We start from the raw sequence: 72,089 nt of genomic DNA, 5'->3' as shown, positions 1-72,089 counted from the left end.
GAAAAGGGAAGGCCTTAGAGGGCCTCAACTTAAAACGCAATGCAGGAACGAGAAGAAACCGCGTCCGGCATCCTAGCTATTCACCACCTCCGTCTCCCCCCAGCGCTGAGCATAGGGCTTCCACTAGGCGTGGGGTGGACCCCTTCTGCATCCTCGGCGGGCCCTGTGCGTATACAGTCTCGGCTTGTTATTACGTGAGAGTGTCACGATGGGGGTGTAAATGGGAGGTCGAGAGGACGCTTTGGCCTCGCGAGTGTCCCTACCCCCGAGGCATTAGGCGCCTAATTCCGGAAGTCATTGGGGGACTGTGTTGATTCCTTTTGTCTTCTCCACTAGGCGTGGTTTGGACCCCTTCCGCGTCCTCGGGGGGCCCTGGGAGTGTACATACTCGACTCGTTATTACGTGAGAGTGTCAAAGGATGAAATAGGTTCCAAAAGAATTGAAGGACGATGCAGAGTCATTGCGGTGGTGGCGCCGTGGCGTTGCGGAGCTGCGCCGAGGTGCTATGGGTTGATGCGGGGCCCGGGGATGCTTTGAGGGCGCCACACCTCATGGGCATGCGCCCTGCTCGTGATCTCCACGCTGGTAGCGTGACCCATGAGGCGGCGGGTGCGGGATCCCCGGGGCGATGCCCCAGCGCGCCTCGCTGGAGCCCCCGTGGTGTCGTCGCTAATACCCTGGGCCGCACCCCCAGGCCGGTCTGGCCCAGCCTAAGGGTAGTGACGGGTATCTGAACACCTGCTGGTAATCGAATAAAGCCTGCACCGATGACATGGGCGTGTGTTCCACCCTCCGTGCCTAAGTGAGCGTCGCGCGCCGGGGGTCGGGAGCGGGTATACCACCACTAGCCCCCAGGTTGGGTTCATCTGTCTTGGTAACATGGGAGTATGTTCCACCCTCCGTCCCTGGGCTGGGGCCCCTTGACTTGGACATGAGGGTGCGTGCACCCTGTCCATGGCGAGAGGTCCCCGGTCCCCAGACCCAGACGCCTGCCTGAGGCAGCTCCCAGCCAGCAGGTGTCCCCCACAAGATTACCCACGCTGGGCACCCTCACGGAGCCACCCCCTTGGATCACCCCCACAGCATTGTTCATACATGTTCGTGCGGGGGCGGTTCGTAGGGTCGCGCTCGTGCCTCCTGCTATAGTGATGGCCCGCGGGATCTCCTCCGTGGCGCGTAGACAGGTCGGTGTGGTTGTCGTCTACTCGCGCGAGCCCTCGAGGGTTGATGTAGTCAGGCTTCTGGTGCTCTCTCCCCTCTCAGGGAAGCACGTAGGGGAACGCTGCATGACGCCCTCCAAGTTGAGCCGAGTCTTGCACCCCCATCTGCTCCAGCTGGATCCCTTGCGGGTGCAAGCCCTAATGGAGGTTTGAAGCGCGCTTGCACGCGCGCTCGCGCGGTCCTTCTGTTGCAAGTCCCGGCGGCGCGAGCTGGTGGGCACGGCTTGCGCAGGGACGACGTCAGACTTCTCCGGCCATGGAGAGCCCGAGATGGCATGCATGACCTCTTACGCGGCGGTCACGCGCAATGCGCTAGTGCTTAAGCTCATATGCCACCAGCAACGTAATATGCCCGTGCGTCGGGTGTTGGCAGGCTCGGACGATGGGAGGCGCCAGCGGGATGCACGGAGGAACGCGGCGATGCGGCGATGCCGCATGGTCGGCGACTATGGCAAACCCCAACGCTCGCCTGAAGTCTGTCCAGCATGGCCGCCGGGCGCCAGGGTGGATGGGGGCAGCGGGGTGCCCTGTCCAGCTCATATGCCATGCGGGCAACACGTCTCTTCGCGCGGACTCGTCGGTTCCCCACCATGGATGCGGTCAGTTGTGGGGAGACGAACTTTGGGGGAGACCTCGACACGCCCCCTACCTCGCATGCCAAGTGTCGGATTTTGGGCTCCGCAAAACCCGAAGGATTCGAACATCGGGGCGTGTAGGAAGATCTCCACTGCTTCGCCTCGCCTAACCCACTACTCGATGGGAACGATGAAGGACTCACTCGATGGCGAGGGGAACACAGAACACAACAATTTACCCAGGTTCGGGCCGCTGCGAAGCGTAAAAGCCTACTCCTGCTTTTGGTGGATTGCCTCTCACGGAGGTGGTGGATGAGTTAGTACAATATTCTTGGGCCTTCGGAGGCTGAGCGACTAAGCGTGTTGTTCTGCCCTCCCCCTAAACTGCCCTGTCAAGTGCCCTACCTTCTCTGTTTATAGCGGAGGCCTGGGTCCTCTTCCCTCATAGCTTTAGCGGGAAGGGATCCCAAAGTGGCCAATTTTGAAGGGGAACAGGGGAACATGCTCCCCTGCCCAAAGGTGCTCTTCGCCTGCAAAGTAACTGCCCGCGCGGCACACACGGGCCCGTGGATGATGTTTGCCCTACTGGCGGGGGGCTGCGGATTTGTTGCACCAGAAGGGAAACCTTTGGAAGATGCCTTTGGAAACCTGTACGCTCCCGCCTCCTTTGCACCAAAGGGGGAACTGTCCCACCCTGCCATCTGCTACTTGTGTGTCATTCCCTAGTGTCACCCTTGACTCCTGAGGCCCAGCCTTGCCTCAGAATATCCGTGATACGTCCATTTTGCATCATGCTTTCATGTTGATATTTATCGCTTTATGGACTGTTATTATACTTTGTGGTACCATACTTATGCCTTTTCTCTCTTATTTTGCAAGGTTTATTTGAAGAGGGAGAATACCGGCAGCTGGAATTCTGGACTACAAAAGGAGCAAGTTTGAGTCCTTTATTTTGCGCAACTCCAAATGCCCTGAAAATCAACGTGAATTTTTTGGGAATATATAAAAAATACTGGGCGAAAGAAGTGCCAGAGGGGAGCTGCCAGGGGCCCACAAGCCTGGTGGCCGTGGCCTGCCCCCCTAGCCGCGGCAACAGGGCTTCTGGGTACCCTGGTGGCCCACTGCCCCCCTCTTCTGCTATATGAAGGGTTTCATCCGGAAAAAATCAGGGCAGAGCTTTTTCGTGGATTCTTCGCCGCCACGAGGCGGAACTTGAGCAGAACCAATCTAGAGCTCCGGCAGGACGATCCTGTCGTGGAAACTTCCCTCCCGGAGGGGGAAATCATCGCCATCGTCATCACCAACCCTCCTCTCATTGGAGGGGACTCGTCTCCATCAACATCTTCATCAGCACCATCTCATCTCCAAACCCTAGTTCATCACTTGTAACCAATCTCCGTCTCGCGACTCCGATTGGTACTTGTAAGGTTGCTAGTAGTGTTGATTACTCTTTGTAGTTGATGCTAGTCGGATTACTTGGTGGAAGAGTTTATGTTCAGATACTTGATGCTACTCATTACCTCTCTGATCATGATTATGATTATGCTTTGTGAGTAGTTACTTTTGTTCCTGAGGACATGGGATAAGTCATGCTAATAGTAGTCATGTGAATTTGGTATTCGTTCGGTATTTTGATATGCTGTATGTTGTCTTTTCCTCTAGTGGTATGATGTGAATGTCGACTACATAACACTTCACCAAATTTGGGCCTAGAGGAAGGCATTGGGGAGTAGTAAGTAGATGATGGGTTGCTAGAGTGACAGAAGCTTAAACCCCAGTCTATGCGTTGCTTCATAAGGGGCTGATTTGGATCCACTAGTTTAATGCTATGGTTAGACGTTGTCTTAATTCTTCTTTAGTAGTTGCGGATGCTTGGGAGAGGGGTTAATCATAAGTGGGATTCTTGTCCAAGTAAGGGCAGCACCCAAGCGTCGGTCCACCCACATATCAAACTATCAAAGTAACGAACGCGAATCATATGAACATGATGAAACTAGCATGACAGAAATTCCCTTGTGTCCTCGGGAGCGTTTTTCATCCTATAAGACTTTGTTTAGGCTTGTCCCTTGCTACAAAAGGGATTGGGACACTTTGCTGCACCATTGCTACTCTTGTTACTTGTTACTTTTCACCTGCAACGTTTCACCTCACTACACCATCACTTGTTACCGCTACTTTCCGTGCTTAAAGTTATTACCTTGCTGAAAACCGTTTATCACAGCCTTCTGCTCCTCGTTGGGTTCCACACTCTTACATATCAAAAGGACTACGATTGATCCCCTATACTTGTGGGTCATCAAGACCCTTTTCTGGCGCCGTTGCCGGGGAGTGAAGCGCCTTTGGTAAGTGGAATTTGGTAAAGAAACATTTATATACTATGCTGAAATTTATTGTCACTTGTCACTATGGAAACTGTTCCATTGAGGAATTTGTTCGAGGTATCTTCACCACAAACGGAAGCACGAGCAGTTGCTCCTCAACCTGAGGTACCTACTAAAAATATCTTTTATGAAATTCCTTCGGGTATGCTTGAGAAACTGCTGGCTAATCCTTTTACACGAGATGGATCATCACATCCAGACTTGCATCTAATCTATGTAGATGAAGTTTCTGGTTTATTTAAGCTTGCAGGTGAAAGTGCGTTATATCGACTAGAGGGGAGGTGAATAGGAGATTTTTAAAATTTCATCACTGAGGAAATTCCTTTTGAGGAAATTCCTCACTGATGACTAACTTACAGCGAAAACAGTAAAGGATCAGAAGTGCAAAGTTTCACAACAGCAGTTTTTCAGATTGAAGAATGTGAAATCAGATTGTACAATGAGCAGGCACGCAGAACACAGATGTGGATTAACGGACGTGAGGAATTTGGGGTTGAGGAAATTCAGAGAAAGTCTTCAGCAAATTCTTCAAACAGTTGCACTGAAAGTCATCAACACATAATACGAGGAAAGTAAGGAGTTGAGGAATTAGAACCCGTTTCTCAGTAAAGACAATCGTTGATGACCCAGTTCCAACTGCTGTGACAGTCGTACATCTGGTTTGGAGCGGTTTGGTATTGAAACCAAAGGACACACCGTCCCGGGACACACAGTCCCTACCGTATTCTCCTTGAGCTAAGGACACACAGTCCTCGCCCAACACTCGTGGTAAGTCTTCAGGGCAGAGTTCCAAACCCTCACAAACTTGGTCACCCGGCGATCCACAATTGACTGCTGGAAAGCTCTAGACCATGACGCCTAACCGTCTAGAGGATGCACAGTCCTCAAAGGTAAAAGGCTTCAGTCCCACACAGGAACAACTTCTTCAGTGATGCTCAATCACTAGGTTTGGTTTGTGGTTTCGGTGTATGGTGTATTTCCTCACTGATGAATTACTCTCGAAGCCTCTGAGGAATTGGGTTGCTCTTATGACAAGTGTCAGTTTCTAACGGAGAAGCCAACCAGCTAGTGGTTGTGGGGGGTGGCTATTTATAGCCTGGGAGCATCCCGACATGATTTGACACTAATGCCCTTAAATAATATGACCGTTGGAGTGGATAAGACCAATGACTTGGCGTGGCTATCGAAATGGTCGGAACCCTCAACTGTGAGAGTCCTCATGTCACTCGTATTCCTCACTTGAGGCTTTTGGTAGGATTAGGCTTGGGTTGAGCATCATGAGGAAATTCATTCCAAAGTGTAACTTCGACCCCCTTTAACAGTACGGTGTTCCTATTACTCAAATGCGAAGAAAATAAAACTGAAAGTGTTAACCTTCATGCTTCAAATTCTGGAGAGTGATTTTCTTCACGACGCACCGGACTTCTCAATTTCAGTATCTTCATGAGGAATATCAATTTCATCGCAGATTCCTCGCGATTCATTTCTCCAGCTTCAGACCAATTTCTTCAACTAAAGACATACATTTTTAGGGGTCGATATTCTTCAAATATGTCAAACTCCTCAATGACTTATAGATCCTGTGTACACTCACAAACACATTAGATACTTAACCTATAAGTCTTCAAATCACCAAAATCACTAAGGGGCACTAGATGCACTTACAATCTCCCCCTTTTTGGTGGTTGATGACAATTAGGTTAAGTCTTCAACAGGGATCAAAAATATGAAGTGTAAATACTCATTTGAGGAATTTGATATCAAGATTCAGAGAGACTCCCCCTGGAGATGTGCATATCTTGAAGATTTTGCTTTTCACAGCAAATGCACATTGATGATTTATATCATGGAGATCTCCCCCTGAGTCTTGTAAATCATGCATACATGTAACATCTCATATGAAGAAAATGAATATGCATGATGACAAATGGTATCTGACGAATTCCAGCATGCGTGCATTAAAACTAGAGGAATAAGCATGCGAAGAAAAACGTTCAAACGCGTCAGAGTACCATCGGGCTTAAGTTACAACTCATTACATAAAACCTTCAGAAGAGCCAAGAGTTTGTAACTTAAATATAGTTCATAAGCCCCAAAAATATCCCGCTTGAAGACTAACTCTCAAGTTTCTCCCCCTTTGTCATCAAGTGACAAAAAGGGACAAACTGAGGACTAACGTTCGTGAAGATTTCACTTCGTGGCAGTTGAGGAAGAGCCGTGATGCTTCTTGGGAGTAGTCTTCTTCCTTGGACCGGTAGCGGTGTCGAGCTGTTCTTGATCGGTTTCAGCAGTGCGGAATGAAGAAAAGGTGCTGTCTTCAAGGTCTGGCACTGGAATAGGCCTGAACTTCTTCTTGGGAGGCCACGACCATTCAAAGTCTCGCTCAAAGTCCATTTCTTCAAGCTCAGTCTGAGTCTTTAGATGGGCAAGTGTAGCCCAGGTGCAATCAAAAACCTCATGCAGATAGTGATGGTTGAGCTTCACAGAGTTCTGTGTTTCAGTGAGGGTTTTCACAATGGCGACAAACTGGCGTTTGACCCACTTTTGATTGCGATCCACCTTCTGGTGAAGACTGAGGAGGAGCTCTCTTGTATTCATCACGCGAGGAGGAACGGGGTTGCCGGACGAGTCTCAGTATCATCCCATGAGGAATAAGCTTCTGGCTCTCTGAACTGACCATCAAGGGGCCTACTGCCTTCTTCAATCACAGATTTGCCTTTTCCTTCAATGGAATCGAAAGTCTTCTTGTTGACCCGGATAGGAGGCATATAACCAACATGGTTTTGGCACTCGGCGTGGAAGTTGATGCCTGTCCTTGTCCTGATGAATATCATGATCCATGGGGCATATATCTTGTGATCAAAAGGACACATAGCATTGTCGGCCAAAGTCCTCAAGAAGAAATCATGGATGTTGATAGGAATACCGTGGATAATGTTGAAGAGGATATTCTTCATGAGGCCTACAACATCTTCTTCATCATCATGGCCTTTGATCGGTGCGAGCACACTGCAGAGGATTCTGTAAACAGACCTGGGTGTGTACTTGAGCTCGTGGACAAGGAAGGTTGTTCTTGAATATTTTCCTTCAGCCAAAGGTTTCATGAGGACTTCCATCATCCCATTGGGCAGCTCACGCTCACCATGAAGCTTCACAACCTCTTCTAAGGGAATTGGTACAGGCATTTCTCTGAGGAGTTCAGTAGCAGGAGCCTTGTAGTGAGTGTTTTGTGTCATCCAATCAAACACCCAAGTGTTAATGTCTTCAGGGTTGCCGGATATGTGAAGAGTGGCATAAACTTGAAGAATTAGCTCGTTGTTCCAGTCAGAGATGTCGGAGCACATTGGGAGTAAACCAGCATCATGCAGTACATTGAGGACTGGCTCTAAGCACAGTATAGCTTCAAGTTCAACATGAGGAATATGCCTGTGCTGGAATATCTTGTTTCGTCCATAGAGCACAGAGGCATAGTAGTTCATCTGAGTCCTAGTCCAAAACTTCACATGCCTCATTTGAGTCTTGTCATATGGGTTTTCTCCAATGAAGTACATGCGTTCTTCAAAGAAGTTTTCCTTTTGAAACTTAGGACGCTTGGAGAATGGCTGACGCTGAACTGGCTTAAGATTTTGCTGAGGAATTGGAGGGGAGACAACGATGGCAGTCTCTGGGTTGAGCATGATGAATGCATTGTCTTGGTCAGGTGCATTCTCCTCAGCATTTTCCTCAGGGTGAGGAATTTTAGCGGCTGGTTCTTCAGGGGGAGGGGCTTGCTCTGGCTGTGCATCAGGCTGAGGAATAGCTTCTTGTTGCTCAGTTTAAGGAGTTGGGTCAGCATGTTCCTCATCTTGAGGATTCTGCTCAGAGCGTTGAATTTCATCAGCTTGAGGATTTTCAGTTTGTTCTTCCTCAACTGGCTTGGTGGCAGATGCAGTTTCATCAGCTGATGCTGCTGATGCTTGAACAGTGTCTTTCTGAGGAATGCGAGGCTGAGGACTTTCGTCTATCTGAATCTCCTCATCAGTGTGTTCCTCAGAGGCGGCATCCTTCATTTCCTCATCTGCCTTTTTTGCTGGATCATCAATGATGACCATTTCATAGGAAGGAGCGACATTCAGTGGCACAGGGTCCAGAGAAGCAGTTTCTTCAAGTGCTTTGAGGCGCTTGGCCTCTGTTTCTTCTTCTGCTGAGGAGGCCTTTCTCTTCTTGGCTTCCTTCTCAGCAGCCCTGGTTTTCTTCACGTCTGATGCAGACAGAGTCATCTTCTTCACCGTTGAAGCTTTTGGTGAAGGGGTTTTCTTGACTGATTCTTCAGCTGGTATTGAGGAATCAGCTGGAACAGAGTCATCAGCTTGCTTTGGCGAAGCAACTGGGTCAGGGGCAGTCTCATCAGCTGCAGCAAAATCATCAGCAAGAGTTTCCATGATGATTTCTTCAATAGCCGGTTCATCCACACGGCTTTCTTGGTGTACTTCCTCAGCTTGATGAGTTTCCTCATCATGAGGAGATTCATCTGCTGGCTCCTCAATCAGGGGCTGAGAAGTTGGTGCTGGGGGTGCGGCCTTCTTATTGTATTCATCAACAACACTAGTGGCCAGCTTGATGAAATTGCTCTTGAGACTTTTATGATCTGACAGCTTGGAGTACTTGTCAGTCAATTTCTTCAGCTCTGCCTGTGTTGACGCTAGTGCATCAGGAGTTAATTTGAGGAGATTCTGCTTGAGGAATTTCTCCTTTTTAATCTTTGCAACTTTGGCCTGCCTGGCCTGCTGTTCTTTCCACTTGGCTTCATTGATGAAAGTGGCCACCATGTGGCTAATGCCAGGGGGAAGTTTCAAATCATCAAGCGGAGTGTTTGGGTCCTCATACCAGATGTTGATGTAGTGAAGGAGGACCTTGGGGTCCATGGCCAGAGGAATGGCACTGCCTGATGCTTGAGCTACTCTTTCCTGCTTGTTTGTGATGATAGCTTGCAGGGTTTGATCATCATATTCATCACTGCCCTCTGATGCAGACGGGACGGTGATGATTTTGCTAGGGCTTGGCAGAGTTGCACGTTAAGCAGACACCTGAGTCTTCACAGGAGGTGGTGAAGACTTTGTCTCCGAGCTGGTTGCAGCTGGGAGTGAGGAGCTGGAGCTGGCGGTCATAGGCTTCATGACTTGCTTCTGTACTGGTTTCTCTTGAGGCTTTGGTGGTGGTGCTGAGGATTTTGAAACTGAGGAGATTGGCACTGAGGGTTTTGTCGCTGATGGTTTTGGTGTTGAAGGTTTTGGTGCTGAGGGTTTTGTGACTGAAGCCTTAGCAGACTTCTCTTGAGGCTTTGGAGCCCTTGGCTTTGACGGCATAGAGTGTGGTTGAGGAATTGCTGAACCAGAGGTCTCAACGGCAGAGGAAGTAGCAGCAGCTCAGGATTCATTGAATTTCCTCACTGCAGCTTCTGCCTGCTTCTTGAGCTTAGCGAGATGCTTTCCTTCTCATCTGGATAGTCATCAATGGTCTTGAGGCTTGAGGGATGTTCTACTTGATGATCCTCAAGTGGGGCCCGTCTGCCAGGGGGCTTCAGAGTGAATTTCTTCGCGTACTTGGTAGTCACAAACCTGTATTCCTTCCATTCCTTTGCCCATCGGTGTTCTATCTTCTGCAGCCGTATTTTTCTCTTGGCCATTGTCTCATTTTCATGAGGCGTGCAATAGTCCAAGTAAATATCCTCAGGGGTATCCACAGCTGTGTTTTGCTCAAGTTTCTTTCCTTCCTTCTGTTTTCTGTCATCCTCCATTTTCTTCAGCTGAGGATTTTGCTGATGAGATTGAACTCTTGAGGATTCTGATGAGACTTGAAGATTTTCTTCCAGAAACGCTGCAAACGAGTTAATGTGATGAGAACCGAGAGATTCATCAGCTCACATGTGTGTACCTGTGAACAAAGTATAGTTGCGAGGAATTTGGAGAGGTCATATGCATTCTCAGATTTGAGGAAAATGAAAAAGTTTGACAGTTTGAGAAATATAACCAGTGGTTGAGCAATTTGCCTAAGCATACTGTTCTTGGGTTCCAGAGTTGTACAGATCCGAAAATTCGCACAATTGAGGAATCTCGTGAAAATCTTAGATGCTTAGCATAGTTCGTCAATGATGTGGTGATAGGCAGTGTTTGAGGAATCAGGTGCTTATCTTTTCTTGAGGAAAAACAGATTACACATAGAAGATGTAAAATTTTAGATCTAATCTTGCGGTAAAAATGGGATTTATTTACCCTGGAAGGTGCGCACAAAGAACACAGAAAGGTGTGTGTGGAGAAGCTCTTCGGTCGCGTGTCCAATGCACCCTAACCCGGCGACATAGGACGTCTACGGCGTCGGCGGACGAAGATGGTCCGACTCTGGCGTGGTTCCGGCGACGGAGAAGTCGAGGCAGTGAAGCCCTTCCTCACCGGCGACGAGACTACCAGCGATGGCGCTAGGGTTCGGTGGTGTATGCTGTGGCAGGAGAGCGATGGAGCGAAGAATAGTATGCCGAGGGGGATAAGGCCATATTTATAGCCAAAAGTTACTGTTGGCGCGAAAATTTAGGACCAAACCGCCCCTGCCTCTACGTCTCCGCAGGACACGTGTAGCTCCCGAATAGTGTGGTGGAGATAGTGGAGATCGTGGTTATCCGATCGTGGGAAGTGGGGTTCAGTTACAGTGTATTAAAGAAACAATTTTTGAAGATTTGAGGATTTTCGTTACAAAATCATCAGCTGACACGGACGCAGTGAGGATTTTGAACAAAGTTTCAAGTAGAACGCATATGAAGAATTGAATAGACTAGATGAGTATAGCATAGAGGGAATGTAGGGTCCGATCACATTCACTTAGCAAAAATATCAACTTGAAGAATTAGAAATAAGTGAATGCTGTTGAGGACTTGAAATCACAGTCTATCTTGTCAAATGAAAGTCATCAAGTGTTTTTTTGAAGATTTTGTGATAAATCATCACACTGAAGAACATCTGTTTTGAAGAAAAACACATTTTGAGGAAATAGAACACTTGAAGAAAATCAACTCGAGGAATTTCACATTGGGCGGTGGCGTGACCCACCATATAAGAATGTTGATTACAGACGCCGCGTACAATTGTTGTAGGGCCCTGAGAATCAATTTCTCCGTTGATTTCTTCACATTCAGAGTGACATTCTTCATTAGTTGAAGAAAATCGATTCATCATGTGTTGCACATCTAAGTCATCAATTTTGCATAAGTGTTAGGATGTGTGCTTGTTTTTACAAAACATTTGAAGATTCTAAGATATTTACCTCACACCGCAACTTGCAAAACCTTTTCTCATCCAAGGGCTTAGTGAAGATATCTGCCAGTTCATCATCAGTCTTCACATGGTCGATGAGGATATTGCCCTTGAGGACATGGTCCCGAAGAAAATGATGACGAATCTGGATGTGCTTGGGCTTCGAGTGTTGTACTGGGTTGTATGCAATCTTGATAGCACTCTCATTGTCACAGTAGAGAGGCACATTCTTCATGTTGATGCCGTAGTCCTTGAGGGTTTGCTTCATCCATAGTAATTGAGCACAGCAAGAACCAGCAGCAATGTACTCAGCTTCGGCAGTGGAGAGTGATACGTAGTTCTGCTTCTTTGAGGACCAGCAAACTAGTGATCTTCCGAGGAAATGGCATGTGCCAGACGTTGACTTGCGATCCACACGGTCACCAGCATAGTCGGAATCAGAATACCCTACCAGATGAAGATTTGAGCCCTTCGGATACCATAATCCTAGTGTTGGTGTGTGAGCTAAGTATCGAAGAATATGTTTCACAGCCTTATGGTGTGATTCCTTCGGTTTTGCTTGAAAACGTGCACACATGCAAACACTAAGCATTATATCTGGCCTAGATGCACATAGATACAATAAAGAGCCAATCATAGAACGATTTACCTACTGATCGAAATCTTTACCATTTTCATCAGTGCCGAGGTGGCCGTTGGTAGGCATTGGTGTCTTGGCACCTTTGCATTCATGCATGTCGAATTTCCTCAGAACATCCTTGAGGTATTTCTCCTGTGATATGAAGATTCCTTTGCTTTGTTGACGAATTTGAAGACCTAAGAAGAATTTCAGCTCCCCCATCATGGACATATGATATTCTTCACTCATCATGTAAGCAAATTCATCACTGTATCGTTTGTCAGTACAGCCAAATATGATATCATCGACATATATTTGACACACAAATAGCTCATTATCATAGGATTTAGTGAAAAGAGTTGGATCGAGTGAACCAGGTTTGAAGCCTTTCTTCATGAGGAATTCCTTCAATGTATCATACCATGCCCGAGCGGCTTGCTTGAGACCATAAAGAGCCTTTTTGAGTCTGAAGACTTTGTCTAGATTCTTTGGATCCTCAAAACCTGGGGGCTGAGCAACATATACTTCTTCCTCAAGCTTACCATTGAGGAATGCACTTTTCACATCCATTTCATATAAGATGATGTTATGATGATTAGCATAAGCAAGTAGTATTCGAATAGCTTCAAGTCTAGCAACAGGTGCAAAAGTTTCATCGAAATCTATAGCTTCAACCTGGGTGTAGGCTTGGGCTACAAGTCATCCCTTGTTCCTCACCACTTGACCGTCCTCATCTTGCTTGTTTCGGAAAATCCACTTGGTGCCGATGATGTTGTGCTTGCGAGGATCTGGTCGTTTGACGAGCTCCCATACGTCATTCAGCTTGAATTGAAGAAGTTCGTCTTGCATAGCTTGGATCCACTCCGGTTCTAGAAAAGCCTCAGTAACTTTTGAGGGTTTTGTGATGGATACAAAGGAGAAATGCCGACAAAAGTTAACTAAGTGTGAAGCTTTTGAGCGAGTGAGAGGACCTGCCACGTTGACGTCGTTGAGGATTTTGTCAAGTTCTACTTCATTTGCAATCCTCGGATAAGCTGGTTGAGGATTTTGTCTGGGCTGAGGAAGTGGTGCTGGTGCAATTTCCTCAGGAGCATCTTCTTGATTTTCATCATTGATGGGGATCGTTTCTTCATCAATTTCCTCAGTTGGGACAATGTCTTCAGTAGGCTTGAGCTTTATTGCTTCCTTAGGAGATAGCTTATATGGATCAGAAGGCAATTGCTCTCTTTGCGAGCCATTAGTTTCATCGAACCGCACATCTACAGTCTCAACAACTTTGTTGTGATAGTTGTTGAAGACTCTGTAAGTGTGCGAGTCCTTTCCATAACCGAGCATAAAACCTTCATGTGCCTTAGGTGCAAATTTTGAGCTATGTGAGGATCTCTAATCCAGCATTTTGCGCCGAAGACTTTGAAATAACTTACATTGGGTTTCTTGTCAGTGAGGAGTTCATATGAGGTTTTCTTGAGGAATTTGTGAAGATATACCCTGTTGATGATATGGCATGCAGTGTTGATTGCTTCAGGCCAAAAGCGACGAGGAGTCTGATATTCTTCAAGCATAGTTCTTGCCATTTCAACCAGAGTCCTGTTCTTCCTTTCGACGACACCATTTTGCTGAGGAGTATAAGGAGCAGATAATTCGTGAGTAATACCAAGTTCATCAAGATAATCATCAAGACCAGTGTTTTTGAACTCGGTTCCATTATCACTCCTGATATGTTTGCTCTTGATGCCAAAGTTCGTTGAGGCCCTTGAAGAAAATCGTTTGAAGATTTCCTGCACTTCAGTTTTATACACTATGATATGCACCCAAGTATATCTGGAATAATCATCAACTATGACGAAGCCATATCAAGATGCTGCATTGGTTAGTGTGGCATAGTGAGTAGGTCCAAATAGATCCATATGAAGCAATTTGAATGGACGTGTAGTGGTCATGACAGTCTTCGAGGCATGCTTGGATCTGGTCATTTTCCCAGATTCACAAGCACCGCAGAGATGATCCTTGAGGAATTTGACAGATTCGATGCCGATGACATGCTTCTTCTTCGCGAGCGTGTGCAAATTCCTCATGCCTGCATGCCTAGTCTTCGGTGCCACAACCATCCTTTTGAGGTCTTTGCTAGTAAGCAAGTGGCTGGTTGAGGACCTGTAGAGAAATCAACAATGTGCAAATCCCCTCTTCTTACACCTTCGAAGACTTTGGATCTTTCAGATCCCATAATGACTACACATCTATATCTACCAAAGATAACAATCATATCTAGATGACAAAGCATCGAGACTAACATGAGGTTAAAATCAAGGGATTCAACAAGCATCACTTTGTCCATATGCCTATCCTTGGAAATAGTCACTTTGCCAAGTCCCAATACCTTGCTTTTACCTTTGTCAGCATATGTGATTTGCTTCAGAGGTGATGGAGTTAGTGGCATAGTCATCAGTAAGCTTTTATCACCAGTCATGTGATGTGTGCAGCCACTATCAAGAACCCACTCAGTATTCTTGGGTTTGTCATCCTGCAGATGAATTAGTACAGCTTACCATCTCATATGCTTCAGATTTGAAGAATATGATACTAATTTCATCAGATCAGTAATTTCATCATAACAGAAATGTAAGGACGTGTCAAATATTTCTATTTCATCAATCATTAGCTTGCGTCCTATCAAGCATTTCCTCAGGTCTCTAGCAAATTCTTCAGATGATAATTTTCATCTGGAGACCTGACCTACAGAAGTGATTAGTTCGATTTCCTCACCACCCACATCTGAAGGGGTGGCAAAGCATTCATCATCCTACGAGCACCATATGAGAAAGGTGGCATTGAAGCCAATGCACTTCTCTTAACAGTAGGGGGATTAAAGTACTCATATGAATATGCAGAGAACTGGTTTGAGGATTTATGAACATAATGATTTGAGGAGTAACGCTCATATTCATATTCCTTGTAGTTTCCCTGCATGTTAGACGCATTAGCACGGGTACGAGCATAGTTTTGGCGAGTTGAGGATTTTGATCCTCTTGAAGACTTTGGTCCTCCTGAGGAATTTGATCTGGGGTTCTGATTCTTCAGTGGTGGTGTCATAAGGACATTCACCGGAAGATTTTCGAGACAACTTTTGGGAACCCAGATTTTCCTCAAGGGAGGGCCATTCTTGCAATTAGTTCCAACATATCGAGCAAATACTTCACCAGATTGATTTTTGGACAGTTTATAGTTGGAGTCAAATGACTCATCCGAGGAATAGGATAATTCACATGAAAAACCAGTTAGATTAGATGGATCAAAAGGAGGCCCAGTAGCAGAAACCCAAGAAGTTTTGGGATACTGCTCAGGTTTCCAATAAGATCCATCAGCATTTAATTTCCTCTCAAAGGCAATTCCTTCTTTCCTCGGGTTCCTGTTCAAGATCTGCTTTTTGAGCACATCACAAAGGGTTTGATGTCCTTTGAGGCTTTTGTATATGCCTGTCACGTACAATTCCTTCAACCCTGCATTTTCATCAGTAACATTTGTGTTTTCCTCAAGTGAGGAAATAGACACAACACGTGCAGTTGAAGAATTTGTAGCAATAGCAGCATTTGATGATTCTGGTGAGGAATTAGCAGTTTCGCATTCAATGTATTTAAGACATGGAGGAATGAATTCAACTTGACCAGCGCTGATCTGTTGAGCTAGTAATGAATCATTTTCCATACGAAGATCATCATGAGACATCCTCAGCTTCTCAAGATCAAGCTTCCTTTGAAGAAATTCATAGGAAAGCTTCTCATGATCAGTGAGGAGTGTATCATAACGATCCTGAAGATTATCAAATATAGACTGAAGACTTTTCCCATCTTTAGTGAGGATTTCGGTAAGGTTCATTTCATCATTCAAGAGATCATCACTTTTATCTAGAAGTTTCTGAAGCTTTTCCAGGGCAGTTTGTTGTTTAGTGGCAATGATAGCAAGTTTACTGTAACTGGGTTTCTTATAATTATCAGGTTCACAGTCACTTGAATCAGAGGAGGAGGCATTATTTGGTACCTTTGAACCTTTTGCCATGAAGCAAAAGGTTGGAGCGAAGTCATCATCATAGTCATCAGTGCGGATGGTGCTACCATTTTCTTCAAGGTTGAAGATTGACTTGCTGATGAAAGTGGTCGCCAGTGCAAGACTAGCCTGTCCAGATTCTGAGTCTTCATCAGAACCCTCTTCTTCATCACATTCCTCTGATTCTGCCTCGGAGTCCATTTCCTTGCCAATAAGTGGCCGAGCCTTTCTGAAACTAGTCTTCTTGTGCGATGAGGGCTTTGAAGATGAGGATTTTGAAGATTTCTTCTTCTTCTTCGAGTCATCAGAACTGTCATCCTTGTATTTCTTCTTCTTTGATTCCTTTCCCCAACGGGGACAATCAGCAATGTAATGACCTGATTTCTTGCACTTGTGACAGGTTCGCTTCTTGTAGTCCTCAGATGAAGATTCTGATTTCCTCATGTCTCTTCTTGAAGATTTACCGAACTGGCCACGTCATGTAAATCTCTGGAATTTCCTCACGAGCATTGCAAGCTCCTGTCCAAATTCTTCAGGGTCACAAATGCTGTAATCTGTGTCTTCGTCTTCAGATGAGGAAATTGCTCTAGCCTTCAGTGCACGTGGTCTGGAATAGCTTGGTCCATATAGATCTCTCTTTTCTTCTAGCTGGAATTCATGAGTATTTAGCCTTTCTAGTATATCTGCTGGATCAAGCATCTTGTAATCTGGTCTTTCTTGTATCATCAGAACTAAAGTATCAAATGAAGAATCCAAAGATCTCAGGAGTTCCTTCAAAACTTCGTGATCAGTGATGTCTCGAGCTCCCAGTGCTTGCAGTTCATTTGATATGTCAGTGAGGCGATCAAAGGTGTCTTGGCAGCTTTCATTGTCATGTCTCTTGAAGCGATTGAAGAGATTGCGAAGAATATCAACACGAGAGTCACGCTGGGTTGATACTCCTTCATTTACCTTGCACAGTCTCTCCCAGATTAGTGTTGCAGAGCCCAAAGCACTTACTCTTCCAAACTGCCCTGGGCTCAGATGGCCACAGATGATGTTCTTCTCTTGAAAATCGAGTTGCTTGAATTTCTTCACATCAGCCGCAGTGACACTGGCAGAGATGATGGGGACGCCATGTTCCACAATATACCAGAGATCATTATCAATAGCTTCTAGATGCATTTGCATTTTGTTCTTCCAGAAGGGAAAGTTCTTTCCTTCATAGGTAGGACATGCTGCAGTCACCTTAAACATGCCTGCAGTCGACAAAACTAAAACTCCAGGTGGTTAAACCAAAAGCACACAGAACAAGGGAGTACCTTGCTCTGATACCAATTGAAAGTGCGTTATATCAACTAGAGGGGGGTGAATAGGAGATTTTTAAAATTTCATCACTGAGGAAATTCCTTTTGAGGAAATTCCTCACTGATGACTAACTTACAGCGGAAACAGTAAAGGATCAGAAGTGCAACGTTTCACAACAGCAGTTTTTCAGATTGAAGAATGTGAAAACAGATTGCACAGTGAGCAGGCACGCAAAATATAGATGTGGGTTAACTTACGTGAAGAATTTGGGGTTGAGGAAATTCAGGGAAAGTCTTCAGCAAATTCTTCAAACAGTTGCAGTGAAAGTCATCAACACATAATACGAGGAAAGTAAGGAGTTGAGGAATTAGAACCCGTTTCTCAGTGAAGACAATCGTTGATGACCCAGTTCCAACTGCTGTGATAGTCGTACATCTGGTTTGGAGCGGCTTGGTATTGAAACCAAAGGACACACAGTCCCGGGACACACAGTCCCTACCGTATTCTCCTTGAGCTAAGGACACACAGTCCTCGCCCAACACTCGTGGTAAGTCTTCAGGGCAGACTTCCAAACCCTCACAAACTTGGTCCCCCGGCGATCCACAATTGACTGCTGGAAAGCTCTAGACCATGACGCCTAACCGTCTGGAGGATGCACATTCCTCAAAGGTAAAAGGCTTCAGTCCCACACAGGACAACTTCTTCAGTGATGCTCAATCACTAGGTTTGGTTTGTGGTTTCGGTGTATGGTGTATTTCCTCACTGATGAATTACTCTCGAAGGCTCTGAGGAATTGGGTTGCTCTTATGACAAGTGTCAGTTCTAACGGAGCAGCCAACCAGCTAGTGGTTGTGGGGGGTGGCTATTTATAGCCTGGGAGCATCTCGACAAGATTTGACACTAATGCCCTTAAATAATATGACCGTTGGAGTGGATAAGACCAATGACTTGGCGTGGATATTGAAACGGTCGGAACCCTCAACTGTGGGAGTCCTCATGTCACTCGTATTCCTCACTTGAGGCTTTTGGTAGGATTAGGCTTGGGTTGAGCATCATGAGGAAATTCATTCCAAATTGTAACTTCGACCCCCTTTAACAGTACGGTGTTCCTATTACTCAAATGCGAAGAAAATAAAACAGAAAGTGTTAATCTTCATGCTTCAAATTCTTCACAGTGATTTTCTTCAGGACACACCGGACTTCTCAATATCAGTATCTTCATGAGGAATATCAATTTCATCGCAGATTCCTCGCGATTCATTTCTTCAGTTTCAGACCAATTTCTTCAACTGAAGACATACATTTTTAGGGGTCGATATTCTTCAAATATCTCAAACTCCTGAATGACTTATACATCATGTGTACACTCACAAACACATTAGATACTTAACCTATAAGTCTTCAAACCACCAAAATCACTAAGGGGCACTAGATGCACTTACAGCAGGTTTGCCCGAGGATCGGGTGAGGAGTGTAGCTAGTACTTGCAGTTCAAAGCCATATTTCTGCCAAAAAAAAGTTTCAGTATGGCTGCTCATATATCCCACATGAGCATGCCATATTTTGATTTGGAATGTTGCATTAGCATACTAGAGGTGCTCTCGGGAGAGGAGGGGGCATTGGATTGAGCAGAGGTATAGCAAGAGGAGTAAAAATAGTGTTGCCAAGGTAAAAAGAGAGGTGGGGAGATGGAGTCACCCTCTAGTAATTGACCAGAGGCCATGGAAAGGTTACTTGAGGTAAAAGGGGACTAGAGAGAGTTGTGGTAAAAATTTGAGCTCAAGGAGATTAGTAGAAGGGGCCAAATTAGAAATTTTGGTAATTGGGCAGAAGCTGTTTGATGGATGTTAGGGCTACCATATGGATTCAAATTGCTAGGAAACTTAACATGATCACAATATAGGTCAAAATGAGCTTGTGCACCAAATTGAGGATTTGATAGAGGAAGTTACCAATGTAGACTTGAAAACCCCCAAAAATGGGCAGAAAAGGATTTCTCCATATAAAACCATGCAAATCAATTACCACTAATCCACAACTTGGTGTGGTGGCATTATTTTAGAATTATATCATGCCAAAAAAGTTTGGGACCAATTGGGGAACTTCACAATGTAAAGTTTCCCAAGTCTTGAAATTAGCACAGAAGGTTTTGAGGGGCTTGGGACAAGTTGATCTATTTTCGTCGATGGACCACTTGGTTTGGATGCATTATTGGAGTATCAGAACATGTACACCAAATTTGAGCACAATTGGAGACACTTGGCAATGTAGAGTTGTTCAAATTTGGATTTAGACAAATAGGCTTTTGGAATATTTAGCTGAATCAAGTTAACTTGGATTGATATGAAACTAGTCAATATCATCACATATGACATGTGTGACATGCTAGAATTTTACTAGAATTTATTGAGAATATTTATTATAGAAATATTCTAAAATCTTGAAATAAGCAGAAAGGGTTTTGAAGGGTTTTGGCCAACATTATGAACAAGACGATGTGGTGAAACTCTTATATATGGAATATATATATATATATATATCCAATGAGTTCCCGTAAATTTTCTAAAAATATTTTGAAGGCACGAAAAATAACCTTTCTTTGTATAAGACCATTTATGGCCTCAAAAGGAGGTTTTTAGATAAAATAGGAAACTATCTTTTAAAATAATAATCTTGTGGTTTTAGGAAGTCTTTTTGATAATGGGATTCAAATTAAAAATTTGGTGAAAAATAACTTCCCTAATTTGAGGACTTGTAGTACAAATCCCAACTAAGGGGTGTTTGAAAGCTTAAATCATGGAAATGCCTTTTGGTCAAAATAATGTTTGGTAAAAATACTTTCTAGTCCTATACACACGGCATGATAATTAGGCAAGGGTTTGGGTCAAAGGAGGTGAGTCTGGAGAGTAGTAGGAACATTGCGATCTAAACACAGGCAAACAAGCAAGCAAGCAGCAATCACATCAAGCATCACAAGCACTCACAAAAAATTTAATTGGTCCTGATTTTTGAGATAAGTTAATCTAGTCAGGAGATTCAAAACAAAGGGTGTGACATTCACTGGGTAAGCCGGCTAACATAAACCAGGTTCAACACTTGGCGGGATGTATCGCAACATTGAGCCGATTTATAAGCCGCTTGGGGAGAAGGTGATACCTCTATATCAGTTGCTAAGGAAAATAGACAATTTTGTTTGGACTGATGCAGCCAATGAAGCCTTCGAGGCGCTCAAGAAGCAACTGGACCAGCCACCGGTTCTAGCCGACCCGACTAACTATGGGCTTATGCTCCTATACATTGCTTCCAATTCTAAGGCAGTAACGTTGTAGTCGTCGTCGAACGAAATGAGGAAGGAAAGGAATATCCAATCCAACGGCCGGTTTGTTTCGTCATTGAGGTTTTGACCGTGTCCAAGAAACGATACCCACACTGGCAGACACTCGTCTTTGGGGTATTTATGGCGAGCCGGAAATTGAAACACTACTTCCACGAGCACCCGATCACGATGGTTTGTTCAGCACCTCTTGGTGACATAATAAAAAATTGAGAAGCGATTGGACGGATTGCTAAGTGGGCAATCAAACCTGGTCCACATTAGGTGAAGTATATGCCTCGGACAGCTATAAAATCTCAAGCGTTGGTTGATTTCATCAACGACTCGATGGAGTTGCAAATACCAGAAGACAAGCCAGACAATATGTATTGGACCCTACACTTTGATGGGCGAGACAGTTAGAAGGATTCGTGGTTGGGGTTGTGTTAACTTCTCCACGAGGTGACAAAATCTGCTATGTTCTATGCCTCATGTTTCCCTACACCAGTAACGCGGATGAATACGAGGCTTTGTTACATGGGTTAAGGATGGCTAAGGAAATGAGCCTTAGCCGGGTAATATGTCTAGACGACTCAGATTTGGTGGCGCATCAAGTTTCAGGGACCTGTGATTCCAAAGATCCCTTGTTGGCAGCTTACCGGCGAGAAGTTACTATGGTGGTGGGTTACTTTCATGGATTCCAAGTCGACCATATAGATCGCCGGCTCAATGAAGCAGCAAACGCCTTATCGCGGCTTGGGTCTCAGCGGAACCCTGTTCCCCCCAATGATTTTCTAGATGTTCTTCACAATCCCTGAGTGAAATTACCACCTGAAGAGGACTTAGAAATTCCAGATCGAGAGTCACAACTAGTGGTGATTCTTCATGCGACCCAAGAATGGACGGTGCAATATTTGATGTATCTCGGAAGAGGGGAACTCCCATCCGAGGAGGTTGAGGCTCACCTAATAGTGTGTCAGTCTGAATCTATGACTATCATTAAAGGCGACTTACATCGTGGAGCGGTACTTGTGTATTCCAGAGATGTGTCTCTCCCGAGGAGGGGCAAGAACTTCTAAGTGATATCCACGCTGGTGATTGTGGGCATCACGCCAGCTCAAGATCTTTGGTAGTGAAGGCTTTTGGACATGGGTTTTATTGGTTAACGGCTCGTACAGATGTGAAAGATCTTGTGCACAAATGTGAGGGCTGTTAGAAATTTGCATGACACGCTCACGTACCGGATCAAGAATTTTGCATGAATCCAATCACATAGCCGTTCGCATTCTGGGGGCTCGATATGGTTGGACCATTCAAAATGTAGCCAGATAAGAAGACCCACCTCCTAGTGGTGGTAGATAAGTTCACCATGTGGGTTGAGGCGGAACCTGTGAGTAACTGTGACGCGGAAACGGTAGTAAATTTTTTGAAGAAGCTAATCTACCGTTTTGGCTATCCCCACGGACAATGGTACCGGTTTATCCAAAGGGGTTATGGAACAATTCTGGCAAAAGAAACACATCCGGGTTGATTTGGCAGTTGTGCCGCACCCGCAATCTAACGGTCAAGATGAAAGGGTGAATCAAGAGATTTTGAGAGCGATTAAACCCCGTCTCATGGTCTTGTTGATGCAAACTCTAGGTTGCTGGGTGGAGGAGCTTCACTCAGTTCTTTGGAGCATTAAAACTACTCCAAACATCTACTGGATATACGCCTTTCTTCCTGGTCTATGTTGCTGAGGCGATGCTGCCAAGCGACATTCAACACGACTCTCCTAGAGTCGACGCCTATGTCGAGGACGATAACGAGCACGCAAGGCAAGAGTCTTTGGATGCTTTGTAGGAGGAGCGAGACTTAGCAGCAGCTAGGTCAGCCATATACCAACAAGACCTACATCGCTACCACAACCATAGTGTTAAAAGTCGGGCCTTTCAGGAGGGCGACTTGGTTCTTTGGCTCATCCAAGATCAAACAGGGATGCATAAAATCTCACCACCTTGGGAAGGACCGTTTATTTTCAGCAAAATTCTCAACAATGGTTCATATTACCTAATCGATTTACGACACGGTAATAAGATCACTAAAGCATAGACAATCCGGCCTTGGAAAGTTGCTCACTTACGACCTTATTATATATAGAGCCACCGGCTCATTATTCCTTGTAAATCTTCTATGATATTTTGAATCTAATAAAGCTCATCTTCTTGCCAGAAAATTGAGTATGAGCCTTTGTTATTTACATTACATGGGAGATTACGAGACAAATAAAATTATCGTGATCAATGAGAATTAAGCCGGCTTATCTAGGGATTACAGGTCCTCAGGTTGTTTAGTAGTAATAGCATTATCTTCTGCAATCCTATGTCGGACCTTTCTATTGAACGGTGATTACTTGGGGGCTTCTAACTCATCGACTTTATCTTTCTTACGTTCTTGAGCGGCAAATGCGCCACAAAATGGTTAAACCAGCCGGTATGCTTTGGCGACTCCGAAGAACGTGACTCCATGTACTCTTAACTGATCAATCCATTATGGACCCTGAATTAGCAAGGTTGAAACATAGGTATGTCACGTGAGAATAGACATATTGAAAGCAAGGATAAACCATGGGTTATCATACCCGCTTCACTTAAGTAGGACTTGAGCTTCGAAAGCTAGTCTATTTTTACCGTGTCTCTCTAATTCGGATTTCTCTCATTATCATTACTTAAAGTTTTCAGGTATGAATATAGACTCTCTTCAACAAATAAAAGGGGATAAAGATGACCAATGATGACTCAATTTGAGGAGAAATATATTCAGAGGATAAAAATTGATGAACTTCATATACTGAAAAGATTCACAGAGGCGAGTCAATTATATTACAAGGCACTCCAGGTCCAAGTGATGAAAATTCAAAGTTTTTACAAAATCAAGCTTAAGCTTTGTCTTGGTTCTTAGCTTGGGACGTCTTTGACTGGTGTTCTGCTTGAAGCTCTGGCTATATTATTTGAATATCATCCAAGTTCCAATTATAGTCGGCCAAGGCTTTGAACATGGCTTCCTCATTGAAGATTGTTGATGGATCGACATCAGGAGCAAAGAGTTGCTTGTGACACTGCGGAATGAGACCAACTGATTTAAATTAGGGCGGTTTAATTCGAGCATTGTTTGAGTCTTAGGCAGGATGATAACTCTTTAAGGACATGTCACTTACAAGCTGACTGGATAATTTCCAGGCTCCTGAGACGTTGTGACGATAGTCATCTTCTTCGAAAGGTGAGTTGTTAGCCTTTAGTTCTGGGAATCCTTTCAATATTTCTGTCGAGTCAAGATCAGTTCAGTAAGACAGAGCACAGCTTAAAGAATAGGTGGCTCCAGCATGGGCAGGTGATCTTTTGAGTTCTCCAATCTGTCTTGGGATAGTGGAAAGAAATGCCAGGACGTCTTTTATAAGCGTAACCGGCTTTTTATTCCCAGCAACGGCCTTTATAGCAAACAAACTCCCGGTATATAGCTGCTCAGTCAGAACGTACACCACTTTAAGCTTCAACAAGCAATTGGCTTGGAGATAGCACGTACGACGACCTGCAAAGGAACAAAACGCATAAGGTGCCATAATATTAGCCATTGGTAGGAAAAAAGTTGAAAAGTTCCACAAGCACTCACCAAAGATAGCGTGAGTCATCTGGTCGATATGCTTATTAAGCTTGGATAACTCTAGAGAGACAATTTTCAACTTAATTTTAGCATGAGTGGAGCATTTTATCAAGAGGGCTTTCTCGTTTTCGAAAGACTCTTTCTCTACCAAAGATAGATTCTCGTTTTCGGAAGACTCCCTCTCTAAGTTTGCTCCAAAGATAGACAAACTTTTTCTTCAAGTTCCGCTCGGGCGAGTTGTCCGAGTTCAGGAGCTTTGGTAAAATCTGGGATTTTTGATTCAGCAGATTTCTAGTTTTCCTACACAAACATAGGATGACAATTATGATAATAAGTCCCAAGAAGAGTTTAAACAACATGCTTGGCACTTGGAGGCTAATGCATATCAATTTCTTTTTAGCATACATGATGAAGCAAGACCCGACTCATCTCAAGAAGTCAAGCTGGCCCTTGGGTGCTACAGGTCATGTTCAAAATTTCAAATAAATTATAAAGACATGAATCATCTCAAGAAGATGAGCCGGGCCTTCGGGGCTACAGGAGAATATAGGCATATGAGATGCATATCTTACCTCACACTTCATTTTTATTGTGTTTACAAGGCCAACTTCCATTTGACGGCTTGAAGTGAGACACTCAAGATAACCAGCATACAATTCTTCAACATCAAGAGGCACAAACTGAAGTTTAGCTTTCCCGTTATCAGATGGGACAATTTCCTCTTTCATGGATTGTTTTGCCAATACGGTTGAAGGCCCACGAGCAACATAGTTTGACCCAAGAATAACCACTTCTCCATCAGTATCACAAGGGACATCTTTGGAAGGAGGATTAATGATTGTTGGGTCAGTTTCGACACCTGTAGAGGAAGAAATATTTTTCTCAACTTGAGGTTGAAGTAGATCAACTTAAATCTAACAACAATTTTCACCTTGCCCGGTGCGTGAAAAGCCGTCGTATCTAGATTCTGTGGCTCAGGATTAACATAAAAGTTGCCAACATTCCCTGTCTTGGACCTGGCTCTATACAACAAAATAGGCAGGCATATACAACAAAAAGAGGGGGAACTTACCCTTTGTTAATAACAAAAGGAGGCAACTTCGTGGAGGAAGAATCTTGAGACGAGGGAAATGATTCCTAATAATCTGAGTCTGTAGGATTGAGGGGTTGTTTTAAAATACCAGCTTGTGGAAGAGATAGAGTCGGACTGTGTGGCACCTTGTCTTGTATTTTTTGAGAAGTGGATTGATCAGATACACCGGCTGAGGGAGACTCGTCTTGAAATGCTGAAGTTGTGACATCCACTCTACTTTTCTTCTTGATAGAGGCGACCTTTGGCTTACTAGCTGGTACCTTCGTTTTCTTCTTCCAAAATGAAGAAGAAGCCTATAGGACTTGGGTAAATTAAAATAAAAGCAAAAGATGCTCATTTTTTTGGAGAAGGTAATGCAAAGGTAATCAAATGATAAGTTAAGATTCTAACTCGAGGAGCCGGGTTGAGAGCATTGAAAGGCTCCAAGCCAACTTGGTCACACGCTCCCTGAGTTTCCCCAAGTAATTTCTTCAGAACTTTATTTACATCATCTTATGTCAAAATTGTTGTGTTATACCTTTGAGTGTCATCCACACGACCAAAATACTTGCACATAAGAGAACTCCGACGACTAAACGGAAGGATCATCCAAGATACCCAACAACGGTTCAAATCTACTCCGGTCAGACCCTGATATTTGTGAGCTACCAATTTTTGGAAGATAAAGGCAACTTATCACATTCATCCTGAGAAATTTGGCCAGGAAGCTCAAATTCCATTAGAAGATGACTTGGTCTGTAACCCGACAGGGCATTTTCGTTCCCTTGGGAAGTATTTTTTATAGTAAAACCAAGTATTTTTCCACCCTTTAGGATGGCTTGGCAAGGCAACAGAAGGGAAAACGCCGTTTATATGTCTTTGAATTGAGATACCACCCAATTACTGGCTAATAGCGTCTGTGCACTCAGTCTCGCGGTTCAGATAGAAAATTTCTAGGTAAAGTGGAACGGTGGGTTCCATCTGCAAATATACCTCACACAAGACTTGAAATTGGCAAAGGTTTGATATGGAATTAGGTGCCAAGTCTTCTGGATGAAGGTGGAGAGAATAAAGGGAGGAGAAAAGCCCCTAAAAAGATGATCCACAAAAACCACAACCTCTCCTTCACTAGGTTTTGGCGTTGTCTCTCCCTGAGGAACCCGTCATCAAACTATTTCTTTGGAAGACAATAAACCTTGATGTACATACTCCTGAAGCAGTTGTTCCGAAACTTGCGAAAATACCAAATTACAAGTATAAGTCTTCGACATGATGTGCCTGGACATCAGTAGCAAAGTTACAGAAGTCATCCATGTTATAAGCAAGGATTGAACAATACAAATGGAAGAAGCGCTATAAGGATAAGACGAAATCTTAAAGAGAGGAAACTTCATCATATTCCGGGTTAAGATTATCTAAAAGTAAAGCCGGTGACCTTGGAGGCGCCATACCTATTGAAAAAGGTTCCTTTACAAAATTCTGTGGAATATAAGGCAAACATGTTTCGCCAAACTTCGCAATGACAATGGATCTAGAAAATATTTGGAAAAGGAAAAATTATTAAGCTGGAAACGTGGTAGGGTCAGTCAGTTTGTATCAAAAAGATCTCGAGAGAGACCAATACATACTAAGGGAAAGGAGAAGTCATCCATGCCCATTATCCTGTTTTGGTGGAAATGAAAGGTTCAGAACATGAGGAAAATAGGAGTGTCAATGAACAGAAAGGAGGAACCTTGAGGTCTCTCATGAACTCAAGGGGTAACTCGGACGAAGGATCTACAAAGAAATAAAATAGCATACCTCGTCGATCAGTGAAGATGTCAAAACAACCGAAATAAATCCAAGAAGAAACAAGGAAGCGTAGAAATGCCAGGCGGTTGTATAAAGAAAAACAATAGCAATGGTGCGACCGGATGTTGGACCTAGAGGAACAAGACAGGGTGAGAGGGTAAACGTGAAAAAGAAGGGCCTCCACCCAGTTTTATAATACCTGAAGGGATAGTTGCAAGGCGCGGGAATGGAGGAGTTGCAGTAAAAACATTAACGGTGTGATGCCTCGATATCCCGGACAAGGGTGCATGCAGGACCACTTATGATGACAATGCAATGGCATTAACTGTGACGAGTGACGTTAGGAAACAAACATCTTTTACCTCCATCACAGTGGCCGAACCTGGCTAAATCCGCCTCTCATTTTCCAATGAACCCCATCGAGTAGCCACACCACGACAATGGCCTCACCACTAAGTCCGTTCACGAGGACATCTAGCGTGACAAAACCACGACATATAGTATCTAATCATGTTGGAGGATAAGGGTCATGCAATGGACGACACCCGTAAGCGCAAGCTCATGGGTAGTGGAGGACCCAGTAACCCGAAGCCACGTCCATGGCAGTCAGCCCCAGCAAGACCCAACTATCAGCAACAACAGTACAAAGCACCAACATTCCGCCAGAACTACCAGCCCCAGCAGCAAGTCAACACCAAGCCAGCAATCAACCTGCCAAACAATAGTGGATTCAACCCATACATTCCAGGGCAGGTTACCTGCTTTGGATGTGGACAGACTCGGCACTACTCCATGCAGTGGCCCAATAAGAAGCCCGATGCACCGCGCCCCAATGCGCCAAATCAAGGACAAAGTCAAGGAGCGCCAGGCAGGAACCAAGCTCCCCGCAATCATCGTTACCACAACAGAGGACATATTAATCACATCTCCGCTGAAGAAGCATAGGAAGACCTGGACTGCATTCTGGGTATGGTCCTCATCAACTCCACCTTGGCAACAGTATTGTTTGATTGTTGTGCTTCGCATTCTTTCGTTACTCAGAAGTTTCAGGAGAAATGTGGTTTGAAGGCTACCCCGGGAGCACATACCCCGGGAGCAGTGCTAAGGACCAACCTAGGATTTAGAGGAGTCCGGATCAATATTAATGGGATAAGCTTCTCAGCAGATCTCATAGTTATTAAGTCGCAAGGCTTAGAAGTGATCCTTGGCATGGATTGGTTGGCCAAGCACCAGAGCATCTTGGACTGTGCCAACAGGTCTATTACCATGACAAGCGACCAAGGGTTCAAAGTCAAGTATGTCCCTGAGCCTAGAACCACTCAAGTCCCGCATGTAAATTGCATATCGGGAGAAGAGCTGGATCGAGTGCCGATAGTCTGTGAATACCCACATGTCTTTCCTGATGAGCTGCCAGGGATGCCTCCTGAGCGAGACATTGAGTTCATCATTAAGCTCATGCCCGGGTCAAGGCCTATCTATAAGAAGCCTTATAGAATGGGATCTGAAGTGCTAGCAGAGTTGAAGAAGCAGATGGATGAGCAACTCAGGAAGGGATTCATCCGTCCGAGTGCATCACCTTGGGGATCACCTGTTCTGTTCATCTCTAAGAAGGATGGGACTATTAGACTGTGCGTCGATTACCGTTCTCTCAATAAAATCACGATCAAGAACAAGTACCCACTCCCCAAGACTGAAGACTTATTGGACGAACTAAATGGAGCCAATGTATTTTCCAAGACCGATCACCTATCTGGATATTACCAATTGAAGATCCGACCCGAAGTCATACCCAAGACTGCATTCGTGACCCGGTACGGTCTACACGAGTGCACCGTCATGTCATTTGGGTTGACCAATGCCCCAACATACTTCATGTACCTCATGAACAAGGTCTTCATGGAATACCTGGATAAGCTTGTCGTCGTTTTCATCGATCACATATTAATATTTTCCAAGTCTGAAGAAGAGCATGAGCAACACTTGATGTTAGTATTGGAAAAGCTTCGAGAGCACCATTTTTATGCCAAGATTAGCAAATGCAAATTCTGGCTGCAGAATTCGAATTCCTGGGTCATACTGCTATGTCTCCATCGTATCTACTTTTTCAAACTCTTTTGGCCTTGTTTTGGACTCTAATTTGCATGATTTGAATGGAACCTCGACTGACGCTGTTTTCAGCAGAATTGCCTTGGTGTTATTTTTGTGTGCAGAAATCAAAGTTCTCCAAACGTCCTGAAAATTTACGGGGAGCAGTTTTGGAAAATATCAAAAATATCTGCGCCAAGTTCCACCTCAGGGGGTGGGCCAGTGGGCCAATAGCCCTTGCTCCGCCACCACCCCCCTGGTGGCGGTGGGCAGGCTTGTGGGGCCCACATGGCTCTGCCGCCCCCAATTCCAGCTCTATAAGATCCCTTTCATCCCAGAAAAAAAATAGAAGTTTTCATCGCGTTTTCGATACAGAGGCGCCGCCACCACCTATTCTTCATCTGGAGGGCAAATCTGGAGTCCGTCTTGGGCTCCGGAGAGGGGAAATCGTCGCCATCGTCATCATCAACCTTCTTCCCTCTCCAATTCTATGAATCCCTTCGTTGTTCGTGAGTAATCTATTCGTAGGCTCGCTGGGCGGTGATGATTAGGATGAGATCTATCATGTAATCGAGTTAGTTTCGATGGGGATTGTTCCCTAGTATCCACTATGTTCTGAGATTTATGTTGCTACTACTTTGCCATGCTTAATGCTTGTCAGTAGGGCCCGAGTGCCATGATTTCAGATCTGAAATTATTATGTTGTCACCAATATATGTGTGTTTTAGATCCGATCTTGCAAGTTGTAGTTACCTACTATGTGTTATGATCCGGCAACCCCGAAGTGACAATAACCGGAACCACTCCCGGTGATGACCATAGTTTGAGGAGTTCATGTGTTCACCAAGTGCTAATGCGTTGGTCCGGTTCTTTATTAAAAGGAGAACCTTAATATCCCGTAGTTTCCTTTTGGACCCCGCTGCCACGGGAGGGATGGACAATAGATGTCATGCAAGTTCTTTTCCCTAAGCACGTATGACGACACACGGAATGCATGCCTACATCACATTGACGAATGGGAATTAGCCACATATCTCTCCGTGTTATAGCTGTTGCATGATGAATATCATCCAAACAAATCACCAACCCATTGCCTACGAGTTTGTCCTACTGTTGTTACTTGTCTTATTCTGCTGCTGCTGTTACTACTGTTGCTACTGCTGTTACTTGTCTTGCTCTGCTGCTGCTACTAATGTTGCTACTGCTGTTACTTGTTTTGCTCTGCTGCTGCTACCACTGTTGCTATTACTGTCGCTTGCTACTGTTACTACTTGCTACTGCTGTCACTAGTGTTGTTCCTTGCCGTCGCTATTGCTTGTTACACTATCGTTACTCGTTACTTTGTTGTTACTACTGTGCTTGCAGATACTAATCTTTCAGGTGTGGTTGAATCTGACAAATTCAGCTGCTAATACTTGAGAGTATTCTCTCACCTCCCGTGGTGCAAACCAACAAATTGGGTTGAATACTCTACCCTCGAAAACTGCTGTGAACCCACGCGCTGGTGGGCCGTCAACAACATTCTTCTAGTTTCATTACTGGGGAGTGCTATCAGCATTCTTCTGGTGCCGTTGCAAGGCAAGGTTTGTTGTCATCAGCATTCGTCTAGCTATCGCCAGAGATTGCAATCAGCATTTTTCTGGCGCCGTTGTCGGGGAGGTATTGCTATATTCTTTGAGTCACTTGGTATTTATATCTGCTGATCATTATGAAGAATCTGAAGGATCCGAAGACCAAAGTCTTGCTCTCAACTACGAGGCGAGGTAAGGAATTGCCATCTAGCTCTGCACTTGATTCACCTTCAGTCATGAGTAAGTCTACGACATCACCTCCTGCTAGAAATCTTGATATGTCGCATGTGCTTGATGATGCTTGTGATACTACTGCTAGAGATGCTATGCTTGATACTATGCCTGATACTGCTAGAGATGCTATGCTTGATACTATGCCTGATGATACTATGCTTGATACTATGCTTGATACTGCTAGAGCTGCTATGCTTGATACTGCTTTGCCTGATGATGCTAGAGATGTTATTTTGCCTGATGATGCTATGCATGATACAGCTAGAGATACTCCTTTGCCTGATGTTCCACTAGGAGTGTTCCTTGATGCTCATATTTCTAGAGTTACTGCCAATGCTCGTGATGCTTCTGAAACTGCCGATACTATTGAGATAGAACCTACTTTTGCTCCTGTTAGATCTAGTTCTCCTAGATATGAATTTCCTGATATACCTAAGGGTTACGTTATGGAGGGAGAGATAGCTGAGGATTTTCTTGCGTGTAAGGATGCCTATGACGCTGAGAAATTACTTCTCAAGTGGAAGGAAAAATCTCGGGAAGCTAGGATGAAAAATGACCCGAAGTTTGCCACTTCACCTATCTTTGTCACCGATAAGGATTATAAATTCTTTGTCGACCCTGAGATAATTTCTCTAGTCGAATCTGATCCTTTTCACGGTTATGAGTCTGAGACGGTCATAGCCCATCTTGCCAAACTATCAGAAATAGCCAACCTTTTCACTAATGAGGAGAAGATCCGCCACTACTATATCCTTAAGCTGTTTCTTTTCTCTCTAAAGGATGACACTAAAGTGTGGTTCACCTCTCTTGCTCATGGATATGTGCGTAGTCCCCAGGAGATGGTCTATTACTTCTGTGAGAAATATTTCCCTGCCCATAAGAAGCAAGCTGCCTTGCAGGAAATATACAACTTTGCTCAACTCCAAGAAGAGAGTCTCCCACAAGCTTGGGGGAGGCTCGTCCAGCTACAAAATGCTTTGCCTGATCACCCTCTTAAGAAGAACGAGATACTTGATATCCTCTATAACGGACTTATCGATGCCTCCAGAGACTACCTAGATAGTTGTGCCGGTTGTGTTTTTAGGGAACGTACTGTAGAACAAGATGAGACCCTACTGAATAACCTCTTGATCAACGATAATGCTTGGACTATTCCCGAACCACCTCCTAAGACAACTCCTAAGAAAAGAGGTATTCTATTCCTCAGTCCCGAAGATATGCAAGAAGCCAAGAAATATATGCAAGAGAAAGGCATTACATCTGAAGATGTCAAAAATCTACCACCTATCGAAGAGATCCATGGTCTCGATAACCCGATACAGGTAGTAGAAGTGAATTCTCTGCGTAGGTTTGATGAGAGTGACATTCCTTTTGATAAACCTGCTAGCCTATGCTTTGATGAATTTGACAACTTTGTTGCCTATCCACTAGGAGTTTCAATGATTATGTTAGCAGACATTTGGAACAAAGTACTCATATGCTTTGCCATTTAAGTGCTTGTGTAGACAGAAATGTCAATGCTCCGAAGCTTCTGAGTAAACATGCCTCTATGATTACTACTCAGGTAGAACAAGTACTTAAAGCTCAGAATGACATGCTCAATGAATTAAATGACAACTCTGTCAGAGTCATTACTAGAGGAGGCAAAATGACTCAGGAACCTTTGTATCCTGAAGGCCATCCTAAGAGAATTGATCAAGATTCTCAAGGAATCAATGCTGATACACCCAGACATCCTAAGGAGAAGAAGAAGGATGATAGAAAACTGCACGCCAGTTCACCAAATACTGTCACACCTGAAGAACCTAATGCTATTTCTGCGTCTGATGCAGAAACACAATCTGGTGATGAACATGAACCTGGTGATAATATGGACAGTGATGCTCATCATAATGCTCAACCTAGCAATGACGAGGATGTGGAGATTGAACCTACGGTTAATCCTGATAATCCACAACCTAAGAGATACGACAAGTATGACTTTACTGCTAGGAAGCATGGTAAAGAAAGAGAGCCATGAGTTTAGAGACCTATGCCCTTCCCTCCTAAGCCATCCAAGAAAAAGGATGATGAGGATTTTGAGCGCTTCGTTGAGATGATAAGACCCGTCTTTCTGCAGATGCAGTTAACTGATATGCTCAAGATGTCTCCGTATGCCAAGTACATGGAAGATATCGTGACTAATAAACGGAAGATACCAGATCTTGAGATCTCCACCACGCTTGCCAATTACACTTTTAAAGGTGGAACTCCTAAGAAACTTGGTGATCCCGGAGTGCCCACTATACCTTGCTCTATTAAGGGAAACTACGTAAGAACTGCCTTATGTGACCTTGGAGCCGGTGTTTGTGTTATGCCGCTTTATCTTTATCGTAGACTTGAATTGGATAAGTTGACACCCACTGAAATTTCTCTGCAAATGGCCGACAAATCAACTGCTTTCCCTATCGGCATTTGCGAGGATGTGCCTCTTGTGGTTGCTAATACCACTATCTTAACAGACTTTGTTATCTTGGATATTCCCGAGGACGATGCCATGGCTATCATCCTCGGAAGACCCTTTTTAAACACTGCAGGGGCTGTTATAGATTGCAACAAAGGCAATGTCACTTTCCATATCAACGGTAGTGAGCACACAGTGCATTTTCCAAAGAAACGATATCCAGTACATTGCATCAATGCTATCGAAAAGACTTCATCGATTCTCATTGGGAGCTTTGAAAGCCCTATTCCACGTGTCAAGATGAAGTATGATTTGCTTGTTGGGGAGATACATATCCCCATTGAGGTGACTTAGTGGCTATTCGAAAATTCTCCGTTCTCTCTTGCGATTCGAGAAGGTTTTGTCATAAGGACTTGATCAATCCCATTGACGGATTTCTTTCGATGACCGTGAAACGGATGAATCAAGGAGTCACATACCTATGTTTTAAGTTTTCCTTTTCTTTTGCTTAGAATAAAAATGATTGAATTAGTTTAGTTTTTCCTGTTTTCTGTTTTAGTGTCCCGGAGAAAAATACCTTGAAAATAAAAGTTCTCCGATGGTCCTGAAAATTTAGTATGATTTTTTGTGGAATTTTTGAAAATTTCTGGGCCTGAGAGCTGGCCTGGCGGCCTCACAAGTGGGCCACAAGCCCTGCCACCGCCACCTACCCCCTTGGTGGCGGGGTGTAAGCTTGTGGGGCCCACAGGCACCCCCTCCACTCATTCCAGCTCCCAGCCTCTTCTTCCACCTCCAGAAAAAATTGTTTCGTAGCTCAAACCCGTGTTCTTGCTCATTTGACTGTGATTTTTGATCTCCTTGCTCAAAGCACCATTCTCCGAACCGTTTTGGGGAAATTACTCCTTGGTAAGTGACTCCTCCATTGGTCCAATTAGTTTTTGCTCTAGTGCTTTATCCTTCGCGAATCTTGCTACCTTGGTGACCCTGTTCTTGAGCTTGAAAGGTTGATTTTAGCTGGTCCCAAGTAGTTTTAGCGCGTGATACGGTCTCTAGGCACTAGTAGGGGTAGTTTCTACAAGTTGGGTTAATCTTCATTCACTTTTCTTTCGAAGTCTCTAAAAATTTCAGAATTTTTCAAAGCTAGAAAAAGGAAAAGATGAGGTTCTTGAGAGGCTCTTCAAGCCGTAACCCCAAGGAGGATGAGAAGAATCACCCCAAGTACGTAGTCCCTCGAGTCACAGAAGTTCGTGCATGCGAGTGGCCAAGTGATGAATTTTTGCGCGCCGCCGGACTTTATGAAGACTTTTATTACTTGGCAGAGAACGTAGGTCTTACTGCGTTCATTGAAGATAAGTGCCCACAATATCTCCTCCTCACCAATATTTTCGATCAAAGCTTCAATTTTTATCCGAGGAAGAATCCTCCCATGGTTGAGTGCATGATATACGATGTCCCCCAATGCATGACGCTGCATGATTTTTGCAATGTATGCAAATTACCTTATGTTGGGGATATCCGTGACCCTCGTCCACGGGACTTGGAGGATTTCATTGGTTCTATTGCTGTTGGAGAGGAGAGAGGAGTGTCTCGTGCTAGAATTGCTAGCATACATTTTCCTGTGCTTCGGTACTTCTCACTATTTGTGGGAAAATGTTTGATTGGCCATGGGGAGGCTGGATCACTTAGTTCTCCAGACCTTGTGGCTTTGCGCGAAGGCCTTTATAATGATAAGACTTATTGCTTGGGCTCTATAGTAGCTCAATGGTTGAACCTAAACCGTTCTAAAGGTGTTGTCTATGGAGGTATCTATGCTACCCATCTTGCCAGACACTTTGAGATACCGATTAGACTGGGAGAGGAAGGAGAGATGCTTCTCCCTGAGAGATATCTGGATTATGACAACATGGTTCGCCATGATTTTCTAGATAGAGATGCTAGTAGACGGATGATTTATAACCTGGTGTTTAGTCAGGGTACTCGAGAGACAATTACTTTGCCTGATCCTTCTTTGTTTGATCTTCATGCAGGCAGGTACACTATTATGCCCGCGGACATCTATGCATATTGGGGCTTGGCCCAACCACAGGCGCCCGTGCCCGAGCCGCCAGTCGAGTACCAGACGCCAGTTTATCAATGGGAGCCAGAGGAGCTCACACAGCAGTGGCATCCACAGTCTGCTCCGGAGTATCCTCGAGCTGGTTATTTCCGACCATGGGAGTAGACCAAGATAGGTCAAAAGCCTAAGCTTGGGGGAGTTCGTGTTCTCACCAACTTTACATTCATGCTTATGCTTTCACTTTGTTAGCCGGTGTTTACACTTTGCCACTGTATTATCCATGCTAGTTTCTTTTCCTTTTCTTGTTTTCCTGATTTGTGTCCTTTTGAGAAAACCCAAATAGATTTTTCTTTCTTCTTTTGCTTGTTGGGAGCTTTCCCGTGTAAATAGTTTTCTTTTTCTTCGTGTCAAGGTAGAAGATATTGGTTACAATGTTCATTGGTTCTTGCATGCTTACCTGTTTAGCTTTCAAAGAGCCATATTATTTTGTCTTATCCTTTGTGTTTGCCTGCAGATTTAGCTTAGTCCAATGCGCTTATTATTGTTCACATCGTTCGATCGTGCAAATGAAAGGCAACAATGATGATATATGATGAAGTGACTGAGACTGAAAAGCTGGTATGAACTCTATCTATTTTGTTTTTGTAAATATGACTAGCGTGTCGACCCAGATTTAGCTTTGTTGTGAGAGAACCATGTTTGCAATAACAACTTAGAGGTCATAGTTTCTGATGCCATGCTTATTTAGCTGAGAGCTTATAATGGTTTTTCTTGAATGCCAACATAGATTCTGAGATGACTATGATGTAGTATGATAGGATGGTATTCTCCTTTGAATGTTTCAAGTGGCTTGACTTGGCGCATGTTCACGCATGTAGTTGAAACAAAATCAACATAGCCTCTATGATGTTCGTGTTCATGGTGATTAATATCCTGTTCATGCTTGCATTTAATGTTAGTCAAACTCATTGCTTCTTGATGACTGTTGTCGCTCTCTAGTTGGTCGCTTCCCAGTCTTTTGCTAGCCTTCACTTGTACTAAGCAGAATACTGCTTGTGCATCCACTTCCATAAACCAAAAAGTTTTTCCATGAGAGTCCACCATACCTACCTATTTGCAGTATCTACCTGCCGTTCCAAGTAAATTTGCATGTGCCATTCTCTAAACCTTCAAGAAATAATCTGTTTTGCATGCCCGAACCGCTCATGTGGTGACAGAGGGCTATTGGTATCTTCCATGCTAGGAGTGTTATCCTCAACATGTGTTTATTCACAGTCATTCACGAGAAAGGGGTCGGTATTTGGAATGCCCAGTTCCATGCTTAAATCGAAAACATAACTGTAAAACAAGACTCCCCCTGGATTGATGTTAGTATGGACGGTACCCAAGGATTCGGCTAGCCGTGGAGTGTGATTGATTGGTGGTGGGGGAGTTAAAACTTTACTTTTCTGTTTGGGAACCGCCTATAGCATGAGTAGCATGGAACATATTGAGAACTCTTGGTCATTGCGTTGACAATGAAAGCATGCCACCCAAAATTATTATCTCTGTTTTCAAAGCTTGAGCTCTGGCACCTCCGCAAATCAATGCTTCCCTTTGCGAAGGGCTTGTCTATTTATTTTCCTGTTGAGTCATCCTCCTCTTATATAAGTACCAATTAGAGAGCACCTCTGTCATTTTTATGCTTTGCTTTTGATTGATATTGATTATGACTATGACTGGATCTTCATTGCTATGAATTACAATGTTTAGTCAGCCCTTGATCTTTGAAAGTGCTCTGCATTTATGTTTTGCGGTCTCAGAAAGAGCTAGCGAGATACCATCTATTCATATTGCTACATGCTTGTTTTGATTGAAGTGTTGGTATTTGAAACTTATTATTATTTTCTCGTTAGCTGATTATGCCATTGATATTAGTTTACCGTGAGACCTTTGTGTCATTTGCTTATGTGGTTAACTTGTGATCTTGCTGAAATTCTGGTTATGAGTTAGACATAGTTGCAACAACAAGATCAAACAGAGTTTGTCAAAGTTTTTCTTTCTCTCTCAGTTTGTCAACTGAGTTGCTTAAGGACAAGAAAGGTTTTAAGCTTGGGGAGTTGATACGTCTCCATCATATCTACTTTTCCAAACTCTTTTGCCCTTGTTTTGGACTCTAATTTGCATGATTTGAATGGAACTAACCTGGACTGGCGCTGTTTTCAGTAGAATTGCCTTGGTGTTATTTTTGTGCAGAAATCAAAGTTCTCCAAACGTCCTGAAAATTTACGGGGAGCAGTTTTGGAAAATATCAAAAATATCTGCGCCAAGTTCCACCTGAGGGGGTGGGCCAGTGGGCCACAAGCCCTTGCTCCGCCACCAACCCCCTAGTGGCGGTGGGCAGTCTTGTGGGGCCCACACGGCTCTACCGCACCCAATTCCACCTCTGTAAGATCCCTTTCGTCCCCGAAAAAAAGAGAAGTTTTCGTCGCGTTTTCGATACGGAGGCGCCGCCACCACCTGTTCTTCATCTGGAGGGCAGATTTGGAGTCCGTCTTGGGCTCCGGAGAGGGGAAATCGTCGCCATCATCATCATAAACCTTCTTCCCTCTCCAATTCCATGAAGCTCGTCGTCCTTCGTGAGTAATCTATTCATAGGCTCGCTGGGCGGTGATGAGTAGGATGAGATCTATCATGTAATCGAGTTAGTTTTGATGGGGATTGATCCCTAGTATCCACTATGTTCTAAGCTTGATGTTGCTACTACTTTGCCATGCTTAATGCTTGTCACTAGGGCCTGAGTGCCATGATTTCAGATCTGAAATTATCATGTTGTCACCAATATATGTGTGTTTTAGATCCGATCTTGCAAGTTGTAGTTACCTACTATGTGTTATGATCCGACAACCCCGGAGTGACAATAACCGGAACCACTCCCGGTGATGACCATAGTTTGAGGAGTTCATGTGTTCACCAAGTGCTAATGCGTTGGTCCGGTTCTTTATTAAAAGGAGAACCTTAATATCCCGTAGTTTCCTTTTGGATCCCGCTGCCATGGGAGGGATGGACAATAGATGTCATGCAAGTTCTTTTCCCTAAGCACGTATGACGACACACGGAATGCATGCCTACATCACATTGACGAACGGGAGCTAGCCACATATCTCACCGTGTTATAGCTGTTGCATGATGAATATGATCCAAACAAATCACCGACCCATTGCCTACGAGTTTGTCCTACTGCTGTTACTTGTCTTGCTCTGCTGCTGCTGCTGCTACTGTTGCTACGGCTCTTACTTGTCTTGCTCTTCTGCTGCTACTACTGTTGCTATTGCTGTTACTTGTTTTGCTCTGCTGCTGCTACCACTGTTGCTATTACTGTCGCTTGCTATTGTTGCCACTTGCTACTGCTGTCACTACTGCTGTTCCTTGCCGTCGCTATTGCTCGTTACACTGCCATTACTCATTACTTTGTTGTTACTACTGTGCTTGCTGATACTAATCTTTCAGGTGTGGTTGAATCTGACAAATTTAGCTGCTAATACTTGAGAGTATTCTCTCACCTCCCGTCGTGCAAACCAACAAATTGGGTCGAATACTCTACCCTCGAAAACTGCTGCGAACCCATGCGCTGGTGGGCCATCAACGACATTCTTCTAGTTTCATTAATGGGGAGTGCTATCAGCATTCTTCTGGTGCCGTTGCAAGGGAAGGTTTTTTGTCATCAGCAATCGTCTAGCTATCGCCAGAGATTGCAATCACATACCATGACGGCAAATGGATTTGCCGTCGATCCTTCCAATATTACCACGGTAACGAACTGGGAGTCGCCAATCGATGTGAAGGAAGTGAGAAGCTTCCTCAGACTTGTGGAATACTAGCACAAGTTCGTACAAGGATTCTCCCGCATCGCTCGACCAATGACTCGGCTCTTGAAGAAAGGCAAGAAGTTCGAATGGACGCCAGAGTGTGAAGAAATCTTCCAGGAATTGAAGAAGAGATTGACTACCGCCCCAGTATTGGCTACTCCAGATATCAGCAAGGAGTTTGTGATATATTGTGATGCCTCCAGAACCGAGATCGATGGAGTCCTAATGCAAGACGGGTGTCATAGCAACTGTACCCGCATGAGGAGAACTACGCCACCCATGATCTCGAGTTGGCAGCCGTAGTGCATGCCCTGAAGACATGGCGACATTAACTTCTAGGGAAGCGATATGAAATATACACCGACCACAAGAGTCTAAAGTATATATTTACTCAGAGGGAATTAAATATGAGGCAGTGAAGATGGTTGGTGTTATTCAAAGACTATGACCTCAGCATTCAATACCACCCCGGTAAGGCCAATGTGGTTGCCGATGCCTTAAGCCGGAAAGCCAGCACCTTGAATGTTATGCTCAAGGAAAGGCTACCCGCCTTATATGATGAGATGGAAAGTTTTGGGTTGGAGCTAGTTGAACCAGGATTCCTAGCTAACCTCGAAGTCAAACCCACGCTGGCGGACGACATCAAGGAGGCTAGAAGGGGCACAAGAGCATCGAAGGCATCAAGAAGAAGATCCAGGAGGGAAAGTCTCCAGAATTCTCGGTGGATGAGAAAGGAGTAGTGTGGTTTGGGAAACGTTTATGCGTACCCGACTATGCTGAACGTAAGGATTTCATCCTACAAGAAGCTCATGACACACCCTACTCTATTCACCCCAGTGGCACCAAGATGTATCAAGACCTCCGGGAAAGATTCTGGTGGCGTGGCATGAAGAGGGAAATAGCATCCTATATTGCCAAGTGCGATGTGTGCTAGCAAGTCAAGGCCGAGCACCAACAACCTGCTGGATTGCTACAACCTCTCCAAATGCCCGAATGGAAGTGGGTCTGAGTCGGCATGGACTTCGTCACCGGTCTACCAGGTCGAGGAGAGGCCATGACTCTATATGGGTCATCGTCGACCATCTGACCAATGTGTCTCACTTCACTCCGGTCAGCACCACCTATGGTGGCGACAAGCTGGCTAGCCTCTACATTCAGCATATTGTGAGCCTCCATGGAGTTTCCAAGGAGATCGTATTTGACCGAGGCCCGCAATTCACCTCAAGATTCTGGAAGAAGTTCCAAGAAGCTCTCGGAACCAAGCTCTCTTTCAGCACCGCCTTCCACCCGCAGGCGGGCGGACAGACGGAGATAGTGAATCAGAAACTCGAAGATATGCTCCGCGCTTGTGTCTTGGCACATGGCACCAAATGGGAAGACTGTCTACCGTTCGTTGAGTTCTCATAGAACAACAGCTACCAATCCAGTCTTCAGATGGACCCATTTGAAGTGTTATACAAACGAAAATGTCGCACCCTGCTTTACTAGTCTAAGACTGGCAAAGTATTGATTTTCGGACCAGATGTTCTTCGTGAGGCACAAGACAAGGTGCAACTTGTCCGGGGGAACTTGAAACTGGCCAAGTCACGACAGAAGATCTATGTAGACTCTCACCATAGAAAAGTGGAGTTCATTCCCGGAAACCAGGTGTACCTCCGTGTTACACCTCTCTAGGGAGCCAAGCGTTTGCACGTCAGGGGGAAACTTGCTCCAAGGTTCATTGGACCTTTTAGGATCACGGCAAGGTGTGGAGTAGTTGCTTACCAATTGGATCTACCTCCGGAACTTTCGGGTGTGCACGACGTCTTCCACGTGTCACAACTTCGACGTGTCTGCAAGTGCCAAACCGTCTAGATCTTTGTAAGGACATTGACCATCAAGTCATCGACCTTCAACCAGACCTCACCTATCGTGAGAAGCCAATCCGCATCCTGGATAAAGCCCAATAATGCACCAGAAGCTGCACCATCAAGTACTTCAAGGTTCAGTGGAGCAACCACACTGAAGCAGAAGCAACATGGGAGCCTGAAGACAATCTCCGATCCGAATTTCCGTACCTTTTTAGCGCCTAGCTTAGGAATCTTGGGGACAAGATTCTTGTAAGGGGGTTAGGTCTGTCACACCCTGTTTTTACCTCAGTTCAACTCCAGTTTCAAAATCTGAGTTTATTAAAAAAAATCAAAAACCAATGTTGTGAGTGCCATGATTGTCATTGTATGTTTGTATGCTTGAATGAGTGGATTCAAAAACCATATTTTTATAACATGATTATTCCCAAAGATTCTTTTGTTTCTTCTTATTTTTGACTATTTCAAACCTTGCTTTGGGTTGCACTTCAAGTCCCTGATGACAAGGGAGTGCCCTTACCCAAAGATGGTAATCTCGTATTAAAACTACTTTAACTCTCCAAATTAATAAAATAATTATTTTACAAATTATCTTCCTATTTTATATGCATGTCTATTTCTAAGGCCAGAAATGATATTTCTATATGAAAAATTACTTTTCTGCCTTAGAAAATTCTAAGAAAATTTGGAGATACTCACAAGACATATATTTTCCATACATAAGATTTCCAACCCCTATTTATATTCAAAATATTTGAGCAAATCCTTGAAAACCTATTATGTCTGTTTTGATCTTTTGAAATATTTCCAAAGGAAATATTTCCAATAAAATCCTAGAAAATTCCAGCAACCTTGCCAAGTTATATTTGGTAAACTTGTCCAATGAAGCTCAAATTTGGTGGAACATCCTATCTTTGCACCAAACTTAATTATGTTAACATTCATCACCAGTGGTAAAGTGTAGCTACCCCAAACACCTGTCGAACACCTTCTGCTAGATTAGTAAATCAGCTCCTACCTCACTCCACACCCATACACTTGCCTCCAAACTCTTTGACAAAGCAGCCAGCACCACTCCCCAACTACAGGAGAGTGGAACCTCCTTGAGTCCAAGCAGAAGAGCCAAAAACCCCATTCTAAGTTTTGGTTCAAAGCTGGCATCACTCCTTTAATCACTTCCCATGGCCAGCAGAGAGTCCCTCGGCTCTCAAACGGCTAAATATCTTCACACCCAACCCCAGGACACACCAGACACGGCCAAGGCGCCCCAAAGTGCGCCAACATGTCGTGGCATGCCTAAACTATGCTCTGGGCATGCTGCAGGGCGCACCCAAAGCAAAGATGGGCATCCCGGACCGGTTCAAGCCTCCCCCCATTGCCCACTCGTGTCCCCGACACCCCCTGTGTATCGGGGCAGCCTCCGGGCCCCTCCTCCCTCACTGTGTTGACAGGAGTGATGCATGCCCGTGCGCACCAGATTCGGTTAGAAAACCGCGGCCACGCATGCACACTCCTCCTCACTCTCTCTCCCTCTCAGTGAGTCTCAGGGGTCCCAAACCACGTCCGCAATATCGTGGTTTCAACCCCGAGCCCTCACTGCCCCCTCCCGCGAGCTGCGGTGAAACCACCGGTGCCTCCGGCTTGATGCACCATTGGGGGCCTATAAATAGGCCTTCCCCCTCGCTCCAGCACGCTCATCCTCCTCCTCGAGAGCCTAAATTCCACCCCTAGCCACACCATTTGAGCACAGCGAGCTCCTGTGAGCGAGATCGACCGAGGCCCCGCCGCTTCGGAGCTCCATCGATCTCGGGCCACGGGCCAGCTCCAACACTCCTCTCTCCATCTCCGTGACCCTAGCAGCCTCAAGGAGATTTTCCATCACCTCCTCGAGCTAATCCCTGTCCGTAGCACCTAGTTCTTCAACCTCCAGAATCAGCTCTGTCGCAGCCACCTCGTCGTCGGTGAACCAGGGCCTCCCCGTCGACCCCTCGACCACGAGCAGGTAGGCGAGAGTAAGCTGGTTCCATTTCTGCCATCAGCGGGGCTCGAGGGCGTCGGTAGCGTCACTGGCGTGCCACCCCTCTCCTCTGTCTAGAGCAGGAAGACGACCCCGACAGGTGGGGCAGACCTGTTGGTGAATCTTCCCTCTTCCCCTCTCTCCTCTCTGCCGCTGACTATAGGGGCCCGCGCGTCAGGTTTGAACCTGGCCGCGCACGCGCCTGGGCTGGCTGGCTGGCTAGCTGAGCCGGCCCAAGCCTCAGGCCGAGCCAAGCGTGAGCTATAACCCTTTTTATTTTTCTAGTTAATCCACTTTCAAAGGATTTTTGTAAAATTTGTTATCCAGTATAATTTAATTATTTTTCCACCACAATTCTTCTTAAAATGAGTATAATTTAATGGAGCCTTCGCACAATTTTTTCACACAAGTTTTCTGTAAAACAAGAAATAAAAAGGCTATTTTGAATATTTATGCTTCTATTAAAATTATTTTTCAAATAAACCCTTTCACGAAAACTAGAGACAAATATTTTCAAAATGATAATATAGATTTATCAGAATAGAGCAACATTTTAAAAGTGATTTTGTGCTCTATTTTCCAATGAGCTACTTATTATTTTATTATTTACTATGATGATAGATACCACGTTTGACAAAGGAGTTGGACTTGAAGACCCCGAAGACCCGAGGTACTTAGCTGATCAAGGCAAGCAACCCTTTGACCATGTTTGAGCAAATATTATATAGCATGCTAGTAGAGCAATTATTCCCATTGCATATGATCATGAATATTCGGTAAATCATCAATACGATGTTTCCGATGGCTCCTCCGGAGCACTTGCATTTTAGCATGATCCTACCACCTATGAGGATCACGCTAATATCATGTTGACAAGTAAAGTGAAGCATAGTAGAAGCATGAGCATGGTGATGGTAAATATCAAATGTTTATGAAAACCCCGTCGGGTTGCACTAATGCCCGAGGGTGATGATGAGTTATGTGGCCACTTATGAAGAAGTGGTGCACCGGGTATATTTGGTGTCAGTGGATTTGGAAATGGGATTAGATTTATGATGTGTTGACCGTCCCAACCTTACATGTACGAACACCATACCCCTTTTATGGGATGGGCCATTGTTGATTACTTTGATCGGTGCTAGCAAAGAGCCACATTACTAGTGGTGAGGGTAATGTGTGGTCACTCTCGTGACGGGGTCGTACCAGGTAGGTCGACTATGCCATTTTTACGTGTTCCGGGCACACCATTAGTCCCCGCTTGGATGATATTGTCCAGAGTCGGTGCTCGAAAGATGTACATCATGTGGGCTGGGTACCAATCGAGTGGATCTCTTTGTCTAGTATCGTCAGGGGAAACGCAATGATTGGGGTACTTACCTCGGGTATGTTATCTACTCTGAGTCATGGATGACACAGAAGTTTCCCGGTTCTCGTGGGTCCAGCGTACTACCTCTGCAGAGGGTAAAACTATTCGAATAGTCATGTCCACGATCAAGGAGAGTTGAGTAATTCTGCTTAAACTACGTCCAGTTGTTTCCGCATAAACCAAGTGTGTGTGTGAGAGATTATGGTGTTACTCGAAAGAGTTGATATGACCAAGTTTGGTGACTTGGCATATAGGGTGGAACCAGAGTGTTCAGCCCATAGCAGATATATTGATATATGTAACTTGTTCTTCTAAGTACCATCTAGCTCAAGTTGCATATCCACCTATGATCATGTTTATTTAAATGTTAAGCTGCATTCCACCAGTACTACATATTACTTGTCATCATACCAAATGCTTCCCAGTCAGAATGCCTGTTGGTGTAAGCTGATGGCATGGGCATCTGCTTCACCCCAAGATTTCCGCTATTGGATTCATCAGTGTGAGTTTCCCTTGTAGGCCATGCGTGTGTGAACTTCACCTTGTTGGTCATGTCTTGTATTATTTCGGTATGTTGGATGTAAGACTCTTAATATTCAGCATCTGTGTGTTTGGTGAGCATTGATCTCTGGGATCACTGAGCACGTTCATTCAGCGATCTTGACTCGTAAGTCGGGGTCCCCACAGGTATCCCAATATCACACAAGGGGTCAACAATGTCCCACCAGTTTGGGTGTAAGTGATCACATTGCATGTGCATCGCCGGCTAGTCCAATTATCATAGAAGATCACCATATTGAGCCATCAAGACAAGAGCGAATGCCCAATTTGATCGAGCAGAAAATCAGAGACCACGACACGCTTCTTACAGCCACACAATCAGCCGTCGAACGATGATTGGGAAGTGTTGGAACACAAGTTGATGGCCAACCGGCTATCAGTAATCTTGATGGGATCATGTGTTGACCCGGCTGCAAGCTGGTTCCTCCCAAGACGAACGGGTGCATGCTGGAAATGATGGGGCCAATTCTTCACGTAAAGAAATAATTCAAGTCGGCAATCCTGAAGATGGGAATTCCATAAAAGCTACATCGAACACATCTAGCACTGGAGGGCAGCAAGAAAATGCAAAGACCGATGCATGCAAGACCAAACAAAGCAAGGGCCATGATAAGCACAAAGGAAAAAATCCGAAAGTCACTTTCACATGGTTATTGTAAAAATATCAGAAGATAACTGAGGCGAAGAGTGCTTATCAGCCAAGTGAACCTAAAACATCGAAGTCACCCCCAAGGTGTCAATCTGAAGATCAGGATTGGTGAAAGAAGAAGCTAAACACGCCGACTCCACAAACTTATTTTGGGTCGTCAATGCCATGGTCATCCATGCCTTCCCATGCCGGCTAATTTTCATATCAATCATGGCAAAGGTATAATTCACAAGCACACAATCCATCTTATGCCAATTCACCTCGCCAAGTTTATGCAGATCCAAGTGAATCATGATGGCAACCATATGTCAAAGACCAACTCAATCATGGGTCGGCCTAGAGCTCATGGAGGAGGAAGGAGGTGGTCAAGTAGGTCTACCAAGTGAAAAGATATGGCCGCAAGGATGATGTTTCGAACCCAACTCCAAGTAATGAAAACTCAGGTGAGCTGATGTTGGCTACAAAGGGAAAGAAAGTGAAGCGGGAAACTTTCAAGGACACAGTTGTCGAGTACGGATAGATCAAGACGGAAGTACCTAAAATTCTGAAAGAACTACGAGTGTATGAAATAAAATCACACTGAGGTGCCCACTCGTCTTATTGTATTGGCAAAATAGGGAATTACAAAAACTTAGTGCACAAGAATTGGGAAAGAAGAACATGTCATGGGTTCCCAAGAGGAGCAGTCAAAATAAAAATGATTTCCAGCCTTCTATTTCAAAAAGTGTTACACAAGTAAAGACAGAGAAGGATGGGAGCAACAAAAAATTAAGCCAAAGGTTTGCATCACAACATTAAAATAATCACTCAGCACACCATCCATATTCTTCGACCATGCCACTGATGCCTTTGCCATGAAATTCATCCCTAGGTATGATCAATTACCCTCCATTGATTTATTTTGATCCATGGATGCAACATAATTCTCTACATCACAAGAAGGCATTACGAAATACTATACATTTGATTAGCTACGAGTTTGTTGCTGGTCCAAAGATCTGAAATACTTGATTTGTTATTTCATTTGTTTATTTCGGCTATACATGATTTTTGTAGATGGAGTTTATATGGACCTTATGATTATGCGGTATTAATCTATTGCCCTAAGAATCTATCTAAGTGTGGCCGATGTAATATACTTGCATTGTCTGTAATCCTATTGAAAACTAAGACAAGTTTCATGTTCATTGAAGTATATATTTATACATGTATCATGCTTGCATGGAGTAGAGACATTATAAGCGATGTCATCCAACAAATGTTCCATAGGCCAATTCATAGTTGTAGAATTGGCGAGTTTACTATGACTTGATTGAAAATGATTTGGCTTATGAATCTTGAAATGTATGAGAGGCCAAATAATTGTTGGCTTTACTACTGTGCATCAGATTTATGACATGCGTAAATATATATATATATATTGTCTCATTGGTACCTTGGAAATTATATTTTGATGGTTCACTTTGTACCAATGGCCAAGGTGTTGGTATTGTTTATATATCTCCTCATGGTGCTATTTTTGAAGCCTCATGTCCCTTAGAATATTTTTGCACAAATAATCAGGCCCATATATGAAGCATTGTTATTCGGCCTAGAGATAATGCTGGCTATAGGTGCTACACATATTGAGGCTTTTGGTGATCCGTTATAAGTATACAACAAATATCCAGAGTTTTTAAATGTTTTGACGAATCACTTAATGTTTATCACTTTATCTCGATAAATGCCTACATATAAGTTCTACTTTTGATTATTTTAGCATTGTTCATATATCTAGACATGACAAACGGAGAGCAAATGATTTGGCACAACAAGCATCCGGCTATCATGTTGATCCTGGCATGTTTCATAGTCCTCAAAAGCCCATGTCTAGCTTTGCCAGTATGGGAGAGGCCGACCGGAACCATCCACTTTGGATGCTACCAAAGAACCTAATGCAGGTGAAAATCTAGACTATAGGAAACCCATTATTGGTTACTTGTGTGATCCAAGTAAAAGGGTGGACACGGCTGTTCTGCGCATGGCTTTCAAATATATGATGAAACATGATGAACTTTATCGCTGAACAATTGGTGATCTTCTTTTAAAATGCATGGACGAAGACCAGGCTAGAGTTGATATGGGAGAGGTGCATGAAGGATGTGAAGCTTCTCAAAAGTTTGGTGATATTCAATTGGCTCCTGCTGCCATGTTACATCCTATTATCAAATCCTGGCCTTTTAGACGGTGGGGTTTAAACTTCATTGGAGAAACTCATCTGCCTTTCTCAAAGGGGCATCGGCTCGCATTGGTGGCAATGAATTATTTCACTAAATGGTATGTAGCAGTACCTCTCAAGAACATGAAACATATGGAGGTAATTCACTTCATAACCGAGCACATTATTCATAGATTCGACATTCCTCAAACCTTAACTACAGATAAAGGTTCTTCTTTCATGTGACATCAAGTTAGATAATTTGCCAAATCTTATGAGATAAAGTTGCTCAATCCTTCTTCATATTATGCCCAAGCTAATGGGCACGCTGAGTCTAGCAATAAAATATTAATCAAGCTCATCAAGAAGAAGATTGAGGATAACCCAAGAAAATGGCATGAGCTGTTGTGTGAAGCTTTGTGGGACCATAGAATCTCAAAGCATGGTGCTACAAAGGTAACCCCTTATGAGCTAGTATATGGTCAATGGGTCGTTTTGCCAGTGGAAGTGAATTTGAGTGCTTTGAGAATAGCCAAAGAAAATGATTTATCAGCAGTGGACTTTTATAATTGATCATGTACGATATTGATGAGGTCACCAATAAATGTTTGGGTTCTTTAAATGCCATAGTGACAGATAAGTTTATAGTGGAAAGGGATTATAATAAAAAGGTGAAGTTGAAGAATTTTCAAGTTGGAGATCTCGTGTGGAAAGCGATCCTGCTGATTGGTTCAAGAGATAGAAAATTCGGGAAGTGGTCTCCAAATAGGGAAGGTCCTTTTAAGATTGCAAGAGCAATTCCTAGAAACTCATATTCAAGGGACAATGCTACCTCGAGTTCTCAATGGCAAGTATATGAAAAAATAACACCCGAGTGTGTGGCAAGATGCTTAATAAGCAATGGCCGATATACAATTATCGCCCTTAACATAAAACATCACCAATATATGATTATCGCCCTGAGAAGAATAAATGGCCGATGGAGTGCTCACATCGTCCTTAGAATAAATACATTGGGATTAGCTTTTGGCATACAAGCTTTGCCGCAAAATAGGGGGCATGTGTTGACACTAGATTTTGGCATGAAATAAATCATGATTAAGATGGCCTCAAATAAAGAAGTGCTCCACTAGAAAAAGATTCATGGTGTTGACATGAACATTTTTTAACTTTGGTACATCGCTTTCCGATCACATCTCAAAGGCCGAAACTGTGTTCGAAGTGCTGAGATTTCATATTCAAAGTACTGTTTGGCCGATTAAGCCCGCAAGAAAGCCTCATATGGAAAGAATTTCAACACGAATTGTCTTCTTCTCGTCGAAACGATCAATTTTGATATAAACATCTTGTCAATACGAGATCGTATGCAAAAGTTAGAGCCATTGGAGTGCGTCCCTACCACAAGGAGAAATATGGCGAGAGGGATGAGACAACTGTGTGATGGATGGCGTAAATCAGACAACTGTTTGATGGGCCGCACGAGGGATCAAACAGCTGTTTGATGGGTCGCGCAAGCTGTTCGGCCCTCTAGACGTGATTTGGTGTATTTTCTTATAAGGAAAGCCTAGATGAGTCCTTTGCTTGTACGAAAAGTCCAGCCGCCTCTTATATATATTGGAGGTGATGGCCGATTGAAGCAACGCACAATCGAACAAATGATTCTACTACTTTTCGTGTTCATCTAACATTATCCCCTACCCTTGTATCTTCTTCCTCGTTCTTCGTTCGTTCTTCTTTTGGAGGGAAGCGAATCCACGAGGCCCTAGGGGCGGTCAGGCCATCCTAGGGAAGCCCATAGCTGCCGCATGCCCTGACGGGGTCCCTCCCGGGCGTGCGGGGTTTTGGGTCTACAAAAGAACCCACCATACTGCTTGCGTACTGCTCTTCCGGACGGGTCTCCTTCGACTTGAGCTGCGGTGCATCAACCCGGCGTCGATCGTACACGGTGACGTGTTTGTGTGCCAACATGGTTGATTGCACGTTTTCAAACTATGTTCTCGAGTAGAAATCTTGGTGTGCTCCTTAAAGTTCTTTGTGTTGGATTGAGTATTAAGAATCTTAATTTGTTATGGTGTTATTTTAGTGCGAACTCTTGATAGATCGATCAGAAAGGATCACTTGTTATCTTAGTACGAACTCTTGGAAAGATTGACTAGAAAGAATAACTTTGACGTGGTTTCGTACCCTACAAACAATTTCTTCGTATGTTCTCCGATAGATAGGAACTTTTGAGTGATTCTTTATCGCATGTTGAGGGATTGTTATATGATCTAACTATGTTAGCTTTGTTGAGATATTGCACTACCGAAAGTACGGACCCTAGGCCTCATTTTCAAGCATTGCAACAACATTTATGCTCACTTTTGTCACTTGCTACTTTGCTGTTTTTACATTTTCAAATTACAAAAATCAATATGTACTATCATTACTACAGTTGTATCACCTTGTCTTCGCCGAACTAGTGCACCTACACAAATTACCATTGTATTTGGTGTGTTGGGGGACACAAGAGACTTTTTATTATTTGGTTGCAGGGTTATTTGAGAGAGACCATCTTCATCCTACACCTCCCATTGATTGATAACCTTAGGTCATCCACTTGTGGGAAATTTGCTACTATCCTACAAAACTCTGCGCTTGGAGGCCCAACACGAGTCTACGAGAACAAGTTGTGTAGTAGACATCAGTGGCATGAATTAAGAATGGTTCCATGACTTCTCGTGGCACGCCGGGCATGTCCTAAGTCGACCACGTGAACATATCAGCGTTTGCCAAGGGGAAGGTGATGGGCTCACCCTCCTTTTCGGGAGTGAGGCCGCTGCCGATGGTGAGGAAGGTACCCACAGCACATCCGTCCAACGATACTTTCTTGGTCTTGGATCGCTCCTTGGAGAACATGAGCTTCTTTTTTGTTGGCGCCGGCTCGTCAGGTTCGAGAGCCTCTTCCTTGCTGGGGGGACATGGTGGGAACTGCCTTGAAGGCGTGCACGAGGGCGTGTGTCGCATTCTTCTTGTTATAGCGAAAGGTGAGGGTGCCATTGCACCAGGGCATCTTGACGAGGTCGTGGGCATGATGAACCACATCCATGAACGTGGAGAGCGTTGGGTAGCCTAAGATGGCACTGTTGGGCAAGCCAGCGGGGGCCACATCAAAGATGTTGAACTCCGTTCGGTAATTCTCGCGGGTGCCGAAGGTGAAAGGGAGACACACCTATCCCAAGGGCAAGGCGGCGCCGCTGGTGACGCCTAAGAAGGGCCTGGTGGGAGCCATGCGCTTGTAGGCACTTGGAGTGTCTCGAAAGTTTCCACCAAGAGCAGGTTGAGGCCCACGCCACCGCTGATGAGTGTCGTCGTGACGACCCTGATGGTGGGGGTGCACAACAGAGGGACATCACCTACCGCCTTGGTAGTCCTGGGATGGTCATTGGAACGAAGGCGACGGGCATCTCGGACCATCGGGGGCCGCTCACAGGCCTGGGTGGTGACACGTCAGCGTTCTCTTCTCGCAAGAAACACTTGAGGTGGTAGCTCGATGGAAGGGCTAGGCCCCATCGACGATGCAGGCCACCCTGCAGGACTCTTGAGAGCCCCCGCTGTTGGCGCACCCAAGCCGGGCGCTATGTGCATTCCAGGTTGAGTGACAACGCAGCAACCCCCCCTTTATGAGCAGCGCGGTCTGCGGGGTGGGGGGGTTCCGGCCTATGACTATGGAGGCGGTGAAAGAGAAGCCAAGCGGCTGCATGTTCATCTACATGAAAATGGAGGGGGTAGCCGCGTGCTCGCCAGCGGGCTCAACAGCGATGTTAGGGCGTCGCCCCGTGGCACCACGGACAATGGGTGTCGCGGGCACCTCGGCGGCAACCCGACACATGGCTTGCTCCCGGCGAGCGGTTGTGTTGCCCATGGCAAAGCCAAAGTCGAGTCAAAGGCGCGAGACGGTAAGTCCCCCTACCTGGCGTGCCAAATATCGAAGTCTACGATCGGCGTCCAAGAACCTCTCCATGAACGAGGTTCAAACACTAGGGTGGCTTGTCTTGCGACCTAGAACATAATGGAAAACACAACAAAGTTGACACCGAGCTCACTCGTTCTCACAGGAAATGACGGGCACACTCGAGCTACCCAGGTTTGGGCCATCGTGCGGTGTAAAGTCCTACACCTTCTTGTGATTTGGTTGTCTTAGAAAAGGAGGAGCTTGAGGCTCTAATACATGGGCATGTCCCTTCCCCCTTTGTAGTGCATTGGTCCTGTTCCTTGAAAATATCGGCGGGAAAGGGTGGCCACAGGGCAGTATTCGAAGGGGATAGGATCCAGACCTATCATGACTAAAGGTGGTCTTCGCCTAGTAAAGAAATCTTTGTGGTGTGGTCATGGGCTCGGCGATGATCTCCTCCCTTGCGCGTTGATTTGTTCTGATCCTCTATCACCGAAATAGTAAGATTTTGCAACCTGCATTTTGGAGGGGAAGTTGGCGCTGCTCCTTAATCACCAAAGGGGAAATCCTTCCTATCCATGCCAGTTGGTACTGTATTTGTTGTACTTGTCTACAGGTGTGTCACCCACGTGATGGGCACGAGGCCCCGTGGCGAGAACCGCACACCAAGCCTCGTGCGGCTGCCCTGCCAGAGGGGCCTCGCGAGGCGTCCTAGCACCTAGTGCTTCAGCAAAGCTTGTACTGGTTGCAAAGGGGCCGATGAGACATACCCCTCGTGAGGCAGCTTCCTCTAGAGTGGCCGGGGCAGGGCCGTCTTCCTTGGGCCATCCCGCGCGTCATCCTTCGTGCCTGCAGGAAAAGTTTCGTGGTACCCTAGTTCTCGCTACACCGACACAAATGCCATGCGGCCGAATAACGCATGGTAACCACTATGGAAGGGAATTATATCAAAGATCAAGTTCTCGCATCAGAAGTTGTCGAGAGAACCGAAAACAACTTGTAGTGTGATGGTGCACGTGCACTTGGCCTTCAGGCCTCGTATTACCCCCTTGAAGGTGGTGTTGTTGGGCCTGATTTGTGACAAATTGATACCCATTGTCTTCACCGTGTCGGTGTATAGCAGGTTCAGACTGCTTTGGCCATCCATGAGGACATGGGTTATGTGGAATCCATCGGCAATAGGATCTAGGACCAAGGTGGCTGAGCCACCATGATAGATGCTTATCAGATGGTCCTTTCTACTGAAAGTGATGGGCAGGCCAACCACGAGGTGCGCCTCGAGGCTACATGGTATAAGCCGTAGACGTCCCGAAGTGCCCACTTTTGCTCCTTCTTAGGGATATGGGTCATATAGATCATGTTCACGTCCTTGACCTCGCAGGGGAAAGCTTTTTGGCCGCCATTGTTTAGCTTACGATGTTCGTCCTTGTCGTCTTCACTCTAGGACTCGTCCTTGCCTCACTCCTTTTCTAATACCTTTCTAACCTTCTTGAACACCCAACAGGGTTGAGTGGTGTGGTTGGCGGGTTTATTTGTGGTTCCATGAATCTGCGAGTGCTTGTCAGTTATTTTTCCAGAGCGCTTGGGCCTTCTTTGATTCCTTTAAAGAGTTGCTTCTTGGGTCGAGCCCATGAGCTATTGAAGCCTGCATTTATTGTCGGGTCCTCGACATCGCTGCTGCTATTTTTAATCTGGATTTTATTTTTGTTGCACCTTGATTTTCCATTCCCATCTTGTAATTTTAGGTGTCGGGATCACTCTTGTGGGAGCTACAGGTTAGCCAACTATCCTCGCGCCAATAAAAGTGGGTCTTTAACGAGGTAAGGGCTACCATGGTTCTAGGCTTGTCATGTCTGAGCTGTCGAGTGAGCCATTCGTGCCAGATATTATGCTGAAATGCCATCATTGCGTCGGCATCTAGACAATCAATGATATGGTTCTTCTTAATTAAGAACCGGCTCCACAACTTCCAAGTTGATTCATCATTATTATAGTCGATTTGGCTTAGGTCATCGACGTCCGGGGGTCGAATGTATGTGCCTTCAAAGTTGGCCCTAAAGGCCTCGTCGACTCCTCCCAGCTTCGAACGGAATTTCTAGGGAGGCTATGAAGACAATGCCTTGCCGGCCTTGATTTTGAGTGGCAGGTATTTTATGGCATGGGGGTCATTGCCTCGGGCCATGTGAATATAGAGAAGAAAGTCTTCTATCCAGACACACGGGTCAGTTTTTCGTCGTATAGGACAATTTTGATGGGTTCGAAACACACTAGGAAATCATGCTCCATGACCTTGTCTTTGAAACACATTGGATGTGTGGCCCCTCTATATCGATCATGTCCTGGTGGGTATAAGAAATTTCCATTGCTCGAGTTTGTTCCGAAACCATTTCATGACTGTCTAACCACGCGTCCTATCCTTCCATGATGGTAGGCGCTTACTCGATTAGTCCATAAACAGACTGGGGATGCGCCTTCTTTGCATGAAGCATTGCGGAGGTCGAATGGCTCGGGGTAACCAGATGGGCTTTTCACATGAGGGTAGGTTTGTGTAGGGAATGTCTATATGTGCCCCTGATGGCTAGTCCTGTCCTCTAGGGGGCGGTCGGTCTACTGTGCATTTCCATAGGCATGTAATTCGTCATATGTTACTTCATGGTTGAAATCGAGCAGCAACTTCTGATGTGGTAACAATTTTGTTGTCTCACATCATGCTTCGAGCTCCTCTTCTACTTAGAGGACTTTCGTCCATCTATCATTAAGCGTGTTTTCTTGACTATATAATTCTTGTTGTTTATTTTTCATACTTTGTGTCATCGCGATTAGCTGTTACTCGAGACATATATGCTCGGATGGGCTGATGGGCACCATAAAGTCTTCGCGTTCGAAGCTAACCTTGTCCTCGAACTCAGGGAGGTAATCCACGTCCATCCCATCCATATGAAGTGGTCGTCTTACCAGGTTCATCCTTCGGGGGCATCCCTATTGGCGCATTTTTTTGGCTAGGTGAAACTTGATCATCCCTGCTACTTCTAAATGCCAGCCTAGTGGGAACAAGGGTACCACGGCCTATATACCTCCAGCCCGTGAGACGATATTTGGGCCGGCCCGCAGCGAGCTGGCTTGGCCACGACCGCTTCGGAAGAAGCCACCTCGTGAGGGGCTAGCCTTGCGAGCCCCCTCACCTCCAGGCTAGGCCCATCCCAGGCCCGACATATGGTACCAACCGCGGGGCTCCGCGAAAATCACGTGGGTGACACACTCGCAAATAAAAGAATGACAGAGGCCATGCTAGCACGCACGTACACGGAGGATTTCCTCTTTGGTGATTAAACTGAAGCGCCCGCTACTTCCCCAAATTCAGGTTCCAAAGCTTTCCATTCTAGTGAAAGAAGACCACGCTCACGCGGCCCTCCAGGATAGAAGTCATCACCGATCCCACCAGCGTGTCACGAAGACCACTTTATCTCGCAAAGATAACCGTTAGTCTGGATAAGCCTGGGATCATCTCGTCCTTCGAATTCCTCCCTGTCACCACCATTTCCCGCTCATATTTTCACGGATGATGACAGATGCACTACAAGAGGGGCAAGGCCGCTTCCATGTAAGGGGATCGATTGATTCTCCCCCACACCTTCGTGTACCTTGAGCCACATGGAGGAGTAGGGTATTACACCACACGGTGGCCCGAAACTATGTAGCTAGCGCGTCCCCGTAATGCGTGTTGAGATTGAGTGAGCCCATCTCGGACTTCACCGCAGTTTCTTTTTGAAGGAAAACTGTAAGGGAAAGCCCCCACAGCGAGTTTTTTGTGAAATAATAAGAACCCAAATTCGCACCCGGGGGACTTGAACCTGGGTGGTTGGGTTGTACATCCACTCCACTAGCCAAGTGACCTAGGCTCACTTCCTTGACTTCAACGTAGTTGTCAGCGTGTCATATGTTGAAAAGTCAAGCCCCCAATGTTCGAACCCTAATTCTTGAAAGAGTATCTTGTACATAGATCTCGAACTCTGACATTTGACATGCTAGGTACGGGGAATTTCCGTATTTGCACCTTTGACGTTGACATCAACATCGACATGGACTACACTGCCGCTTGCCGAGAGCATGGCATGCACCGAGCTGCCGCACGGGTCCATGGGTCGCCCGCTGTCCACCGCCTGTAATGCCGTGATTGGCGCCCTCGTGCCTCCACCAAGCCTGTTGGCGAGCACGTGACCTCATCCGGCTACTCGTCGGAGGACAAGAAGGCACTTGGCCGCTCCACTGCCGCCTCCTCGCCCGCGAGTCACGTCCGTCCCGTTATGTGTGTTGCGCTAGTCATGGCGTAGGGGCTGCTACAATGTTTCCCCGCCATGGACGGCCGCGACGCCCGGCTAAAGTCCGTCAATGAGCTCGTCTCCTCCACGTGTGGTGACCAGGAACCCCCTTGCTCCTCTCCCGCTTCACCTCGGCGCGCCGATCTACCCGGACGCACCACTTCTCCTCCTCCTCTAGACCATGGCACCGCGCGGCGTGCACCTTAGAGTTGTCCCATTGTTGGTCCAGTCGCTAGGCAGCATTGTGGTTGTCATCGAATCATCCGTCTCGTCCCCCCGCAGCACTGCCGTAGTTGGGTGCACGAGACGTGCGGCTCCGACGAGGGTAGTTGCCACCAGTGGGGCTCCCAAGAGCCCCACGGGGTGGCATGCATCCTAAGCGGAGCCCAAGCCCCTTCATCCAGCCACCTCCTGTGGGGACCCCAACTTACGAGTCGAGAACACCGAATGAATGTGCTCAGTGTTCCCAGAGATCAATGGTCACCGAAAACACAAATAACGAATAATACGAGTCTTACATCCAAGTACCGAATTATTACATCACATGACCAAAGGGTCAAGCTCACAAGGTTGGGCCTAAGGCCAAATCATACTGATACAACTAATAGCGGAAATCATAGGGGCTAAGAGGGTGCCCATGCCATCAAGCCTACAACGACAGGCATTCTGACTCGGAAGCGTCCTAGTTCGCAGGGGCGTCTCTGAAGACGTACTCATCTCCAAACTCCATTCCTTCCATGTCTGGTCAATAATATAACAAGTGGCAAGCCAATGATTACTTTTGAATGTACTGCAAGAAGCCCATGATATGAACAATGAAATAGAAGGATAAAAATAACATGCATCTTTTGTGGATATATCTTGGTGGAATGATCATGAATATGCAAAAGTTAAAGAATTACTTTTGAAGAACAGGTTACAAATATCACTATATCCGTGGAGGGCTAAACCATCCCGGTTCACCCTATATGCCAAGTCAGCAAACTTGGTCATATCGCTATCTTCATAATAACTCCTTATCATCACAACTCAAACACACTTGGTTTATGCAGAAACAGCTGGACGTAGTTTAAGCAGGATTACCCAACTGTCCTTGACCGTGGACAGGACTATTCGAATAGTTTTACACTCTGCATAGGTAGTATGCTGGACCCACGAGATCCAGGAAACTTCCGTGTCATCCATGACTCGCGGTATATAACATACCCGAGGTAAGGACCCGATCAATGCCTTTCCCCTGACGATACTATACAAGGAGGTCCACTCGATTGGTACCCAGCCCACATGTTGAACGTCTTACGAGCACCGACTCTGGACAGTTTCAACCATGCGGGGACCAACAGTGTCCCTGGAACTCATAATAACGGCATAGTCGTCCTACGTGGCACGACCCCATCATGAGAGTGACCACACATCACTCCCGTCACTAGTAATGTGGCTCTTTGCTAGCATCGACCAGAGTAATCAACATAGCCCCGTCCCATAAGGGGTAACGTGGTCGTACTGGTAAGGTTGGGACGGTCGACACATCATAAATCTAATCCCATTTGCGAAACCATACTCACACAAATACCCGGTGCACCACTTCACCAAAAGTTGCCACCTAACTCATCATCACCCTTGGGCATTAGTGGCACCCGACGGGGTTTTCATAAATCTTTGATTTATACCAACAACATGCTCATGCTATTTATTCTAGCATTACTTGTGAACATGATAATAGCATGATCCTCAAAAGGGGTAGGATCAAACTCAATGCATGTGCTCCGGAGGAGCCATCGGTAACATGACCTTAGTGATTTACCAGCACTTATGATCATATGCAATGAAAATTACTTGCTATCTTAACAAGCAATATAACATATGCTCAGTCATGGTCAAAGGGCTGCTAGCCTTGGTCAGCTAGGTATCCGGGGTCTTCGAGATCTTCCGTTCCGATTCCCTCGTCACACGGATTTTCTATCATCGTCAAAAGAATAAATAAGAAATAGCTCACTCAAAAACAGATCACAAAGTTATTTTTAAAATGTTCTTTAATACTGATAAACCTAAGTTGTCATTTTGAAAAATATTTGCCTCGGATTACAATGAAGGAACATTTTTAAAATCAACCAAACAGAAGCAAAACTATTCCAATTTAGTCCTTCTTATTATTGTAAAACAGAATAGTTGCTCAAGAATTCATCCAATGGTCTCATTAAATACTACATATTTTTAGAAGAATAACAGTGGAAAAATTATATTTTTACACTGGTTAAATATTTTTACAAAAATCTTTGAAATCAGATTTTAAAATAAAAGAAAAATGGGCTAAGTCCTTGGCCTCGTACGGCCTGGAACTGGGCTGGCCCAAGGCCAACGGACAGCCTGGCCAGGCGTGTGCGCCATCAGGTTTGAAGCTGACGTGCGGGGCCCTACGGTCAGCGGCTGCGGGCAGCGAGGGGGAGGGAGCTGGGCCATCGACAGGTGGGGCACACCTATCGGGGTCGTCTCCTACCTCTGGCTAGAGAGGAGGAGGAGCACGCCGGCGAGGCTACCGACGTTCTCAAGCCCCAACGAGGACAGAAATGGGTTCGGCATGACGCCGCCTACCTGCTGGTGGTCGGAACAATGACGGAGAGGCAAGGGTTCACCATCGACGAGAAGGCCGCGGCGGAGGAGTTTCGGGAGGTGGTCGAGAGGGTAGCTAGGGGCACGAAAATGCTTGGGGAAGTTGGGGGAAAGCTTCCTGAGGTCGAGGGAATCGGTTTCGTGGGTCGATGGACGCAGTAGCCTTCGTTTAGTCGGAGATCGACCGAAGCTCCGAGGCGGAGGGGCCTCGGTCGATCTCGAGCACCGGGACTCTGCTGGCTTGCTGGGGTGGCTAGGGAGGTGCTACTGGTCGTGGTGAAGCTGTTTGAGGGGTGCTGGAGCGAAGGGGAGGGCTATAAATTGGCCCGCGATGGTGAGCCGATTAGGGAGCGCCGGTGAGTCACCGTTGCGCGCATGGGGGTGTAGACAGGAGCTGGGGTCGAAACCACGGTCTTAGGACGTGGTTTTGGACTGCCAGAACCATCTGCAACATAGGGAGAGAGAGGACTCGAGCATCCGTGGTCGCGCAACCTTGGCCGGTTCTAGTGCGCGCGGGCACGCGTCGCACAAGCTCTAGCGCGGGAGAGGAGGGGCCCAGATGGTTGCTCGACACAAAGGGGTTGTCGGGGAAGAGGTTGGACACCTCGGGGCGGCTGGAACTGGCCTAGAGCGTCGCGCCCACCTTGGTGGCTTCCTGCAGCGCGCCCAGAGCTCAGTTTTGACGTGTATAGCATGTCCAGGCACTGGTTGGGAGTGAGGCTAGCCGTTTGGGTCTCGTGGGAGCTTCGGCTGGTCAAGGGAGACAAGGAATACTAGTGCTGTCAGCTTTGAACTGAAGCTTAGGTTGGCGTTTTTGGCATTTCCACTTTTAACCAGTGAGGGGCCAGTTTACTAGGGTCGGGCATTGATACTGGCCACCTAATCTATGAGTTTGGAGCAAAGGGGTTTGGTTTAGCTGTGGCTACGAGGGCTTTTACCCATCTGTCAGAAGGTGCTGGACAGTGGTTTGAGGGGGTTGCAGCCCACAACTGGTGTTGCAAGTTAACAGGTTTGGCTTTGGTGCTAAAACATGGGGGTTCACCAACTTTGAGCTCCATTGGACACGTTTAGCTTTGTAAACTTGAAAACACCACTATTTGACCAGATATGTCCCTTCCAAAGAGAGTGTGGGCAAACTAAGTCCCACAAATCCCATTTTTGGTGTGGAACCCTCATTTGAGGTATTAGGCACTCATGCAAAGTTTCAGCATCATTGGACAAACTTTGCTATGTAGAGTTTCTCTAACTTCAATCTGGACACAAGGGGTTTTCGGGTTATTTGGGGTCCTTAATCACCTTAGATCAAGGTGATACTTTATGTGGACACCAAATATGGCTTAGGGATACCACTAGAATTTTCTAGGATTTTGTTGAGAATATTTCCTTTGGAAATATTTCAAAAGGACTAAACAGACAGAAATGGTTTTCAGGGTTTTACTCAAATAATAAAAATATAAATAGAGGTTAAAAAATCTTATGTATGGAAAATATATGTCCTTCTCATCATCTCCAAATTTAATCAGATTTTTCTAAGGCAGAAAAGTATTTTTCCATGTAGGAATACCATTTCTGGCCTCAGAAATGGACATGTAAATAAATTAAGAAAACAATTCTAAAATCAATTATTTTGTGGTTTTGGAATACTAAAATAAGTTAAAATGAGTCCACCAACTTTGGGTAGAAACCAACCTTGCCATCAAGGGCAATTAGTGCAACTCAAAGTAGGGTTTTACTTGATCAGAAACAAGAAGAAGGTTTTGAAAATAATTCAATATTGTGAAATGGGGCTTTATCATCACATGATCAAACACACAAGCATACAATGCCAACCATGGCACTCACAACATTAGTTTTGAATTTTTTTTAACAAGTTCATATTTTTGCATTACTGAGAAAGTGGTAGCGAAAACAGGGTGTGACAAACCTATCCCCCTTACAAGAATCTCGTCCCAGAGATTCCTAAGCTAGGTGTTAAAAGGTCCGGAAACTCAGATCGGAGATAGTCTTCACGCTCCCATGTTGCTTCTGCTTTGGTGTGGTTGCTCCACTGAACCTTGAAATACTTGATGGTGCGGCTTCTGGTGCTACGCTCTGCTTCATCCAGAATGCGGATCGACTTCTCGCGGTAGGTGAGATCCGGCTGAAGGTCAATGGCCTGATGGTCAATGTCCTTGTAAAGATCGGGACGATTTGGCGCTTGAAGAAACTTTCGAAGTTGTGACACGTGGAAGACGTTGTGAACACCTGACAGTTCCGGAGGTAGCTCCAACTGATAAGCAACTTCTCCACACCTTGTTGTGATCTTAAAAGGTCCAATGAACCTTGGAGCGAGTTTCCCTTTAACATGGAAACGCTTGGTTCCCTTGAGAGGTCTGACACGGAGGTACACCTGGTCTCGGACATCCCTGAGGCGACAGTCCGCATAGCTCTTTTGTCGCGACTTGGCTGCCTTTAGATTTTCTCGGACAAGTTGCACCTTCTCTACTGCCTTGTGCAAAACTTCCGGCCCGATAATTAGCCCTTCACCGGTTTCGGACCAGTTGAGCGGGGTGCGACACTTTCATCCGTACAACACTTCAAATGGGACCATTTGGAGACTAGACGGTAGCTGTTGTTGTATGAAAACTCAGCGAACGGCAGACAGTCTTCGCATTTGGCACCATGTGCCAAGACGCAAGCGCAGAGCATATCTTCGAGTATCTGATTCACTCTTTCCGTTTGTCCGCCCGTTTGCGGGTGGAAAGCGGTGCTGAAAGAGAGCTTAGTTCCGAGGGCTTCTTGGAAGTTCTTCCAAAATTTTGAGGTGAACTGCGTGCCTCGGTCAGATACAATCTCCTTGGGAACTCCGTGAAGGCTTACAATACGCTCAATATAGAGACTAACCAACTTGTTCCCATCATAAGTGGTGTTGACTGGAATGAAATGGGCCACTTTGGTAAGATGGTCGACAATGACCCATATAGAGTCATGGCCTCTGCAAGACCTTGGTAAGCCGGTAATGAAATCCATGCCTATCTTGTCCCACTTCCATTCTTGCACCTGGAGATGTTGTAGCAATCCAGCAGGTCGGTGATGCTCACCCTTGACCTACTGGCACACGTCGCACTTGGCAACATAGGACGCTATTTCCCTCTTCATGCCATGCCACCAGAATCTTTCTCGGAGATCTTGATACATCTTGGTACCACTGGGGCGAATAGAGTAGGGTGTATCATGTGCACCCTCTAGTATCAAATCCTTGAGTTCAGCCTTGTTGGGTACGCATAAACGTTTCCCAAACCACACTACTCCTTGTTCATCCACCGAGAATCTTGGGGCCTTGCCTTCTTGAATCTCCTTCTTGATGCCTTCAATGCTCTTATGACCCTTCTCGGCTTCCTTGATATCATCCTCCAACGTTGGCTTCACTTTGAGGTTATCTAGGAATCTTGATTCTACTAGATTCAATCCGAAGTTCTCCAATTCCTCATACAAGGAAGGTTGCCTTTCCTTGAGCATGACGTTCAAGGTGCTGGTCTTCCGGCTTAAGGCCTCAGCCACTACATTGGCCTTACCGGGGTGATATTGAATGTCGAGGTCGTAGTCTTTGATTAACTCCAACCATCTTCATTGCCTCATGTTCAATTCCCTTTGGGTGAAGATATACTTCAGACTTTTGTGGTTAGTGTATATTTCACATCGTTTCCCTAGAAGGTAATGTCGCCATGTCTTCAGGGCATGCACTACTGCTACCAACTTGAAATCATGGGTGGCATAGTTCTCCTCATGTGGGTGCAGTTGTCGTGAGAGATACGCCACAACTTTGTCATCCTGCATTAGAACCCCACCGAGCCCGGTTCTGGAGGCATCACAATATATCACAAACTCCTTGCTGATATCTGGAGTGGCCAATACCGGGGCGGTAGTTAATCTCTTCTTCAATTCTTGGAAGCTTGCTTCACACTCCGGCATCCATTCAAACTTCTTGCTTATCTTCAAGAGTTGAGTCATAGGTCGAGCGATGCGGGAGAATCCTTCTACAAACTTGCGGTAATATCCCATGAGTCCGAGGAAGCTCCTGACTTCCTTCACATCAATTGGCGATTCCCAGTTGGTTACCTTAGTAATCTTGGAGGGATCAACTGTCAATCCACTTGTTGTCATGGTATGACCCAAGAATCCAACTTCGTTCAGCCAGAATTGGCACTTGCTGAACTTGGCATAAAGTTGGTGCTCTCGGAGCTTTTCAAACACTAATCTCAAGTGTTGCTCATGCTCTTCTTTGTACTTAGAAAAGATTAATATGTCATCAATGCATACGATGACAAACTTGTCCAGGTATTCCATGAAGACCTTGTTCATGAGGTACATGAAGTAAGCTGGGGCATTAGTTAATCCAAAAGACATGACACTGCATTCGTACATACCGTACCTGGTCATGAACGCAGTCTTGGGTTTGTCTTCTGGTCGGATCTTCAGTTGGTAATATCCAGATCGAAGGTCGATCTTGGAGAATATCTTAGCTCCATTTAGCTGATCGAACAAATCTTCAATCTTGGGGAGTGGATACTTGTTCTTGATCGTGACCTCATTGAGATAACGGTAATCGGTGCAGAGTGTGATAATCACATCCTTCATGGACATGAAGAGAACAAGTGATCCCCAAGGTGACGCACTCGGACGAATAAACCATTTCGAGAGTTGCTCATCCAGCAGCTTCTTCAACTCCGCTACCTCTTCGGATCCCATCCTGTAGGGCTTCTTAAAGATAGGCCTTGATTCGGGCATGAGATCAATGATGAACTCGATGTCCCGGTCAGGAGTCATTCCCGGTAGCTCATCAGGAGAGACGTCCAGGTACTCACAGACTATTGGCAGTTGATCGAGTTCTACCTCTGACAGGCTATTAACCCGTGGTACTGGAGCGGGTACTGGCTCAGAGACATACTTGACTTTGACCCATTGGTCGCTTGTCATGGAAATGGCCCTGTTGGCACAGTCGAAGATGCTTTGATGCTTGGCCAACCAATCCATGCCAAGAATTACTTCTAGGCCTTGCGACTTAAGCACAATGAGATCCGCTGAGAAGCTCGTCCCATTGATAACTATCCCGACCATCCTACATCCTAGGTTGTTCCTCAATACTGCTCCCAGGGTTTGAATTGCCATTTGCCCGCGAAGCAGGGTAGGTTTTAAACCACATTTTTCCGCAAATCTTTGGGTAACAAAAGAATGTGAAGCACCACAATCAAACAATACTGTAGCTAGGGTGGAGTTGACGAGGAACGTACCCAGAATGCAGTACGGTTCTTCTTATGCCTCTTCTGCGGAGATATGATTAATCCGCCCCTGCTGTGATACTGCTGATTGCGGGGAGCTTGATTCCTGCCTGGTGCTCCTTGGCATTGATTTGGCGCATTGGGGTGCGGTGCGTTGGAACAGTGCCTGGAGTAGTGCCATCTTTGTCCACATCCAAAACAGGTAACTTGTGCTGGAAGATTGGTCTTGACTCCACTATTGTTTGGTGGATTGATTGCTGGCTTGGTGTTGACTTGCTGCTGAGGATGGTAGTTCTGGCGAAATGTTGGAGTCTTATACTGTTGCTGCTGATAGTTGGGTCTTGCTGGAGCTGACTGCCATGGGCGTGGCTTCGGGTTACTCGGTCCTCCACTACCCATTAGCTTGCACTTACGGGTGTCGTCCATAGCATGACGCTTGTCCTCCAACATAAGGGCCATATTAACCAGATCGCTGAAGGTCCGGCGTTCGCAAACAACCAGCTGATACTGGAGTGACTGCTGTAGTCCTTCCACAAAGCGTTCTACTTTGGCGGCCTTAGTGTTTACGTCTTCAGGTGCGTATCTTGACAGGAGGTTGAACTTCTGCAAATACTCCTTAACGGATCCACTACCTTTCCTGAAGGCTCGGTATTCCCGATTTTTAATGGTCATCATTCCGGGAGGAATGTGAGTAGCGCATAATCCATCTTTGAGCACTACCCAAGTGATGACTTGCCCTGCTAGCATGATTTGAAATCCATCCCACCAAGCTCTGGTTGTGCCTCCGAGACAGTGAGAAACATAGCGGACCTTCTCACGATCATCAGTGCATTTGACCAGCGCGAGGAGGTCTTCGATAGTACGGATCTAGTCATCGGCGTCCAATGGTTCAGTCGTCTCCCTGAATATGGGCGGCGTAGTTCGCATGAACTCAGAGAGAGTAGAGCGACCATTGCCATTCCCGTTCTACGGCGGGTTGTTCACCAAGGTTTGAGCCAGCTGCTGAATAGCGACATTGTTGGCTTGACGTTCCTCTTTAAGAGCTTGAAGGAACTCAGCCATGGTCAAGCTTTCGGGAGGAGGCGGTGGCGATGGAACATCGTCTTGCTGCTCATGGTGATCTCCAGCTTGAGCTTCCCCTCTGGTTCCCTGCTTCTATTCTGAGGAGGCAGAGCCAGGGTTACCGAAGGTGCTGTTGCGAGTTGCATTCACCATCCTGTTAGGGAGTAGACAGGTCAATTTGCCGAACTGGTTGAATCATAAGGGATGATGCTCTAGTAAAGAGGGGGTCTGGTGATGTGTTAGTGTGAAATTTTTAAGCCAAAGGTTTTTGAAAAGCTAATGCACTAGTTTAAAACAAGCGATGTAGTCGCTCACAAGCTGCCTAAGGCAGAATGCGACTTGCATCCTTCATGCTTACACAACAATCATGGTTCACTGACTCGATACATTAACTCCTACGCTCGGGGAGTAACTCCTAATTGCCTACGTTACTAAAACTAAGCGGCGGACTGCGCGGTCTCATAAGGGGGTTCTGCGGGATCTTCATCTTCATCTTCATCTTCATCTTCATCAGTGCTTCCCTTCTTCGAAGGAGTAGGAGAAGTAAGCGGACCATCACGACGCCTCTTGATTGGCGAGGTAGCGAAGAGTTCGGTGTATTCTTCCACGGTCAGGCGACGACTCTGAAGAGGAGTGGCCTGAAGCGGTGGTATTCCTCCTTGGAAAGCGAAGCCAGGTGGTCCTTCGGGTGCTCCTTCCTTCTTCACCTTGCGGTTCTTCATCTTCTCCGTGCGAAGCAGATCCTTGACTTGGTGCAGCTCTTGGCAAATCTTTGTTGACTGTTTCATCAAAAGGTGCGTCAAAGTGTCGGAGTTGAGACTGAAGTAGGTCTGAAACCTCACTGGCGTCCTGTCTTCAAAAGATGGGTTGAGTGTCCAACTCCCGTCTATCCCGTCCTTAACGAAGGGTAGGTGACGAGTAGCTCGCTCGTCGGCCATGTCAGGAAGGAGGCCGCGTAGTCGCATGAGCACCTCTCATGCTGCCAACATCAGATCCTCCATATGAGGTCCTTCAAAGAACTAACTAGTCAGGGAGTCATTAGCCTTCACTATCACGTCCACGTGATATTCCTTAGTATCGGCGTTGACCCAGTGCTCGTGGTAGAGGAAGATGGGCGTGCGGCGTACTTGGCACTTCTCGAGGCTATCACTCAAATGTAGAGGAAATCCCGTCTCCAGAAGCATCTCAGGTACGGCGGCCATCTACAAGATGTAGAGGAGAAGGTTAGAAAGTTTTTAGTGGGTGCAGAATCTCAGGTTAAGGTCTATGTGCACTAGCTGTCTCGCCTATCGTCCATGCTACCTAAGGCTGCCTATAGTCAGGATGGCTTTGATACCAGGTCTGTGGGGACCTCGACTGATGAGTCGAGATCGCCGAACGAACATGCTCAGTGATCCCAGATATCAATGCTCACCGAACCCACAGATACTGAATAATAAGAGTCTTACATCCAAGTACCGAATTATTACATCACATGCCCGAAGGGTCAAGTTCACAAGGTTGGGCCTAAGGCCAAATCATACTGATACAACTAATAGCGAAAATCATAGGGGCTAAGCGGGTGCCCATGCCATCAAGCCTACACCGACAGGCATTCTGACTTGGAAGCGTCCTAGTTCGCAGGGGCGTCTCCGAAGACGTACTCGTCTCCAAACTCCGGTCCTTCCATGTCTGGTCAATAATATAACTAGTGGCAAGCCAATAAGTACTTTTGAATGTACTCGCAAATAGCCCATGATATGAACAATGGAAGTGAAGGATAACAATAACATGCATATTTGGTGGATATCTCTTGGTGGAATGATTATGCACATGCATCAAGTTAAAGAATTACTTTTGAAGAACATGTTACAGATATCACTATATCCGTCGAGTGATGAACCATCCGGGTTCACCCTATATGCCAAGTCACCAAACTTGGTCATATCGCTACCTTCATAATAACTCCTTATCATCACAACTCACACACACTTGGTTTATGCGGAAACAAGTGGACGTAGTTTAAACAGGATTACCCAATTGTCCTTGACCGTGGACACAGCTATTTGAATAGTTTTACACTCTACAGAGGTAGTACGCTGGACCCATGAGATCCTAGAAACTTTCGTGTCATCCACAACTCGCGGTATATAACATGCCCGAGGTAAGTACCCGATGAATGCCTTTCCCCTGACGATACTAGACAAGGAGGTCCACTCGATTGGTACCCAGCCGACATGTTGACCATCTTACGAGCACCGACTCTGGACAGTTTCAACCATGCGGGGACCAACGGTGTGCCTGGAACTCATAAAAATTGCATAGTCTTCCTACCTGGCACGACCCCATCACGAGAGTGACCACACATCTCTCCCTTCACTAGTAATGTGGCTCTTTGCTAGCACCGACCAGAGTAATCAACTTTGCCACGTCCCATAAGGGGTAACGTGGTAGTATTTGTAAGGTTGGGATGGTTGACACATCATAAATCTAATCCCATTTCCAAAACCATACTCACACAAATACCTGGTGCACCACTTCACCAAAAGTGGCCACATGACTCATCATCACCCTTGGGCATTAGTGGCACCCGACGGGGTTTTCATAAATCTTTGATTTATACCAACAACATGCTCATGCTATTTATTCTAGCATTACTTGTCAACATGATAATAGCATGATCCTCAAAAGGGGTAGGATCAAGCTCAATGCATGTGCTCCGGAGGAGCCATCGGTAACATCACCTTAGTGGTTTACCGGCACTTATGATCATATGCAACGAAAATTACTTGCTATCTTAACATGCAATATAACATATGCTCGGCCATGGTCAAAGGGTTGCTTGCCTTGGTCACCTAGGTATCTGGGGTCTTCGAGGTCTTCCGCTCCGACTCCCTCGTCACACGGATTTTCTATCGTCATCAAAAGAATAAATAAGAAATAGCTCACTCAAAAACAGATCACAAAGTTAATTTTAAAATTTTCTTTATTATTGATAAACCTAAGTTGTCATTTTGAAAAATATTTGCCTCAGATTCCAATGAAGCAAAAAAAATTAAAATCAACCAAACAGAAGCAAAACTATTCCAATTTAGTCCTTTTTATTATTGTAAAACAGAATATTTGCTGAAGAATTCATCCAATGGTCTCATTAAATACTACATATTTTTAGAATAATAATAGTGGCAAGATTATATTTTTACACTGGTTAAATATTTTTTTTAAATCTTTGAAATCAGATTTTAAAATAAAAGAAAAATGGGCTAAGTCCCTGGCGTGGCTCGGCCTGGCACTGGGCTCGCCCAAGGCCAGGCGAAAGCCTGCCCATGCATGTGTGCCGTCAGGTTTGAACCTGACGTGCGGGGCCCTGCGGTCAGCGGTTGTGGGCAGCGAGGGGGAGGGAGCTGGGCCACCGAAAGTTGGGGCACACCTGTCGGGGTCGTCTCCTACCTCTGGCCAGCGAGGAGGAGGAGCACGCCGGCAAGGCTGCTGACGTTCTCAAGCCCCAACGAGGACAGAAATGGCTTCGGCATGACGCCGCCTACCTGCTGGTGGTCGGAACAATGACAGAGAGGCAAGGGTTCGCCGGCGACGAGAAGGCCGCGGTGGAGGAGTTTCGGGAGGTGGTCGAGAGGGTAGCAAGGGGCGCGGAAATGCTCGGGGAAGTTGGGGGAAAGCTTCCTGAGGTCGAGGGGATCAGTTTGGTGGGTCGAGGGACGCAGGATCCATCGTGTAGCCGGAGCTCCGAGGAGGAGGGGCCTCGGCCGATCTCGAGCATCGGGGCTCTGCTGGCTTGCTTGGGTGGCTAAGGAGGTGCTAGTGGTCGTGGTGAAGCTCTCTGAGGGGTGCTGAAGCGAGGGGAGGGCTATAAATAAGGCCGCGACGGTGAGTCGATTCGGGAGCGCCGGTGACTCACCGTGGCGCGCATGGGGTGCAGAGAGGAGCTGGGGTCGAAACCACGGTCTCAGGACTCGATTTTGGATTGCCAGAACCATCTGCAACAAAGGGAGAGAGAGAGAGAGGAGTTGAGCATCCGTGTCCGTGCAACCTTTGCCGGTTTTGGTGCGCGCGGGCACGCGTCGCACAAGCTCTAGCACGAGAGAGGAGGGGCCCTGATGGTTGCTCGATGCAGAGGGGTTGTCGGGGAAGAGGTTGGACACCTCGCGGAGGCTGGAACTGGCCGAGAGCGTCGCCCCCACCTTGGTGGCTTCCTACAGCGCGCCCAGAGCACAGTTTTGGCATGCCACGGCATGTGGTGCGCTCTGAGGCACTTTGGACATGTCTAGCATGTCTTGGCACTGGTTGGGAGTGAGGCTAGCTGTTTGGGTCTCGTGGGACCTTCGGCTGGTCAAGGGAGACACGGAATACTCGTGCTGTCAGCTTTGAACTGAAGCTTAGATTGGGGTTCTTGGCATTTCCACTTTTAACCAATGAGGGGTCAGTTGACTGGGGTTGGGCATTGATACTGGCCACCTAATCCATGAGTTTGGAGCAAAGGGGTTTGGTTTAGGTGTGGCTACGAGGGGTTTTACCCATCTGTCAGAAGTTGCTCGACAGTGGTTTGAGGGAGTTGCACCCCACCACTACTGCTGCAAATTATCAGGTTTGGGTTTGGTGCTAAAACATGGGGTTTCACCAACTTTGAGCTCAAGTGGACAAGTTTAGCTTTCTAAACTTGAAAACACCACTATTTGACGAGATTTGTCCCTTCCAAAGAGAGTGTGGGCAAACTAAGTCCCACAAATCCCATTTTTGGTGTGGAACCCTCATTTGAGGTATTAGGCACTCCTCCAAAGTTTCAGCATCATTGGACAAACTTTGCTATGTAGAGTATCTCTAACTTCAATATAGACACAAGGGGTTTTTGGGATATTTGGGGTCCTTAATCACCTTGGATCAAGGTCATACTTTATGTGGATACCAAATACGGCTTAGGGATACCACTAGCATTTTCTAGGATTTTATTGAGAATATTTCCTTTGGAAATATTTCAAAAGGTCAAAACAGACAGAAATGGTTGTCAAGGTTTTACTCAAATTATTATAATATAAAAGAGGGGTTAAAAATCTTATGTATGGAAAATATATGTCCTTCTCATCATCTCCAAATTTAATCAGATTTTTCTAAGGCAGAATAGTATTTTTCCATGTAGGAATACCATTTGTGGCCTCAGAAATGGACATGTAAATAAATTAAGAAAACAATTCTAAAAATAATTATTTTGTGGTTTTGGAATACTAAAATAAGTTAAAATCAGACCACCAACTTTGGGTAGAAACCAACCTTACCATCAAGGGAAAGTAGTGCAACTCAAAGTAGGGTTTTACTTGATCAGAAACAAGAAGAAGGTTTTGAAAATAATTCAATATTGTGAAATGGTGCTTTATCATCACATGATCAAACACACAAGCTTACAATGACAACCATGTCACTCACAACATTAGTTTTGAAAAAGTTTAACAAGTTCAGATTTTTGCATTACACACAAAGTGGTAGTGAAAGGAGGGTGTGACACCTCCTCAAGTGTTTTGGTGCAAGGCAAATGCGGTCCTATGGGGCCCGAGTCCCTCAGCTGCCTCAAGTGGTCCGAGTCCCCCTTCACCTTTGCTGCCAGCGACCACCCCAATCACACTAGGGTTGTGGGGATTGTACCTCTATTGTGCGCTCCGACCATCAGATGTGTGGTCGTAGCCAAGATGCACATTGATGGCGACGTAGGCCTCAATGTGCTCCTCGTGGAGACTGTTGAGACGCTCTAGGTGCCCTATAAGCACCTGGCACCCACCAAGCCCTTCTTGGGAGCCACCCGTGGCTCCACTCTTCTCCTATGGCAGGCGAACCTTCCCGTCACCTTGGGCACGTGGAAGAACTACCGTATGGAGTTCATCGTCTTTGATGTGGCTCACATTGGCCTGCCCTGGAATGCCATCTCGGGCTACACAGCGCTTTCGAAGTTCATGGTTGTGACCCATCACACCTACGGCCTCATCAAGATGCTCGGATGCAACAACACCCTCACTATCCCTTGCGATGAGAAGAAAGCGATGCACGCCCTCGCGAGCGCCTACCACTATACCTAGCGGCTACTTCCCAAACGGCCAGTGTGTCTCTTGTGGTGGAGCAAGAGGAGCGAGTGTGCGCCAAAAAGAAGCCTGCCCAGTTTGCGTCTGCAGATGCCGTCACTGTGGAGGCATCGATTAAGCCCCCTCAAGGCTCTGCCGCCGCCTGCCGAGGTCCCTCCTCAAGATGCCTCAACACCCCCTTAGGTGGCCTCTAAAATCCCGCCTCTGTAGGCCCGTGCAGTGCCGCTTCCTAAGCTCCATGGTCCTGCAGATCCCACACGAGGGTGAGCCTCATGAGGAGTCGCTCTTCCCCGAGGAGGACACCTCTACGGGCTAGAGCATGCACTTGGACAGGGCCTTCGCATGCTAGGGCGCAGGGGCTGGTGTGGTTCTCACTACGCCCACACAAGACATGCTGTATTGTATAGTACAACTCTTGTTCAACCGTACCGACAAGGTCTCCTAGAACATAGCCGAGTACGATGGACTTAGCACTCGGCTCAAGGCCACCATCTTGCTTCGAGTCAAGCACATCGTCATCAAGGGGGACTCAACTTCTCCAACAAGTAGTACAAGCCGAAGGATGAGCACATGGAGGTCTACCTATAGGAGGTGTGCAAGCTTGAGAAGTGCTTCATGGTCATGGGACTTCAGCACATCCTTCGCGTCAAATATATTTTTTCCTGTAGTTTTTGCTTCATCTTGCATGTTAATGTGTTTAAGTTGTGAACTATGACCATTAAATTTCTAGAAACTAACTTAGTGTATA

This window comes from Hordeum vulgare, chromosome 5H (genome assembly GCF_904849725.1).
Source record: "Hordeum vulgare subsp. vulgare chromosome 5H, MorexV3_pseudomolecules_assembly, whole genome shotgun sequence".
NCBI classification, from domain to species: Eukaryota; Viridiplantae; Streptophyta; class Magnoliopsida; order Poales; family Poaceae; genus Hordeum; species Hordeum vulgare.
The sequence above is the reverse complement of the archived record's forward strand: the minus strand, read 5'-3'. Positions refer to the sequence as shown.